This window comes from Syzygium oleosum, unplaced genomic scaffold (genome assembly GCF_021117445.2).
Source record: "Syzygium oleosum isolate NSW1041296 unplaced genomic scaffold, Sole_v2.1 Sole_v2.42, whole genome shotgun sequence".
Lineage (NCBI taxonomy): Eukaryota > Viridiplantae > Streptophyta > Magnoliopsida > Myrtales > Myrtaceae > Syzygium > Syzygium oleosum.
The window spans coordinates 691083-760345 of NW_026607526.1; the positions used below are offsets into that span (position 1 = coordinate 691083).

At 42.0% G+C, this 69263-nt stretch overlaps 8 protein-coding genes and 1 pseudogene across 10 annotated transcripts; 5 read left to right on the top strand and 4 right to left on the bottom strand.

Moving 5' to 3' along the window:
- The first annotated feature begins 5018 nt into the window (after window positions 1-5018).
- LOC130136157 (signal recognition particle subunit SRP54 2-like) lies at window positions 5019-7784 on the top strand (annotated as a pseudogene).
- An 8469-nt stretch (window positions 7785-16253) lies between these two features.
- On the bottom strand, window positions 16254-18440 carry LOC115693160 (protein SLENDER RICE1-LIKE 1-like). The gene has a single exon (XM_030620134.2). It carries the CDS (start codon window positions 18364-18366, stop codon window positions 16636-16638), a length of 1731 nt encoding a protein of 576 aa, XP_030475994.2. The 5' UTR covers window positions 18367-18440; the 3' UTR covers window positions 16254-16635.
- Window positions 18441-27575: 9135 nt separating this feature from the next.
- Window positions 27576-29239, bottom strand: LOC115693149 (GDP-fucose transporter 1). Its single transcript, XM_030620123.2, has one exon. It carries the CDS (start codon window positions 28851-28853, stop codon window positions 27807-27809), a length of 1047 nt encoding a protein of 348 aa, XP_030475983.1. The 5' UTR covers window positions 28854-29239; the 3' UTR covers window positions 27576-27806.
- A 1057-nt stretch (window positions 29240-30296) lies between these two features.
- Window positions 30297-34169, top strand: LOC115693146 (pentatricopeptide repeat-containing protein At1g31430). The gene is made up of 2 exons (XM_030620113.2): window positions 30297-32655; window positions 33426-34169. Exon 1 carries the CDS (start codon window positions 30325-30327, stop codon window positions 32317-32319), a length of 1995 nt encoding a protein of 664 aa, XP_030475973.2. The 5' UTR covers window positions 30297-30324; the 3' UTR covers window positions 32320-32655; window positions 33426-34169.
- Window positions 34170-35087: 918 nt separating this feature from the next.
- Window positions 35088-37756, bottom strand: LOC115693147 (3-ketoacyl-CoA synthase 11-like). 2 transcript variants are annotated; one of them, XM_030620118.2, is made up of 2 exons: window positions 37427-37756; window positions 35088-36827 (listed from the first exon to the last, which is right to left on the bottom strand). In XM_030620118.2, the coding sequence occupies exon 2, from the start codon at window positions 36820-36822 to the stop codon at window positions 35287-35289; it is 1536 nt and encodes a 511-aa protein (XP_030475978.1). In that variant the 5' UTR covers window positions 36823-36827; window positions 37427-37756; the 3' UTR covers window positions 35088-35286. The 2 variants fall into 2 exon arrangements, with proteins under 2 accessions (XP_030475978.1, XP_030475977.1); XM_030620117.2 differs by having other exon boundaries at window positions 35088-36884.
- A 4645-nt stretch (window positions 37757-42401) lies between these two features.
- Window positions 42402-47528, top strand: LOC115693148 (26S proteasome regulatory subunit 8 homolog A). Its single transcript, XM_030620120.2, has 9 exons — window positions 42402-42692; window positions 43510-43607; window positions 43697-43921; window positions 44014-44076; window positions 44174-44337; window positions 44816-44972; window positions 45078-45176; window positions 46124-46234; window positions 47062-47528. Exons 1-9 carry the CDS (start codon window positions 42482-42484, stop codon window positions 47200-47202), a joined length of 1269 nt encoding a protein of 422 aa, XP_030475980.1. The 5' UTR covers window positions 42402-42481; the 3' UTR covers window positions 47203-47528.
- A 2172-nt stretch (window positions 47529-49700) lies between these two features.
- Window positions 49701-53730, top strand: LOC115693150 (uncharacterized). Its single transcript, XM_030620124.2, has 6 exons — window positions 49701-49983; window positions 50710-50795; window positions 50895-51041; window positions 51502-51625; window positions 52887-53173; window positions 53396-53730. The coding sequence occupies exons 1-6, from the start codon at window positions 49767-49769 to the stop codon at window positions 53486-53488; spliced, it is 954 nt and encodes a 317-aa protein (XP_030475984.2). The 5' UTR covers window positions 49701-49766; the 3' UTR covers window positions 53489-53730.
- A 2571-nt stretch (window positions 53731-56301) lies between these two features.
- Window positions 56302-61695, top strand: LOC115693152 (boron transporter 4-like). 2 transcript variants are annotated; one of them, XM_056306179.1, is made up of 14 exons: window positions 56302-56578; window positions 57721-57825; window positions 57918-58000; window positions 58075-58267; window positions 58355-58493; window positions 58582-58747; window positions 58836-59002; window positions 59136-59309; window positions 59411-59506; window positions 59603-59719; window positions 59860-60170; window positions 60480-60759; window positions 60926-61066; window positions 61409-61695. In XM_056306179.1, the coding sequence occupies exons 2-14, from the start codon at window positions 57722-57724 to the stop codon at window positions 61445-61447; spliced, it is 2010 nt and encodes a 669-aa protein (XP_056162154.1). In that variant the 5' UTR covers window positions 56302-56578; window position 57721; the 3' UTR covers window positions 61448-61695. The 2 variants fall into 2 exon arrangements, with proteins under 2 accessions (XP_056162154.1, XP_030475986.2); XM_030620126.2 differs by having other exon boundaries at window positions 60929-61066.
- Window positions 61696-61989: 294 nt separating this feature from the next.
- Window positions 61990-67388, bottom strand: LOC115693154 (potassium channel AKT1-like). Its single transcript, XM_030620128.2, has 11 exons — window positions 67005-67388; window positions 66361-66726; window positions 66218-66275; window positions 65807-66115; window positions 65390-65635; window positions 65183-65281; window positions 64951-64983; window positions 64656-64841; window positions 64328-64522; window positions 64163-64238; window positions 61990-63055 (listed from the first exon to the last, which is right to left on the bottom strand). Exons 1-11 carry the CDS (start codon window positions 67208-67210, stop codon window positions 62208-62210), a joined length of 2622 nt encoding a protein of 873 aa, XP_030475988.2. The 5' UTR covers window positions 67211-67388; the 3' UTR covers window positions 61990-62207.
- Between the last annotated feature and the right edge of the window lie 1875 nt (window positions 67389-69263).

Consider the following 69263-nt stretch of genomic DNA (forward strand, 5'->3'; position numbering starts at 1 on the left):
CCCCCCTTGCTAGAAAAAGGGAAGGGAAAAAAATAGAAAAATTATTAAAATTATTAAAAAAATTGTCCTTGTCAGCACCAACTGTGTCACGTAGGATGGCCAATATCAACATCAGCAATTTCCGGCCTAAATAGACCGGATGGACTAAATTGATACCAATGTGAAAATGATTATAACTAAATTAGCCAAATTGAAAAGTGTATGATAGAATTAGTACCAATGAAATAAATTTAAAATTTTTTTGGTACTTTTCGCGGACTCTAACCACAATGTGTGGTTTGCTCCTCCCTGTACCTGTCTTTTGTCAGAATACTTTTCCACTTTACTCCCAAGCGAGATCACTGTTTGAGCGTTGGGGTCTTTGAGGAATATGAATTTTACATATACTTCTCATTAGATTATATTGCTCACAGAAATAAATAAATGAATGAAAAATATTTTTATTATCGACATTAATTTTTTAAGTGATTTAATTTATTATTTTTTAAGAAATATTTTCTAAATCCTGAGTTTTTCGTGGAACAAAGGCACCCATTAGATTATAATGCAAAATCATCAATTACCCAATAGGTTATAGAATTGATTTCCAAGATGTGATTATTGTGAGTTTTGGTAGATTGTTTCGACTACGATTTGGACATATGTATTCTTCACCTTAGGCTCGATGTACGGGGTTGATCTAATCTAATGCGTAAGATACACATTAACCCAGAGGGCGTATATGCACAAGAATTCTTTGCATCAAATTTGCAATTTGAGGGTTTGAGCCAACGTTCTCGTCCTTTTGACGTGCAAGTTTCGATTACGTTGCATTTGATATCGGCTAATGATAAATTTCTTATGCAAATGAAGACTCGTTCGAATTGAATCCGACGAATAACGATTTGAATCCATTGTTGGTTTTGCTTTCTCCGTGCTCACTTAAGTTTGCTTCAGTCAGTGAATAAGACATGCCCGAGTTACATATTATACTGTAAATATTCTAGGATCTTCAAGAGAGAGGAAAATAGACTCAATAAATACTACACTTTTACTCAATTGGCTTGACTTTACAAGTGATTAGAGGAGGGTATTTATACCCGAACAATATGCATAGGAAAAGAAATAGCTATCTTGGAGAATCATGAAATATTAAATAATATTCCCAATATCTAATAATATCTCTAAAAATCTAATCTCCATAAATATACTTCATCGCTCCTCCTCAAACTGGTGCATCCAGCTTGCATATGATTGGTTTAACTTTCTTTGAAAGACTGTGATCAAGCGTCGTGCAAGCCGGACCTTACACTCAACAAACCATATTTGACAAGCGCTAAAGCAACACATACTTAGGAAGTTGACATTTTTCTCACACAACCTTGATAGAATTGTGTAGAAACCCAACTTGAATTGTAGCAAACTAAATAGCATCACCCAACAATGCTCATCTTTGGTTACTTGATGAAGGTATGCTCATCTCCGGTGCTCATAGCTACCTTGATGACATCCCCCCACAACGCTCATCTTTGGCTGCTTAATAAAGGTGTACTTGACTCTGGTGCTCACAGTTACCTGGATATTTGATGGCGACTTCGCTCGTCGACATTGCTCGCAATTAGAAGAGAGTATCATAACGAATAACGTCCGTAGTAGCGTTGTTGACTGTTGACAAAATTAGACAGCATAAAGGAAGAAAAAGCAAAGGTTTGATTTAATTCCTTCTCTTACTAGGATCTTCAAGAGAGAGGAAAAGAGAATTAATAAAGACTACTTTACAAGTAATTAGAGAAGGGTATTTATACCCAAACAACATGCATAGGAAAGGAAATTAGCTATCTTAGATAATCATGAAATATTAAATAATATCCTAAATATCTAATAATCTCTCTAAAATTATACTCTAACAAGGAAATATCTAATCTCCATGAATATACTTCATCGTGAACCTCCAATTCGTTTCCACGGGAGCCCAACATCGTCTTCTTGCGATTATAAAAAAAACACTTTAAATACAAATTATCTTTATAGAAAACAAATCAAGACTCCCCGCTCTATCCTATTTTCTAATTATTTGAACAGATAGTGATTATCTTTATAATAGAGATGATAATTATGATCTTATTATTTTCTTTCTTCTTCTTCTTCTCCTCCTCTAGCCTTAGAAAAGGAACCTTTCAAGCCCCACTCCTCTCTCGAATCCCCCCCGAGCCCTAGAGTCTTAGATTCTTCGTCGCGATCGGCTTCGTGTTCGTCTCCTCCTTCATCGCCGTCCGTCCCTCCTCCGTTCTCGCGAGCGAGCGAAGATGGTGTTGGCACAGTTAGGCGGGACCATAACCCGCGCGATACAGCAGATGAGCAATGCGACGATCATAGACGAGAAGGTTCTGAACGGGTGCCTCAACGAGATCAACCGCGCCCTCCTCAGTGCCGACGTCCGGTTCCAGCTCATCCGCGACATGCAGAACAACATCAAGCGCATCGTCAGCATCGACGATCTCGCCGCCGGGCACAACAAGCGCAGGATCATCCAGCAGGTACGTGTTCTTTTTTTTCTCTCTTTTTTTTTTTGGATTGAGTTAACTATAAGCTGCCCGTGAATTGACCCGGTTTTCTTCGACAAAAAAAAAATTGGCCCGGTTTTCCTCCGGGCACTCCGATTAATAATTTCTTATTTTTTCTTTTCAATTTTTTTAAATTTTTCTTTTTCTTTTTAGCGAGGCTCGAACTCTCCTAACGAAGAAAAAGAAAAAGAAATAAAAAATAATTTAAAATTCAATTTTTTTAGGAATGAAAAGACAAATATAAAATATAAAAATGAGTGTACAGAGGAGAATGAGCTTGGTCTGGGTGAAACAAAGAGTACAGAAAATATTTTCCTCTTTTCATAAAGATGTTTGAGGGTGTTTTTTGCATTGACGGAAAATGTTTTCTTTGACTTAGTTTATTTTCCGTGAACCAAATCCCGAAAAATCCGGAAGTCGGAGCCTAAGTTTTCTTTGACTAAAGTTGGAAATTATTAAATTTTATTTCTTCAGGAATATGTCAATTTTGAGGATGTTTTACATTTCGGACTCCAAATTGATAGGCTCACATTCTGAATATGTGCCTTGATATGAAGCGTTGATTAGGAAACGTCCTACTTTACTAAAGACTACTTTAGAAGAGAGTACCATAATGAATAATGTCCATAGTAATGTTGTTGTGTGTTGACAAAATCAGACAGCATAAAGGAAGAAAAAGATAAGGTTTGATTTAATTCCTTCTCTTACTAGGATCTTCAAGAGAGAGGAGAAGAGAATTTTTTTTTGGTCGAAAGAGGAAAAGAGAATCAATAAAGACTACTTTACAAATAATTAGAGAAGGGTATTTATACCCGAACAACATGCATAGGAAAGGAAATTAGCTATCTTAGATAATCATGAAATATTAAATAATATCCTAAATATCTAATAATCTCTCTAAAATTATACTCTAACAAGGAAATATCTAATCTCCTTGAATATACTTCATCGTAAACCTCCAATTCGTTTCCACAGGAGCCCAACATCGTCTTCTTGCGATTAATAAAAAAAAACACTTTAAATACAATTTATCTTCATAGAAAACAAATCAAGACTCCGCTCTATCCTATTTTCTAATTATTTGAACAGATAATGATTATCTTTATAATAGAGATGATAATTATGATCTTATTATTTTCTTTCTTCTTCTTCTTCTTCTTCTTCTTCTCATCCTCTTGCCTTAAAACAGGAATATCGGAGAGTTCAGAACCTTTCAAGCCTCACTCCTCTCTCGCATCCTCCGAGCCCTAGAGTCTCAGATTCTTGGTTGTGATCGGCTTCGTGTTCGTCTCTTCCTTCGTCGTCGTCCGTCCCTCCTCCGCTCTCACTCGCGAGCGAAGATGGTGTTGGCACAGTTACGCGGGACCATAACCCGCGCGATACAGCAGATGAGCAATGCAACGATAATAGACGAGAAGGTTCTGAACGGGTGCCTCAACGAGATCAACCGCGCCCTCCTCAACGCTGACGTCCGGTTCCAGCTCATCCGCGACATGCAGAACAACATCAAGCGCATCGTCAGCATCGACGAACTCGCCGCCGGGCACAACAAGCGCAGGATCATCCAGCAGGTATGTGTTCTTTTTTTTTTTCTCTCTTTTTTCTTGTGGATTGAGTTATCTATAAGCTGTCCGTGAATTGGCCCGGTTTTCCTCCGTGTACTCCAATTAATAATTTCTTATTTTTTCTTTTCAATTTTAAAAGAAATTGAATTTTTAATTTTTAATTTTTTTAATTTTTCTTTTTCTTTTTAGCGAGGCTCGAACTCGCCTTACGAAGAAAAACAAAAAGAATAAAAAATAATTTAAAAATCAATTTTTTTTAAAAATGAAAAGAAAAATAAAAAAATAATTAAAATGAGTGCAAGGAGGAGAATGCGCTTGGTCTGGGTGAAAGAAAGAGAGAGAAAATGTTTTCTGTGTTTTTTGCATTGACAGAAAATAACAGAGCCTAAGTTTTTTTTTACTAAAGTTGGAAAATATTAAATTTTATTTCTTCAGGAATTTGTCAATTTTGAGGTTGTTTTACATTTTAGACTCCAAATTGATAGGCTCACATTCTGAAATAAGGTTCCTTGATATGAAGCGTTGATTAGGAAACGTCCTACTTTACTTTCTAGGTGTGTGGTTAATTTTTTATTTGCTATATGGGGATAAAATATAATGTATTGCTCCGGGTGGCATCTCGTTTGGAAGAATTTTAGCTCATTAAGACATTAATGTGACTGTAAATGCTGGTTCTTATGTTTAGTATTGATGTGATCTTTGCTTTCAGCATGGCTCTATTCCAAATACTTTCTTTGTGTTTTGGGGATTGGTAGAATATCCCGGAGATGTGTATATTGTGTTATTTAATCTGCTTGGTCATATTTTAAGGACATATCTGTCACTGTTGTTAGACTTTAGTCTCTCATCCGTCCGAATGTGATCAAGAAGTACCCATGCGGTTCGCTTGTGGCTACTTTTGTTTCAGGCCATATTTAGTGAGCTGTGCAACATGTTGGATCCGGGGAAGCCTTCCTTTACTCCTAAGAAAGGAAAGACGAGTGTCATTATGTTTGTTGGTTTACAAGGTACTTAAAGATCTCCTCCAACTTGAGTTGATGTTCGTGAATTTAGTTACTTGGGATATGGATTATCCATTGTTGCATCCCTGCATTCTGATCAAGTGGTTACAATTTGTTTGGAGGCTTTATATACTGCTTATGCTTCGATGTGTGAATATGCATTGTTATGACAGGATCGGGTAAGACCACGACGTGTACCAAGTATGCACATTATCATCAAAAGAAAGGTTGGAAGCCAGCTCTTGTCTGTGCTGATACTTTTAGAGCTGGTGCCTTTGATCAGTTGAAGCAGAATGCCACTAAAGCTAAAATTCCATTTTATGGAAGGTACTTTCTTTTGCGCGTTGCATTTTGATCTGCTTCTGTATGTAGACACCTATTTCCTCAAACAAAATGAGTAGGACCGTCAGATTTCGTAAAAGTAAACTCAAGGTCTCCAAGTGCACATGTTTTCATCATGCATAAATTCTTTCTCGTGTCGATTAGTTTATCCTTCATTTACTCACGAGTGGGCTCACAGAATTTAACATTTAGGACTGTCATGTTTCGATGCAATTTCTTGGCCATCAATGATACAAGTTCTGTGACAGTTACACGGAATCGGATCCTGTGAAAATTGCTGTTGAAGGTGTGGAAACATTTAAAAAGGAAAATTTTGATCTCATAATTGTTGACACAAGTGGGCGTCACAAGCAGGAGGCTGCTCTTTTTGAAGAAATGCGTCAAGTTTCTGAAGCAACGGTAGCATGTGATCCTTTTAGGCATTTTCAATCGGATCTCTGCTTCTTTAAGATTTTAACATGCTGCATGATATGCTGCAGAAACCAGATCTCATTGTATTTGTTATGGACAGTAGCATTGGTCAAGCTGCATTTGATCAAGCACAGGCATTCAAGCAAAGTGTTCCTGTTGGGGCTGTCATTGTGACTAAGATGGATGGTCATGCAAAGGGTGGGGGTGCTCTTAGTGCGTAAGTGTTATTTTGGTTAAGTCAGAGACATACAATTCCATTTTCCATATTTTCCTTCTTCACAGTCGCCACCGTTGAAGTGGTTTTCTAGTATTCGAATGGGGTAATAGAGTGGATTCATGCACAAAATGTCTGCAAACGGTTGCAATACGAGTCTTCGGAGTAGATTGCTGCTATCTTGCAGTCGCATATATATGTCGTGCGTATGTCTGTGTGTGTTTCTTTAAATGGCGGCGGCTATGATCCTATTCTGAATTATAGCTCACGAATGAATATCGCTGGTTATATTCTTCGTCGGATTCTGATCGTTAGATCTTCATACTTTATGGGTTATGTTAATATATGTCAGTTTAGGTGAAAGATCACATAAAGAAACATTTATACTTGTTTAATTGAAAGCGATTTTGATTTTCATGGGGCCGAAGGTGAAGTATTCTCTACAAAAAAAAAAAATTAGTTGGGAATCCAGCATGGATAAGTTTTACCCGTCGAAGGTTACTTAGACTTAAGATACTTTTGGGAACATAAAAATGCTTACGGATCTTCCTTTGGTCTGAGTTCATTTGTTTGCATTTGCAGTGTCGCGGCAACGAAAAGTCCTGTGATCTTTATAGGTACTGGAGAGCATATGGACGAGTTTGAAGCGTTTGATGTTAAGCCTTTTGTCAGCCGGCTATTAGGTAGGTAGTTTCATTCGGGTTCTGTCTTTCAATGTGTCTTGTTTATATGCACGCATTCTTTTAGCGGTTCAATATTTTGGTGGAAACTATATTCTTCCACATAGGTATGGGCGACTGGTCTGGGTTTATGGACAAAATTCGCGAAGTGGTGCCTGAAGATCAACAGCCTGAGCTTCTACAGAAGCTTTCCGAAGGGTACTTTACCTTGAGAATTATGTACGAGCATGTTCAGAACATTCTTAAACTGGGTCCGATAGGCCAGGTTTGTGTTCCTTCCCCATCATTGGATACGATGCTCTATCTTATCATCCCGTGCTTTTTTGTTTTGGAGATTCGCGCAAAGTTGAATTATTCGTGCGTGCATCAGAATGCCCGAGCATGCACCGTGTCAAAGGTCAGTCGATGATCTAGGCTAATACGGTTTGGTTGTCTCGAATCAAGGTTTGCTCCATGCTGCCGGGGTTCAGTTCTGAATTGATGCCGCAGGGTCGAGAGAAAGAAAGCCAGGCGAAGATCAAAGATACATGACCATGATGGACTCAATGACAAACGAAGGCAAGTCATGCTGTAGTATATACATAGTTCAGCTGTTTATGTTATTTTGTCTTACGGTTGCGGCGAAGGTTTTAAAATTCAAATCCTTGCCTCCGAGCCTTGATTAAACTGAGTTCGATTTGTTCCAGAGCTAGACAGTTCAAATCCAAAGATCGTGAACGAATCGAGAAGCCGCGGATAGCAAGGGGTTCTGGTTGTGACGTCGGCGAAGTCATGGAAATGTTGGAAGAGTATAAGCAGCTCGGGAAGATTTGGCGCAACATGAAGGGGGTTAAGATCCCGACGCGGGGCGCTATGAATACACGGTCTCGGAACATGTACGCGCAACGCATGAGCAGAGCTCTCCCACCTCAGATGCTACAGCAGATGGGTGGCATGGTCGGTTTACAGAACTTGATGAAGCAAATGGAACAGTAATCTATTTGGTAACGTAATTTCATTTTTCTATTTCCGGGACAAATTTTTAGTCCAGAAATAAGAAGTAGAAATTTTTCTACTTCATCGAGTGACAAGCGATACGGTGCTATGATTTAGACTAGGGAGAGCGAGTTCCGGTGGGAAGGTTCGATGCATTTGATTCGCATTCTTGTGTAACTAATCAAAAAGCTGCCTGGAATAGTTAGGTACAGTATTTTTGTTCTTTGAGTTAGGACGATGGAAGAGCAAGTGCATATTTTTTTCATAAAGTCAGCTTAAATGTATAAATGAAGCTTTTCTGAGTCTTTCCTCCCTTTGTCGGGTGAATTTCTTGGTGCCATCTGACAATGCTTGGTGGTGGTAGGGGTGTCGGAACCGCAACCAAACCGAAATTTCGTGCATTTTCGATTCGTTTTGATTTTTTGGAAAAATAACCGTTCTTTTTTTTTCTGATTCGGGTTCTCAACAAAAAATCGATAGAGGAAGGAAAAGCCGAAAACCGAACGGCGTTCGGTTCGTATTCGGTTCGGTTCGATTTAGTCGATTTTGTTTCTCTGTTTCAGGCCGGGCCAGAATTCCGAGCTTCTCATGGTGAAAAATGTTAGCAGAAAAGGACGGTCGTTCTTCAACGAGATGATGTTTCAGGGTCAAGTTCAAAAAATTTGCTCGATTCGTCTGTTTCAACCAGAAAGGAACACGGAATGTTTGCAAACATCTTCGATCTCCAAAGCATATTACTGTCTCGTAGTAACATTCGTTTCATTAAAATATCAAAGGATGTTCCTTTCCATTAAAGAAAAGCAAGAAAGAATCAAACAACATTCTCCACAAAAATTTCTGTCCTTTTTTTTGTTTTATTGTTCTAACAAAAATGACACATCGCCGGCTCTCGACTTTTCTCAACGACGCTCTTCGACCAGAGGAAACGGGGACAGCCAGTGACTGGACGACCGCGACGACGGACTCTCTGAGCCACCACCGCCACCGCCACCGCCACCGCCACCGCCACCGCCACAGGTGGCACACAACATGCCAGCCAAGTAATTATCCAAATCATCAGGGGAGTATTTGACCGCTGAATCTCCCGTCGGACAGCTGTCGTAGAGCCGCCGATAAGCCGGCACGAGCTTCTCCGCCGGCCACAGCGCGGTCTCGTCCCTCAGCTTCGAGTCGGGCACGGCCCCATCCTGCCTGCTTGATTCAACTATGATATGGACATGGAAGAGCAAGTTCTGGTGGAAGGGTCGATGCATTTGATTCGCATTCTTTATATATCTAAGTCAATATGCTGCCTGGAATAATAATTAGGTACAGGATTTTTGTTCTTTGAGTTAGGATGATGGAAGAGCAGGTGCATTATTTTTTTCATAAAGTCAGCTTAAATGTATAACTGAAGTTTTTCTTGGACCTAAGAATGTCCCAAAAAGACTTCGTCCAAACTCTGGGAGAGAGAAGAAAAGCTTTCTCTCCAATTGGGAGAGCTAGGCGTGTGGATACCGACACTGTTAAATAAGAAACGCAGTCCTATCAGCCCGCCAGATGTATACACCTGGACAGGCGGGGCGGTCCGTTTTTCTGCTCGTTTCGTCTCTTTGTCAAGTGAATTTATTGGTGCCATATGATAATCCTTGATGGTGGGAGTGTCAAAACCGAACCGAAATTTGGTGTATTTTCAGCTCGTTTCGGATTTCGGAAAATAACCATTCTTTTTTCCCGGTTTGGGTTCAAAACAAAAAATCGAATGTCCGACTTAAAAAATAAATTAATTAATTAATAAATGAAAACATAAAAATATTTAAACAAAAAATAGAAAGAGGAAGGAAAAACCGAAAACCAAACCGTGTACGGTTCGTATTTGGTTCAGATTGCTATTCGGTTAGGTTCAGCTGCCCACCCTATCTGTTTGGTTCGAATTTCCTCATGCTCCTGTTTGATACGAACTCACTGTCGTGCTACACCTGCACAATGAGCATATCCCACGGGAAGTCATTCAACATAGAAGCATCCGTCAGTGAGTGAACTTTTGAGGGAAAAAAATTGATCTCGAACCACCTTTGGAAATCGCATATCCTGTCATTCTATGTCCAAAAAAAGCGAATTTTTGGCGAGCCTCTCCCATCTCGCCGGTGCCGGGGCGCTAGGCGAGGTGTCGATGGCCTCGCCCAGCAAACGGCGAGGTCGCCCTCACCTGCCCTCGCCTCTAGCAGGTTGTCGAGGTCCGACGAAGTTTGTTTGGAATTCTACCCCACCCTCAGCGGCGGAAAAAAGTCATAAATTTCACGGCTCAAGCCTAACACAACTTGTGCACGATAACTCGAGATCTGGTACGGTGCGAGAAACGTGTGAATCCCGCACGGCTCTTGGGACTTGCCACTTCCCCACTTTCGACTCCACAAACATCGTAATCAATCAGAAGACTTTCCCCCACCAAGTGTCGTCAACATCCGCTGCTCAGACAGGGAAAGACGAAGGATCACAGGAAAGGCCTTAGAGCCAGAGAGAGAGAGAGAGAGAGAGAGAGAGAGAGAGAAGCGACCCTGTTAGAGAGGGGGAGACGGAGACGTCGCAGGTGGGCATGTGATCTCCACATGCACGGCGCCCCCACCCCCTCCTCCTCCCCCGCCCCAACCCATCTCGAGCTGGACCACCAACCATCTTACCTATCGATCGATCGAATCATCGACCGACCTGCAATTCCCTCCTCCCCCCCCTCTCTCCCCCTCGCGGGGCCCCCTTCTCCACATCTCGCTCTGTCTATCTCTCTACAGTTAAAAGGGGCTGTCGGAAAGGTCTGCTGTCACCACCACAGAAGGAGGAGGAGGCGGAAGAGGAGCAGTGGTGGCGTCGCTTTCGACCCGTGTGGGGGAGCGACTGACACGTGATTGTGCTGGGTCTGTGGGTCCCCCCGCCCCCCTCCCTACCCCCGCCCGGGCCCCCACCGCGGGTGATCGGCAGCAGATCCGAATCCAATGCCCCCCCCCCCATATCAAACGGTACACAGAACGAGAGAGGAAGAGAGAAAGTGAGAGATTTCGGGTGTTTTTACTCCTCCAAATTAAGGATTAATACCACGAAAGAACATCCAAATTAGTATACATATGATAAATTTATCCTCTGTTAATTTCCGTTAAAGTTTACCGTCAAATTGCTGAATTTGATGATACGTGGCAGATAACGGGTGTACCGGTTTGGAGTTTTACCCTTTTATTTGTCACGGGTTTACTAATATGTGACTTTTTCATGGTATTAATTCAATTTAACGGGTGGTAAATTTATCACAAGTGTATCAGTTTGAGATTTTTTGTGGTAAAAAATTAAGTTCGGGGTAAATTTGTAGTAGGTGTACCAATTTGGGGTTTTTGGTGATCGAAAGATTAGTTTGGAATAAATTTTTTACAAGTGTACCAGTCTGGGATTTTTCGTAATATCAACCCTGTAACTTATGCCTATCTTTACTTTTTTGTAGTGGAACTTTTAATTTGTGCCATGTTATTTTTCGACGTGTAGGGATTCGTACGATCGAGTCTTTTCGTCATTTACAAATTCAATTAGATGTCGACGCACAAAAATTTGATATTGAAAGAACAAGAAAAGATATAGATGATAGGACGACATTGTGGGGAGAGAGAGATGCCACGACAATTGTCACGTCAAAGAGCAACGAGCCTGTTCAAAGGGTGAGACTTTTCCTCACACAACGGATGTGAGATAAACCCTAACAATCTCACCCTCTCACATAACTCGTATCTCCGGTGTGACTATTGGGTCCAAAATTATTAATAACCTCAATTTTGATATAAATGTTGGTGATTTTAGACATCTCTCATCCCAAAAGCTAGTTCAGAGGACGAGACTTTCCATCACACTTATAAATCGACCATTAGCCCCTTCCACAACCGATGTGGGATAGACCCCAACACGGCCGCCCCTGATCATGCCGCCGCCGCCATCTATGTTATTACCGTCGTGACAGCGCAGCGCGGGCCGAGGCATGCAAGGTTGAGGCACGGCTCGCTGGGCAGTGCAATCAACAGTCACTGTCACTGCAATCACGCGACCCTCGAGCTGCGCGATCCTCACACGGGTAGATTTAGGTAACTGACTCCGATATCGTTTAGGTAATCAAATGTGCTATGTCCTATATGTGCATCAGCAATAGCTACAATGTGTTGAGCCGTATTAGGAATGAAGCCGAGCTGGTACGCACCCTATCTCAAATCCAAAAACCCTAGCAGCTTGATTACATCGTGGTAAAAGATGCAGATTTGGGTAATGTGGAAACGAGGGACGAGCGCAACTGCAGAGGTGCCCAGTTTGTTCTCCCCATTTCTGCCTCCCGTGACCGTGACCAGTGACCACCACCTCCCTCCATCATCTTCTTCATCTTCTTCCTCTTATCGTTTCTCCTGTTCACAATCATTACAGATGGTGGAGGGGTCTTGTTGCTTCGATTGGTGCAGAATCCCACATGACCCTTCTGCAAAATCGCTAACGTTGGGGGATTTCATGTGATGAAATGTGCACACAATCACATGTACGTCCTAACGATCAATTGCAAAACCCAAATCATCAAACGTTACATTCGTGTGGATGGTGAGGCCAAAACCCTAGAACTTATCGAATCAAAACCATGCACAGATTTGAATGAAATGGAGGCGCTTTTCACCCCCTCAAAACATAAAGATAGATGAACTCGTCACTATCTCTTGGCTCAGTGGCCTGTCCAATGGATACGAAAATTGGTTTGGGGAGAATTAATTAAGTTCCATTAAAGCTCAGGTGGATGCAGCTTTCGGGTCACGCTCTGCCGAGACTAAAAATAGTTGCGAGTATAGTCATGGGCAAGTCACGAAACTTATATCCCGAGTGAACCACTAGAGCAAGCTAGACCACGCAAGCCATTCCAATTTTAGAAAAATGGGTCAACTGCATCTGTCCCACCTCCCTCAACCACCCAACTTAGGGATGTGACATTGAATTTGAAAGAAGAAATGATGCATCCGGCGATCGTTCTCGATAGCCTCCCAATTAAAATCACTTTCGAATTGATAGGCTCTTTAAAAGAGATACGTCTGTCTACCTGTATATACATGATTACTTAGAATTTATAAGGTTCATATAATTTATTTATGGATCGAGCGCAGGACACGATTCGATTTTCAGTGCCATCAAATGTATCAACGACATCTTATGTTTTAATCACTTATCCAGAATCGACGACCTGGTCAATTAAACAATTTGGGATGTTTTCCAAAAGGTTATTTAAGGATATTGGTCTAGTCCAATCAATTTATAAGTGCCGGCTTGGACGATTTGCCATAGGAATCAAACTCATTTTTCATGCACAATAAGCAAGTTTTCAACGGAAGGGGTCACTTCTTATAGACAACCATGATGAATTTCATCTCCCCTCACCTCAATTGGTCAAACTGCCTTATCCATATATCCATATAAGGGCTTAATTTTCACGTTGTACTAATCACTTTCAAAATGCACAGCCCCCTCATCCCATGTTTTCCAATTGGTGGGGTAAACACATGAATTTGACCCACATGAATTTGACCCTGCGATCTTAACATTAATCCCATGGGGACCCCTCCATATCTTTTGGGATTATGTCAAAGTTGCCCTCTTATTCAATTGCGTGATCCCTTTCTTTTAGCTTTGCCCACGAGTTGCTCTTCTTCTCGCTATAGCCCTCCCTAGCTTGTGTGTACAATTCCTGTAGAGATCCCGACCAAGCGGAACCCATTCCAGTTGAGCCTTGATGAGGAATTTCACCTCTAATGTTGATGATACCGTGATCGCTACCATCGACTCACGTTTGGCATGGTTTCCGCTCGAAATATAGGAGGACGTATATGCGCTCTTTCGTTGATTAAGACGGTAACTGCCATTAGCGGATTGATGTTGCGTCTAATATGGCATCCTTGTCATCTTTAGTACAATCGATACGGTTGGTGTAAGGCTACATCGCTCGTATTAGGGTTAGATATATCTAATTAATAATGGACGAGTATTCATCTGATAACTAATGATAGGACTCCTTGGCGGAAGGAAATGACTCGTATTTATATATATATTTTTATGGTTTGTATTTGGATGAAGATATTGTTTTGATAATCCAATTATAACTCCATATGGTGAAGTGTAACCGCATTGTGATTGTACTGTAAAGTATTGTAACTTGTGTGTTTGATGACATATATTTCAAAACTATAGGTAGCAATGGCTAGTGGATCGTGTTGGTTCAAGCCCCATTTTTTTTATATATGAAACCGTCATTGTTGAAAAAATTTAGCCGATGTGACCGTTTAGCCATATTAAAAGATTAGGTCTCATAAAATCAACTCCTCTCATTTTGACCTTCTTCCATCTCTCCTTATTCGTAACTCTCTTATGATTTCTCGAAAAATCTTAATTTCTATATACAATATTTCTAGTCTTTAAATTCGCGATGGACCCAAATAAGCGGCACACCTTCACTAATTTAGGGACACAACCAACTCCATACGTGCCTGCTCCACATGAACCCACAAGAACAACTACGCGACGACGGTGGTGGCGAAACGACGATATACGACGGTAGGACGAGTATGCGGAAATGCAACAGTGGAGGAGCGTCCCTCCACAAAGGCGCCACCCCTCTCCTCGGCGATGAGGAGACCTAGACTCCCAACCCCGAAGAGCAGCAAACTCTAACCAATGCCACAGCCTTTGCCGCGAAATTTCAATGTTTGGAAGATGTTCGACATCGTGGACCTCCCCAGTGGTGAAAAGAAGGCCATTGGCACTGTACGTGCCGTGAAATTATCCTCAAAATCCGGTGGTGGGACGGGCAATTTGAACAAGCTCCAAAACAAACGTGATTGAATCCGGGGGGGACTTTGCCACATTTATTGCGACGGACCACTCCGAAAGTCCGTATAAGTACGACTAGGTCCAGACTCTCGACGCCTAATCACACCGTATGCCCTCCAGGCCGAGGTTCCCCTGAGATCCGAGGAATCGCCGAGCTCGCGCGAGGGTGCGTTTCAGTTGAATTACAAAGGCGTTCCTATTACCACAAAACACCAGGAACCGCAAGGGTTGGTAATTGCGAATTATTGTGAGAGTTTGATATGAAGAGTTTCTTGCTGCTAATACTTTGAAAGTCACTTTGTTTCTTAAGTGGGACGGATCTAAATGATTACCCAAGAGGAGAAAGTTTCTACACCAATTGCATGCAAAACTTAGTTATTTAAATATAGTAATAAGTGCACTGGAAGTCCTAAAACTTATCACGAAAGTTCAATTAAGTCTTAAAACTTCCAAAAAGTGCAATCAAGCCCTAAAACTTTCAAAAAGTGCAATCAAGTCCTAAAACTTATTACGAAAGTGAAATTAAATTCTAAAACTTATCGTGAAAGTGCAATCGAGTCCTAAAACTTTCAAAAAGTGTAATTAACGGAAGGACTTTAGTTTTAGGACTTAATTACACTTTTTGAACATTTTAGGATTTAATTGCACTTTTGCGATAAGTTTTAGGACTTAATTGCGCTTTACAAAAGTTTTAAAACTCGATTACACTTTCGTGACAAGTTTTAGAACTTTCAATACACTTATCCCTTAAATATATATATTAGTATTTTATTATGCCTAAAGATAAGATCATAGTCAATAATCAATAGGTTTTGTGGCAAACAGATTTTCACCGGTATAATATTGTCGGCCTCATCATCGTGTTTTTTTTTTTTCTGTGGGTGCAAACCGAAAGAGAATGTTAGATTTCAATTGATTACTCCCTGTTGTTAGAAATTCTATTGGGACGTTACTAGATAAGTTCTCAAAATTTTCGAAATGTTTTTAAAATTTCCTAGAGAAGTTTAGACAAGTCAATGGAAATATTGTAAATTTAATGAAGTTACCGGTCACGTGAAAATATTATTGGTATTACTTACTTGTTTAACATAAAAAGCCGCCACCAGTTTTGAAAAAAGTTACTTAATATAATCACTTAATATATTGATTACGACTAACTAGTATCTTAAGGAAAAGATTCGGTAAAGTTTCGAACAAGAAAAGTAACTTTCGGCTGATAAAAAATTATGAAATTCTTCTTTATTGAAAGATACCAGGAAGTTTTTTCATATTACAAAATTATACAATTCTTTCGTTCGCATACATCTTATCTCGATATCAGAGCTGTCCAATTTATTTCACATCTGTATTCACCATGTTCGTCAAATTACGCTAGTCATTCCTAATTCAACTTGCATATGAGAAATTGTTCTGAAATATCACACGTCGCTTGATTATGGAGTTTAGATGCAGTTTAAGTTTTTAGATTAAACATTCTAACATTCTTTTTGCTTAGTATGTCTTTCATATGTAATGGTAAGTTTCCGTCTATAGAAATTACCATGACTAACTTTTTCATTATCTTCAGTAGCTTCCGTATAAAAATGCAAACCCTAATTATCTATTTTAGCAATAGCCTTCCCATTTCAGGTAGCTAATTTTTGTATTGGTAAGAAAGCATGTACCTATAAACCATCAATTATATTACTAAAACATTAGTAAGTTTCGACAGTACAAAATTTGTCATTTGAATATAAACGGCTTGAAATGGCGAAATCGAACCCGAACACACTATATGTCATTGGGACTTATCGACGTGATTTTGTTCGATAACATCGGCATGTGGCGTGACCTGAAAAGAGGCGGCCAAGCGATCATTTAACACCGTGGTGGTTGCTAAGATTAGATGTAGATTGAAATGACCCAATGTTTAGAAAGAAAGAGGAGGAATTAGGTGCCTCTTGAACTAAAATTTTTGCCTCGTTGCTAACAAATATAAGGTGAAAATCCCAAAGAAAGAAATATGAAGTTAAAAAAAAAAAAAAGGGGGGAGGGGGGGAGATTTTACAGCTGATTATTACTGTCATCGTGGTTAATAACAACACCAGGTGGCGGTGGCGGCGGCGGCGGCGAGTTCACTACACTAGGCGCGGCTTGCCAAGCCGAAGCGGCGATGAGCGGCCGGCTGTGCCAGCCGAGGGTCAGGCAACCGTCGACCTCCTCCACGCTGTAGCCCTCGGCGGAGAACAGGGTGAGCAGCATGCTGGCCTGCTTGAACGCGTTGGACCCGAGGTGCAGCGGCCGGAACCCGGCTCGACCGAGCCGGGCCCTCCACTTGTCCAGCGGCTCGTGGCGCTCGACCCGGGCCGCCCCCTCGCGGCCCACGACGTCGCATATCTCCCGCTGCAGGTACAGCTCGGCGAGGGCCTTGTCCGGCTGGACCGGGCAAGCCGCCTCGAGCGAGTCGAACAGGGTCGAGTAGTAGTACAGCGCCTCGGTGAACCGGTCCAGGAACCCGGGTTGGTTGTGGCTCGCCTCCTGCTCCACCACGGTCATTATCTTCGGGTTCAGGCCCCGGATCCAGGGCAGGACCGACCCGATCGGGGGCTCCCGGGGCGGGTCGGATCCGAGGAGCTTGTGGAGCTGCAGGATCGAATTGACCGCCACCGCCTCCTCGTCGGGCCTCACCTGGAGCATCCACGGCTTCACGTCCTCGAGCCGCGACGCCGCGACGCCGCGGAAGGCGAAGCGGACGTTGACCGACCGGGCCAGCTCCATGAGGCGGAGCCCGATCTCCCGGAGGGTGTCGCGGCCGTCGGGGGAGGGCGGGCCAATGCCGGTCAGCCGGAGCATCGGCGGGCCGCCGGCGCGGAGGGCGAGGGCCTGGATCAGGGCCGGCCACTGCAGGCCGTGCATGAGGTTGAAGTCGATGACGTGGACGCAGTCGTGGCCGTCGAAGGCCTCGAGGATGGCCTGGTTGGCCGTGAAGTGGGCGAACTTGAGGTACGGGCAGGCCTCGTAGAAGTGGTGGTACAGCAGCGCCTCGTTCCCGTAAGCCGAGGCGGCGGCGGGGGCCGCCGAGCCGAGGCCGAGGAGCCGGCGGCTGAGGGCGTCGATGAAGTAGCCGGCGACCTTCCCGATGCCGCACGAGGTGTTGACGCGCGCGAGCAGGGCCTGCATCTCCTCGACCAGGGAGGCGGCCAACGAGGAGTCGCCGCGCTCGACGGACTCGGCGCACGTCATCAGCGCGTGGACCAGCTGGATGCCGGAGTCCTCCTCCAGCGCCGTCACGACCGTCAGCTGCTGCTGCTGCTGCGGCTGCTGCTGGGGGACGACGAGGACGCTCTGGTGGTGGTGGTGCTGGTGCGGGTGCGGGTGCGGGTGCGGCGCGCAGGAGGGGAGGTCCAACCACCCGCAGCCGAGGAGGGACGCCGTCGGGTACGGCGGGTCGGGGAAGCCGGAGCTGGGGAGGGGGGAGGAGGAGCTGGGGAGCTCGGAGAGAATGAAGTCGAGCCAGGAGACGAGATCGGAAGGGTTGTAGTGGACGGCGTCGGAGGCGAGGTGGGGGATGTGGGAGGCGGAGTTGACCATGGCCGTCTCCAGGCGCTCCAGCCGCTGCGCCACGTGGTGGAGCTCCGAGGAGCGGACCTTGTAGCCGGCGCCGGCGAGGAGGCCATCCAGATCCGGCGGGTGCTTGGGGGCGGAGGACGACCCCCCGGACGGCGACGACGACGAGGAGGAGCTGCTGCTCGCGGCGGCGGCGGCGGCGGCGGCGGAGGAGTCGAAGGGGCCCATGGGATTTGACTTTTCCAACGGGGGGGAGTGGGAGTGAAGTGGGTTTAGGAGGAGGAGGAGGAGGAGACGGGCATGCCGGGGGTTAGAGAGAGGCAGAGAGAGGAGAGGAGGGTGACATATACAACGTTGGAGTAGGACCGAGGAAAAAGTAAATTTTCTTCTTCTTTTTTTTTTGTTAATCTTGGTTTTTCTTTTTCTTTTTTTTTTACGATGAATAATAATAGTGCTTTTGCCTTTATTTTATTTTTTTCTCTTTTCTTTTCTTTTCTTTTCTTTCTTTCTGTTTTTTTTACTACATTATTTGATTGCGATGCCCCTCCCGCCCTCCTCTTTTTCCTCTCTCTTTTCCTTTTCTACTCGACTTTTTTTCTTTCTTTCTTTCCCTTTCTTTCCCTTTTTCTTTTTCCTTTTTCGCTATCCGCCTTTTAGTGAGAGTGTCCGTCTCGAAGTAGCCTTCTGCTCGAAAACGGGATGATTGTCCAAAAAATCGTGGGACTTATCGTACCGCAGCCAAATTTAATTTTAAACCGTCACTTTAATCCTAAATATTTTCTTACGATAACTTTTTCAATTGTGTTAATTTAATCCTAAAGATTTTTAAAACTTGCCAATTGGATAATTGGCTAGAACGATTACATTGAGAAATCGTTAAAAGGTTTAGGACTAAACCAACACAATTGAAAAGTTTAGGATTAAATTGACAGATCGTCAAAAGGTTCAAAACTAAATTGACGCAAATTGACCGCAGTACAGTAAGTTTAACGCTTTTTTTTACAATTTTCCCACTTGACAATCATGCCTCGTTTGAATTATGTATTTCGAAATTTGGACGCAAGAAAAGTGTTAGATGATATCACGTGGATAATAAGATTGGTCGATTGCTCCATGTAACCCTCGTATCTGTTATTGTGCGCCTGCCATTAACTATCGCCACAATGACCTTCGTTCTCTCTTCATTCTCTCTTCTCTCATTCTCGGCAGGACTGAACTCAAGCCCGGTGAATCTCCCTCCATGAGGCATCGAGCTCTCAATGGGCTCGACAATCATGGCGGCTCGATAGTTCCACGCCCAAAGGTGGGCCCACGGTCGTGGACGACGACAAGCTGGCGAGCCGGTAGCGGCGGCGACTCGGCGGAGATTGCCACAGGGTAGCGAGGGGAGGTGGACGGGGGCGGTTAAAAATCCAAATTTGAGTTAAAAAAAAAGAAGTCCTTTTTTATCCAAATGAGCTAGATTCTTTTAGTCCTCGTCTGATGTGTAATAATTATTTAAATTGATATTTTCTGTCAATTAACAATGCAAATCTTTTTTTTCTTTTTTTGGGTGCGTGTGTTTTTTGACATATACTCTTGCAGGCAAACGGACGTGTTCTCGATCACAACACGACACTGCTTCCAGATTGTACCCAACAACGGAAGCTGACGGTACAGAGGGAGTTACCATCTAGGGTTTCGGACTCTTCTGTGGAACCTCCTACGCCACAAATTATAGAGAAATATTGCAAAATTTCTAAGTCCCTTTTTACCACAAGTCTAATGATCTTTTGGCAAGTGCTGATCCAACTGTTAAAGTAAACGGGGTCCATCCGTATTTCACCCGAATTCAATTGACGTCACGAGCGAATCTCTAAATGGCTCGTGCCGCTTCGCTTAACCCTCAGCATATCTCGTACGGAAAGACTTCCCGATCATCGCTAGAATCTTGGCGGGGCTGCAGTGACGAGCTCACTAGCTTCGAATCTTCGAGCTGCTGCAGGTGGCGGTGGTACTAAAGGAATTATGATTCAAATCGAGCATTCTGTAATACGAATAGGAACCTTATGGTAATGCACGGATGGGATTGCCGGCCCCGATCGCCCCTCCCTATCCTTTTTGCTCATCCAACACATCCGTTAGTCAAATGGAATAATATTAAAAAAAAAAGAGGAAGAAATAATTGCTTGTCAATTTCTCTTTTGGGGGAGATTGAAACGGGGAACCAAACGTGGATAGGAGAACACTAAAATGACCCGAAAATGACACTTTAACAGCTTGCAATTGCATGCCCTTCGCACGTAACTTTCGATGATTCGAGATTTCCATTCATTTTTTTTTGGATCGAACCCACAAACTAATTAAACCAACCAACGAGATTTCAAGCCTCTTCAGCTCTCAATTTGAATACCATATCCCAAAAATTAAAATACATTTACACAATATATATATGAATATATTATTATGGATTAATATCACGAAAAATCCCCAATCGATACACCTGTGACAAATTTGCCCTCCGTTAAATTGGATTAATACCACGAAAAATCACAAATTGGTAAAACTGTGATAAATGGATGGTAAAACCTCAAACCGGTATACCCGTCTGCCACGTGTTATCCGACTCAGAAATTTTGCATTGAAATTTAACGGAAATTAACAGAGGGTAAATTTGTCACGAATGTACCGGTTATGGATTTTTCGTGATATTAATCTATATATATTATATATATTATACGTCCATACCTGCAAGAACTTTATTCATTCCCGAGAGAAATTATTGTTGCTTTGCTGCTATTTCCATCACTAATAAGCTTCTTGAGATTTGTAGCAGTCAACTTGGGACTTCAAGGGAATATTCACACTGTCACCCACCCTAACCCATCTCCTCCTCCTCCTCCTCCTTACTTCAACTTAATATCATCCTTTTCTTCATTTTTCATAAAAATTTATCAAATTATATATATATATATATATCTACAGTTTGGAAAGAATAAATTTATAATAAGGTAAATTCTTTATTTTTATTTTTGCATGAAGATTTAAATGGGGAGGTATGTGTTAGGTGATGCCATTAGGTGGAGTGGCAATGCCATCGTGATGGGAATATTCCATCAAATGAGACGTGTGTCGCGGGAGCGAAACAACAGGTGTCGTTGTTGATGAATTAATCTACGCACATCAGGTGCGATTAACATAAAGAAAAGGAGGGAAGGATCTTGATTAAAATAAGATCAGTCCGGACAAAAGGGTGATTAAATTTGATACTGAGTTGCGCAAGTTGGCGGGTGAATTATTTAGCTTCGAATAATGATCGAGCTGGGAACTGATCGAGGAATTTTGGCGGAGTTAATAAAGATAAAGATCAGGGGGGTTATGATCCACTGCCGAGGATCAGAGCCGAGGGCTCACATCTCGCGCGTAACCAGATCTCGCGATGGATGATCACTCGCGGGACTTTCTAAGTTGAGATTGGCGAACTGTATGTATACCTTTTTGTGGGATTGAGGACAGACTCACCCAGATTAATATCCGGCTATAGCATTTTCAAAATCTATCGGTGATCGGATCGTATTATGTCAGCGGTCTCTGTTTGAGTAAACCGAAGCAAACCCATCTGACAAATACACGCTACGAGATAGCCGAGGCAAATCCAATAAGCACGAGAAACGATTACACGAGCATAGTGCACGTAATGAAATCGAATCCGAACCATTGAGAATGATGTGGGTCGTGGACAGATCTAAAGATATATATATTTAAGTGCATGTATTAGGGTTCACTGAGAACTTTCTCAATAAATACAGGCAAGGGGGGGTACTATGTGAATTATTTTATTAGGGCTGGAAGTTGTGGTCCTTTTGTGAGACGTTGAGGGTTCAGTTGAGCGTCAGAGCATGAGTGTACCCTAAGATTTAAAGAACAGCTCGCTCAACCGTTGACCGCTTAAACACTAGCAGGGTTATAAATTAACAGAATCCGAAAATCCAGGGACTAGATTGCAACGATGAATTGATAAAACTTGGAATTCGTGAAGATTCGTAGGTGGGAATTGTAAATTTCCTGACGAGAATTTTCGGATACTTTTTCCTGTTGACCCAGTTCTAGTACACGGGGGAAGTTGGTCAAACAATATTCAGCCTGTGACATTGAGTGGCGTTTACGAGTGCGAGTGTGTCCCCGAGATGGTTGCAAGAATAATTGTGGGGGGTCAAGGAGACCGCGAGGTCAAAGGTTAGATCCAACTTAAAACGAATGAGGTGCAAATTGAAAGGGTCCTCCTTCGAGGGCGACTAGCCGGAGAGGTCCGTCGGAGTAACACTGACACCGGCACCGTCGATGAGTATAGCCGGTGTCGCCTGACCAGTTTGGATTACCCTTAAAGTCGAGGGTTTGATTCCTATCCGTGCCGGGGGTCGGCTCCCGAACCGTACGTGAACCGCCTTGTATGGCTCTTGCGAAGAAGGTTGAAGCCCCCTCTCTCTCAATAGAAATTGGAAAGGCCAAAAAAAATAAAAATGGCATCTCATTCGCAAGACAGAGACTTTTCCAAAAAAAGCATTCGCCCTCTTATACAATGGTGCTATTATAGAAGCAGCTTCGTTCCTTTGACTTCTTTTCTTAGTCAAGCTTCCTCGTTCCTTAATGTTGTCTCGGTCCATAATTTCGTACTCCCGCTCCTTGTAGCCTAGTCTATATCCACACAGCCGAGGTGATCCCATACCGACCCCTTTCCCTCAATAGACGGCTAAGTGACTATTGGGGTTTATCTTACTTTGGTTGTAGAAGAGACTGAAGATCGATTAAATTAGCTTTTGGGATGTGAGAGGCCTAAGATCACCCAACACCAGTATAAGAACATAGGCTACCAACAAATCTGGACCCTCCAATCACATAGAGAGGGTTGTTGCGGTTCTGACCTAAGCCCGATGTGAGGGGGGAGTAGAGATTGTTAGGGTTTAGTCCACATCGGTTATGGAAAGAACTGGTGATCAGCTTACAAATGTAGGGGAAATCATCATCATTTGAGCTAGCTTTTGGGGTGAGAATAACCCAAGACCAAAAGAATCTCGATTTCCAAGTCATTCACGACGGGCTTCGATTCGCGTCTCACCATTTACCGAGCTCAAAAGGGTCCACGAGATTAACCGAGCATTTCACGGATCCGAAATTTTACTAATCGCTTGTAACGCAAGTTTTCTTGTGGTAAAAAAAGGGGAAATCCTTGGGCTTCGACGGTGATTTTCTAACCTTGGTTTTGTGCAAATTGCGTTGTTTACGGAATTAGAGAACAAGTGTGTATTATGTCTCTCATTAAACTTATAAGATGCATCTCATTAAACTTATAAGATGCAGAGATTCTCTATCGTGTGTATCTGCGCCGTTAAGGCAAAAATAACATATATTATATTTTCTCAAAAGTTTCGAAGCATATAATAAAGTATAAAAATATCGAGGCGTTACACGATCCATGCAAAACCCTTTCTTAAGTATATTGCAATTTGCATGCACATGTCTTGCCCTAATTTTTTAGGTTATCGAAAACCGAACCCCCCTCTCTCTCTCTCTCTCTCTCTCTCTCTCTCTCTCTCTCTCTCTCTCTCTCTCATCCTGCGATTTAGGAAGACATAAACAAATTTTAATCTTAATCGCATTTTAAAAATTAAAAAAAAAAGAACAGAAAAATTATTTATTCTCGCAGTGTGAGAGAGCTGTATGTGAATCCAAAAGATAAAATTGGTTAATTGGTTAGTTAAATATTTACGGGTCGAAACGTGGATTTGCATGATAGGGTGATTAGGGTTTTCTCGATCTTGGACCGCTTCGGAAGAAGTAAATTTTTAGTGTTTATATTAATTTGGGTACATAATTAGAGATGACTAATCTCAATCCACAAGAGGACCGTGGAAATCAGGGCATGTTGGAAACCCTAGACGACTCGGTTCTCGGGGGCTTTGCACTTACCAAATTCTCGATTGTTTCATATGCTTGTTGTCTTCCTTTTGGAAAATAAAAGAATATCGCTCTCACGAAACTATAACATAATCGAGAACTGCTTGGCCGCACGCGTGCGCACCTGCTATTAGAAATCAATTGGGAGCATCGATACACAAGGGTCCGGCCTCCGGCGAGACCGGCCGTACGCTTATGTGGTACAGCTCACATATTCGAGATGCCGGAAGCTAAGTAAAAAGGGGCGGAAACGGGTTCGCCAATTTGAGCGATTCAGAGACGTAAAAACGGCTTATCTTTCGCGAAAATCGCCCATTATTTGAGGGACCAAATTCCAGCGATGCGCCGAAGAAGGAAAGAAAAATTCGTGAAGAAGCATGTGAACGTGATGTGGTCCATTAAGTTAAAATTTGCATGGAATTTGGGACCATCCCTTGGACTGGCCCCCCCAAGAAATTCGAACGTACAAGGGCAAAAGGGCACGATTCTTTTATTACTACACATGTTATTGACCAATTGAGGCCCCGAGTGATTCGAATGGATAAATGGGATTTCGACACGTGTCATGTTTGGGGGTGATTTTTATAATCATTGCTGTTTTCTTGGGGGGAGAAAAGAGAAGAGAGAAAAGAATTGAGGGGCTTTTATAATTTTTATGTGCGGTGGAGAATGGGGACCAGCATTTCCCAAAGAGAGAGCATGTGTGTTTTGGGGGACAGACAACTCGTCTCCGATGCGTGACCACCACCGTTCTATCAGCGGACATTATCACGTTATATTGCTCCTCCGTGATTATCTGGCCCATCGGTCCGTTCTGGGGCATGTCGTAATCGTGTTTGTAATTGGCGCGGGATCGGGTCGGTCTGAAGCATCTCGATCTCTACTCGCGTCCGATTCACACGAAACATAAGGAGCTTGGGCGTGCCGTGTCGTGTTCTTGGGTTTTCTCCCGTGATTCGCGTTTCGCATCGTGTCGTGCGATAGGGGTGAGCATGGTTCCGGGTACCAGACCAGTGAGAACCTGTCGGTTTCAGGTTCCAAAATATGCAGAGTAGGTTTCGGGTTCCCAAAATTGAGGAACTCGTTTCGACGGGTAGATTCTGGATTCTAAGTAGGTAGACCCTGGAACTTATAACTTGTGACAAGTTTTTGTAATTTTCTTAGTCTATGTCTTCGCGTGATCCCGCAGTATTCCATGGCGTCCGATGATCAGTGTATAATTTTGAACCACTAATCTGAGTTTCTATTTTATGGCTGAGACTTTTATTTTGTTAATATTTCATATTTATCGTTTTTTTAAACACAAGTTGTGATGAGTGGATTGTAGTAACAACCGGTGGCTATAAAAGGTGATATCTAACTGTAATTGTCCAATTAATAATACATGTGGAACCTGGGTAGATTCTGGAACCCGTGACAGGGTCCAAGTGAAACCTGTACGGAATCTGGAACCGCTCACCTCTATCGTGCGAACCGTTCGTGTACAGCATCGCTAGCAATCTACATAGGGCCAGCCAAGTCGGGTGACGCCATTGGAATTTCACATCTTGGCACGCGGTTTGCACAGGCGAGGCCGGAACGAAGCGGTGATTCCTCGATAGTCTCCTGTTCCTCGCGAGGACCGCCCGCGTCCGGCCAGATCGGATCAGTGGAGCTCGGAAGAGGGATCACTAGTACTGAATGAATACCAATCGGCAAAGGGCAGATGATAGTGTAGATTGCACATATAGCGAATCAGCAAGGACTGTGGTACATGTGAACTGTCGAGGTAGTGAATTCCACCTAACTCGGCTCGAGCACAATCATTCGGGGACCAAATCTGGAGTAGGTGGGAGGGAAAGCGAAATAGTGCAAGATTCATGTGGATGGCAACTGCTAAATTTGGAGAAAACAGTGAGATCGTGTGGGGATGGAACGCCCGGTTCGCCGGAGAAATAGTGGCGGCGGTAGGTGGCGACGAGTTGGAGGGATGGGGGCGCCGCCGGCATCGGTGATTGAAGGATTGTCGAATACTGTTTGTTGTGGTCGAGTAACTCCGGCAACTGCAATCCTCGTCTGGGGCCCAGGCCATGTGTAAAAAGAAAAAATAAAAAGAAGAAGAAAAGAAAAGAAAACATAAAAAAAATCAAATAAATATTTCAGTAAATTTAACAAAACTTGCAAAAATTATCTATATCAGTATCGAGCATGTCACGTAGCACGACCACCATCCACATTATCGATTCCAATCAAAATTGATCAGAAGAATTAATTGGCAAATCGTTAAAATGTTTAGGTTTAAATTAGCACAATTTAAAAGTTTAAGGCTGAATTGGTTGTTATATTATAAGTTTAGGACATTTTTGACGATTTTCCCCCGTCCTTAATGCTCACTCTCACACAGTGATACCATGTTGCTCGCTGCGCATCCATCCCACCTCGTTAAGTCGTCTAGTATACCTATCCTAAACAAAAGGTGTAGATACAGATAGATGATGCTATTCATCCTCAAAAGTCAAGACAACACATGCGGAAAAACCATCAACTACTCTCAATACAGATGATACTTCCTCGTCGCATCGCGATATATAACACTCGATCGCTCGGAATCTGGCATGTAGCATCTCTCATTCTTCCTGTTCCGAGGCGATTGTTCGCTTCGACCCGCGATAGAATTTCTCGGAAATATAAACGGAGTAGGGCACCTTTGCAGTTCGAACTCAAAGCACACTTAATTAAGCCTTAATTAATCAGGGCTTGTGGCCTAATTCCTTGATAACTAAGTTCATTGACGATGTCTGCTATTTTACTGGGCCCTAATACACTCACTTCACTGTACCTTCCTAAAAGACACAGGCTTCTTGGATTCCAAAACCGGAGCCCAAAACCAGTACATTGTCTTTGAACCTGGCTTTCTTCCTTAATCAACACTCCCTCCACATGTCAGAGAACTACAATGAGAAGAAATGAGTTGATGCAGGGACGAAGTTTTCCAAAGGTAATGCGAAACGGTTGTGAGGGTTGTATCGACACCGGATATAGCTCCGGAACATAATTCTTGAGGCTTTGGGTTTCATTCAGACAGTCAAAAATCGACGAGACAACCAGAATGGTCGACTACTTGATGCGCAAGGAACAACCGGTTGTTAATCCAGAAGAACAAGACTTAGCAGATTGAAGATCTCTGCAAGTTCAGTTCATTGGATATAGGACTAGGTCTACAAAGGATAAACCAGCAATGCTCCTACTGGATACTGCAGCCAAGGGTGACCGAAAAAAGTTCGGAGGCGGCTGTCAGCAGACAAGCCATTTATACAGCCATTGTATAAGGCCCGTCGCTTCTTTAACAAGTTCATTCTGCACAACTCTTAAGGTAGTAGCTAGATATAAGAGACAGTAAATGTCGAAAGATGCAAACCTTCAGTCTGTGGTTAAACTTAGACTCTCACCAAACGATAAACTAGTAAAACAGCCACATTGCCAGGTGCTTTATATGCAAAACATGCAAGAATGCCGGAAAAGTAGTAGAAGAAGCATCCAATGACATACGATTTACTTGCAAAAGCAATTGAACAACGTGTAGCATAATCCATAAGAACATCAATATTCTCTAAAAAGAGACAACAGAATCACAATAGTACGCAAAACATTTCACAAACTAAAGGCCTCAAATTTCAAATAGCTTTATGCTAAAGATGGCGCATCAACTATTCTATTCACCATCTAGAACAATCAAAGAGGCAATACAATGTAACTCATAAAGCAAGTTTACCAGTCACCCTTCCCTGCCTATCCTCTACAAAATCATCGCCTTCATTCTCGCTGTCCACCTGCTTAGGCATAGTAGACTCACGCGGAGCTGTAGTATTGCTCGTTCCACTGACCGACTGCTGGTACGTGACTCCTCCAACAATAGTAATGCATAGACAAACTAAACCAAATGGACTCGCATGTTTCTCCCAGATCAGCACATTGATGACGACCGTAAGAAACTTGTTCACAACCCCAGTCACAGTAAATGCTGTCGCGGAGATTGCCTTTCTCGCGGCAAAACCAAAGAAGCTGATAAGCAAACCAAATACACATGACAAAGAGACAGCAAAGAATGCATCATATTCAAACCAGTTCCCTGCATTGGCTCCCAAAGCAGCGAAAACGTCACCGTACTCTCCTGTGAGAATCCAGAAGACCGGAGCCATCATCAACGATAGCAAATTGTTGTACAACACAAAACCCCAAGTGTTCAATCCAAGATTCATGACCATGTGCTTTATGTACACCATCTCGGTCGTGATCGTAATCAAATAAGCAAATGCCCACGAATACGCAGTCAATGTGAAAGCCGAGTCGGTGGCCACGTACCCAACAGCACCACCTAGGATAATGACTAGCGATGCAAATGTTAACTTCGACGGGCACGGCTGTTTCCTGAATGCGGTATCGGCCAAGGCAACCAGAAGGGGCGTCAAGGACCGGAAAACGATAAACGTGTCCACATTGGCATGGCGCAAGAGGTTCGTGTTCGTGAATATCGCGAGATAGAACACGAGGGCAGCAGGCAAGAACTTCTTGGCAGTTTCGACGACGAAAGGGTCGTGGTGCAGAAACCCGAGCTTCCCCAGCACCCAGACGCCCAAAGCAGAAGTCAGGTACTGCAGTGCGGTCAAGAGGCCAGGGTAGTTGAACTTGGTGATGGCGTACTTGTTTATCACGGCGAGCAAGCTCGAGGAGAGAGCGTACCCCACCACGAGTCCGGTCGTGGCGAAGTACGGCTTCTGGGAATCTAATCGGAGCGAAGACATCGTATATCGCCAAGCGCGGCTCCTAATCGAGCCCCCAATTCGGCAAAGCAAGGCGCCTAACAAAAGGAAATCTAATTGGGGACTTTCAACAGATACCTGACGCGCGGGCGGGTGCTCAAGAAAGCCAACTGGGTCAGTTGGAAACGGCTCGCATTACCGAGAACAGAGCCGCGATCTGTCGTCGGAAGCGAGCGCGACGCTTGCCGGACGGAGACGGACCCAGATGCGAATTCGGCAACGAGAACGGAATTCAAAGAGCTACCCTGGAACGAGGAGATCGAGAGAGCGAGAACCTGGTGGGATCTTGGGGAGGGAGATCGGAGCCCGAGATCGGACGGGATCTGTGTCGGGCGAGACGAGATGGGAGTCGGAGGAGGGTTCGAGAGAGAGAGAGGGAGAGGGAGAGAGATAGACAGAGGGGGACAACTCTTGACTTGCATCAGTCGGTCGTCCCACGTGAAGCTGCGATGCAAGCAACATCGTCAAAATCCCATAATCGACGTCATTTTGGACCTTTTTTGCAACCGGCGATTTTCCCCCCGCTATTTGTTTATTTTTCGTTTGCTGCGATTTTCCTTCGGATTAATACCGCGAAAGACCTTAAATCGGTACATCCGTGACAAGTTTACCCTCCACTGATTCCTGATAAATTTTACTATCAAATTGTTGCGTTGGATGACACGTAACAGTTGACGGACGTACCGGTTTGGGATTTTGCCACCCGTTTATCACATGTGTATTAATCTAATTTAACGACAACTGACGGAGGGTAAATTTGTCATGACTGTACCAATTTGAGATATTTGGTTGTCCAAAAATTAATTAGGGGTAAATTTGGTAAGGGTGTGTACCACTTTTGGATTTTTCGTGATCAAAAAATTGGTTTATGATAAATTTATCACAAGTGTACCGATTTGGAGTTTTTCATAATATTAACCCTTTTTCTTTTGTGGTTTTCCTTGTTTTTTCATTTGGATTTTCTCTTTCGCCGAAATTGCGAAATACAGAGAGATCTCGACCCCTCTTTTCCGACCGCCACACGATTGAATTCTAATTGAGTCGTACCGACCGAGATGGCAATCAAACTATCCGAAGCATTAAAGAGAACATATAGTATCCACATCCATGATTCTGAAGTCGAGTAACTTATGTAGGTCATGTCGCCATCTCTCCAATTTTGTGATTTTAAGCTTATTTTGATCTATGATACTCCATCGCGCCAAATATAGGTTCCGCTTTCAGCAAACGATTCTGCTAAGAGGCAGAGCAAAAATCTAAAAGTAAGTTGAAAGTTAGAGCAAGACAGACCAAAATAAATTCAATGGGAATAAGAATAAGAGACCATAGTCGCACTAAATTGAAATTTAAGGGCTAAAACCTCAATATTTTTTTTTATTTTTTTTGTTTAATTTATAAATATAATGTATATGTTTTAGTGCTTTATGCCCCTCCTCCATCTCGAGCCTCGCACATGTTCGCTCGACTCAGAGCCCCGCTCCTTCCGTCGACGCCCCGCCGCGTCCGTTCACGGCGCTTCCTCAGCTCCTCCTCCGACTCCGTTTCTCCGACCCCGACATCGTTCGTCTCGCACCTCAAGAGCTGCAAATCCCTGCGCCAGCTCAAGCAAATCCACGCCCGGGTCTTCCGGGCCGGGCTCGAGCAGCACGAGAACGTCCTCAACAAGCTGGTGGCCTTCTGCGCCGACCCTTGTCGCGGGGACCTGCGTCACGCGGAGAGAGTGCTCGGCCACGCGATAGACCCGAGCTTGTTCGTGTACAACGTAGTTATCAAGGCGTTGGCGAAGAGGGGTGAGTTGGGAAAAGCTGTGTCGGTCTTCCGTAAGCTGAGGGAACGTGGGGTGTCCCCTGATAATTTTACGTACCCGTATGTCTTGAAGGCCATTGGGCGTTTGGGAGCCGTAGATGAAGGCGAAAAGGTTCATGGGTATGTGGTGAAATCTGGGCTTGAGTTCGATGCGTATGTCTGTAACTCGCTCATGGATATGTATGCAGAGTTTGGCAGGACCGCGAGCATGGAACGGGTGTTTGATGAAATGCCTGAGAGAGACGTTGTTTCTTGGAACGTGGTGATTTCTGGGTATGTTAGGTGTCGGAGGTTTGATGATGCTGTTGGTATTTTTGAGAGAATGCTGGTCGAGAGCAACGCGAGGCCGGACGAAGCTACTGTTGTGAGCACGCTGTCAGCTTGCACGGCATTGAAGTCATTGGAACTTGGCATGGATATTCATGATTATGTAAATAAGGAGCTTATATGCACGTCGATTATTGGCAATGCCTTATTGGATATGTATTCGAAATGTGGCCATTTAGACGTGGCTCGCAAAATATTTGATGAGATGCCAACTAAGAATGTTATCTGTTGGACGAGCATGATTTCTGGGTATGTGAACTGCGGTCAGCTTGATGAAGCTAGAGAGTTATTTGATAGGAGTCCAGTTAAGGATATTGTCCTGTGGACGGCTATGATCAATGGCTATGTGCAATTCAATCGCTTTGATGAGGCGATCAATTTGTTTCAAGAGCTGCAAGTTAGGGGGATTAAACCTGATAAGTTTACTACCGTTGCTCTGCTCACTGGTTGTGCTCAATGTGGAGCTCTAGAACAAGGGAAATGGATTCACAGATACATAGATGAACACGGAATACAGCTAGATGCTGTTGTTGGAACTGCTCTAATCGACATGTATGCTAAATGTGGATGTATAGACAAAGCCTTGGACATCTTCTATAGGTTAAGGATTCATGACACAGCCTCTTGGACGGCTATCATATGTGGGCTCGCCATGAATGGCAGAACGGGTGAAGCATTGAATCTGTTCATAGAAATGAGAGATCATGGATTCAAACCAGATGACGTAACATTTATTGGTGTTTTGAGTGCGTGTAGCCATGGAGGATTAGTTAAGGAAGGTCGCCGACTGTTTAGCTTAATGACAGAAACTTATGGGATTGAGCCGAAGGTAGAGCACTATGGGTGTATGATTGATCTCCTTGGTCGTGTCGGATTATTAGATGAAGCAGAGAAATTAATAGAAAAGGTTCCAAATGAAAATGATGAAATTGCAATTCCACTTTATGGGGCTCTGCTTAGTGCTTGCAGACTTCACAGTAACATAAACATAGGAGAACGGATGGCCAAACGGCTTGTGAAAATGGAATTTAATGATTCTAGCATCCATACTCTTCTTGCCAATACCTATGCATCTGCTAACAGATGGGCAGATGTTGCAAGGGTAAGAAGTAAAATGGAAGATCTCGGCATAAAAAAGACACCCGGTTGTAGTTCAATTGAAGTGAATGGTATAATCCATGAATTTACTGTTGGAGGTCCATCCAGTCCTGAGATGTACGATATATGTTTCATGTTGGACAAAATGATGGATCTTTTAGTGGGCTCTGAAGAAAGCAAAATGGGAGAAGAAGACGTGGTTACATTAAGTTTCTGAAGAGACCACGTTGCATAATGGAGTTCAGTTTTAAATGAGACTCAAACGTTCAACTTGAAGGATTGCAACAGAGAGACACATTTTGGCCAAAACACTAATTCCATTATTCATTAAACCGTGGCCATGCTAGCGAGATCATGTCTCCTTGCTTCTAGATTTGTCCTTGTGAATTCAAAATTAAACATTCTCTTGACAAATAGTCGTGGTTCATGGTTTCAGTTGCATACCCCTACAGAATTATCTGCCCATATTTCTGTTGACACTCACAGTGGTAATGCTGAAAGTTTATGCTTTGCTTTATGGGGTACATCGAAGGAGTTGATCTTTCACATACAGGTTTGTACTACTTCCCTTATCAGTCATCAGGGTTGCTTTCTCTTGTTCTGACCAAGTGGTTAATTTCTGAGTTTTGTTTCTGCATAAGAGATCACTGCGTTCTGGTCGATGATAGTAGAAGTCGCCGAAGTTCCACTTCCAGGCTAACAGTTCATGCCCTATCCTTTTCTATGAATGTCTTAGTGTGGTTCCTTCTGTTAACCGAATGCATTTCTATCCTTTAGACAGAATATTTGATTATGAGCATAGCATATGTGACTTCCCACTGTTAGTCACCTAGTTATGCAACTTTTCTTCTTGGTTTGGATGATTATCTAAATTGGGATACCATTTCTTAAGAAGTTTAATGAAGTTTCTTAGGCAGCTAATTTGGTAACTCCAAATATCTAGGAGTACAGTTCTATAACCAAGTGCCAATATGCTTGAGGCTTCCTCGGATATTTCCTGTCTGGGAAGTCTTGATCTTGAAACTCATTTCCATTGGTGGTATTGGTAATGTGGTGTAGGTTTTGACTGCTATAGCCCAATGCCCCATCAAGAATTCCATCAACTCGATCGACTATGGACCTTATGTTGAAAGTAGATTGTTGGTTTTACACTATATTCCCTTACTGCAAAAAGTGCTGTTATTTCCATTCTATTTGACCTATAGAATCCTGCTAGTGAATGTGCGAATCATAATAAGTAAGGATCTTGGAGCAACAAAATTTTCTTTCTCTAATAGGAGACTTGATCTAGAAAAATTTATGACAACAATGTTCAACCTACAGGTCCCTGGGGGCTGAATAAGTGTCTGCTCTGCATAGGTCGAGGACCACACAAGGTGGAGAGTGGGGTGTATTGGTGCAGTCTGCTCAGGTTAGGGAGCTCGCAGTCGCAGGAAATGCCTGCAAAGATCACGAGGTGCACCTTATTACTCCCCGACACTTGCAGCTCAATATGCAGCGAGGAGATGAAGAGTTCAACATTCTTATGAAAATAACACTGGCCGGTGGAGGTGTTATTTCCTATTTTCAGGTCACTTCATAAATCAAACCAAGGACTAGATTCCTGTGCAGCCGTGTAGGAAATGCCAGCAAAGATCACAACGTTCACCTTCTTACTCCCCAACACTTGCAGCTCAATATGCAGTGAAGTGATGAAGAGCTCGACAAACTTATTAAAAATTTAAAATAACTCTTGCTGCTGGAAACGTTTTTTCCCACTTTCACAGGTCACTTCATAAATCAAATGAGGACTAGATTCCTGCGCAGCTGCATACCATTACAATGTTGTAACTAGAGCCTTCATTATGTGGTTTCTCCGGTAGTGCTTCTTGTGTAATGAACTCAAGCATGAGTACGCTCACGTTAGTTACATTTATCTATGTTTCTATAAATTGCTTTCTCAGTTGGCCAATAGGAATGTAGCGGCAAGTTCTATCATGTACTGTGTGCAAGCTCACCCTATCAAAGTCTTAGTGTAAGAGCTCTGCGCAAGACTGTCATTCTCCATGAAACAGCTTTTGATTGTCCTTTTGAGATATTACACCATGTAACATCGAGATACCATTTCATTGTTATTACCATGTTGATGATTGCAAGAAAAAGAAAGAGAAGGTTTGCTTGAGAAGAAGAACAAGAGCCTTGGATCCCAACTTCCACTTCGGTTTCACAGAAGAAACTGCATTTAGGTGATACAGTTAGTCTAGCAAAGACAGGGAGTCACTGCACTGGTGAAAAGAAAACCTTTTATCAGTTAACTCGTCTTCCCAAGCAATGTAAAGCAGAGATAGAAGTCCCCAGGTAGATTTAATTTCAATTGACAGTACTAACTCGAATCTACATCTACTCACAATTCTAGATAGTAATCCAGTAACATTACATAGGCGACAACAATTCACAATATCTGTATCAGAAATTGAGCTACTGATAAATTTTAGAGTTAATACCACGAAAAATCCCAAACTGGTACATCAATAATAATTTTACCCCAAATTAATTTTTTTTACCATAAAAAACCCCAAAATGGTACACTTGTGACAAATTTACCCTCAGTTTGTTTCCGTCAAATTTTACTATCAAATTGCTTTGTTAAATGACACACGATAGCTAACTAATATGCCAGTTTTATGTTTTACCCTCCATTTTTCACAGGTGTACAAGTTTGTGATTTTTTGTGGTATTAATTCAATTTAACGGAAACTAACGAATAGTAAATTTGTCACAAATGTACCAGTTTGGGGTTTTTAGTGATTAAAAAATTAATTTGGAGTAAATTTGTCACAAGCGTACCAGTTTTGGGTTTTTTGTAATCAAAAAAATAATTTTTGGTAAAATTGTTATAGGTGTTTCAGTTTGGGGTTTTTCATGATATTAACCCTAAATTTTATGCCAACGGAAATTGACACATCAATGACCATCACACCGACAGCTGAGTTTTTGACACCCAAGTTTAACTACAAAAAAGTCTCCTGCTCCTCCAATAAATTATAAGTCCAGCACTAGTAAAGATGAGAGACAGCTACTAGTCCACGAAAAATTTACATAAAGAATGGTAACGCCCCAATTAGGAAATCTAAAATAAAAAGAAGTTCGCTCAGCAAATTTGGTAAGAAACTGCATAGGAATGATTGAAACCGAGGACCTGAAATCAGATAGCGGCCACCTTAGGAACATCCACTGGAAAGTTTTGGATTTCATCCATCCATGGGTTCTTCACCTTCTGCGGGTTTATCGTCCTCAGAGCCTTCCATACTGCACTGTTACACTTAAACCCCGACCCGAAAGCAATCTGCCATGTCCTATCTCCCCTCTTGATTCTCCCCTTTGCTTCTGAATACGCCAACTCGTACCAAAGAGAACTGCTCGACGTGTTGCCGAAACGGTAAAGCGTCATTCTTGAAGGTTCCATGTGCCATTCCGAGAGCTGCAGGTTCTTCTCTATTGCATCTAGTACAGCTCTTCCTCCAGCGTGAATGCAAAAATGCTCGAAAGCCAATTTGAAATCCGGGATATAAGGCTTCACCTTCATCTTAAGAAGTTTCTTCCCGACTAATGTGGCAAAGAACAGCAACTGCTCGGACATTGGCAGAACCAGAGGACCCAATGTGGTGATGTTGGTCTTCAGAGCTTCGCCGGCCACTCCCATTAGATCCTTCGACAACGTGACACCAACTTTTCCATTAGAGTCTTCTTCTTGGGTAACACAAGTGAAGCACTTATCATCAGATCCTTTGTGGGTCCTAACCGTGTGTAGCAACCGGTATTTGGACCTTCTCCTGTCGGAGCTTTTGTTTGAAAGAAGAATGGCGGCCCCCCCCATTCGGAATAAGCAATTCGAAACCAGCTTCGAGCGGTCATTCCCAAAGTACCAGTTCAACGTGATGTTCTCCATGCTGATGACCACCGCATATGAATTGGGGTGCACCTGAAGGAGATCTTTTGCGAGGTCGATTGAAATCAAACCTGCACTGCAGCCCATGCCACCCAAATTGTAGCTAACTATATTCCCCCGAAGTTTGTAATGGTTGATGACCATCGCTGAAAGCGAAGGGGTCGGGTTAAATAAGCTGCAGTTAACAATCAAGATGCCGATGTCCTTCGGCTTCACATTCGTCTTCGCAAAAAGCTCATCAAGTGCACCGAACATGACCATCTCAGCTTCTTTTCTAGCTTCCTGCATTGATGGATTTGGAGGAATATTGAGGACAGCTTCAGGAAGATAAGTCGAATCCCCAAGGCCAGATCTTTCAAGGATCTTTCTCTGGAACTCAAGACTCTCCTCTGTGAACGTACCAGTCAGTCGAGACTGGTCCATGAAGATCTTTTTGGTGCATTTCCGAGCTTCATCAGCCTTGTAGCACGAGAAATCGACAAGATAAACAGGACGTGGACGGGTGAGGAAATAGAGGGTGGTCAAGAAAACGAGGAGAGTCGAACACAGGATGACAGATATGAGGTTGAATTGCAGATGAATCCAGAGCTCATGGAGATCCTTCAGTGAAAACGTGGACAGCTGAGCAGCTATAGCCACAACAAATGGGGAGAGGAAGAGGTACATTCCATGAGTGATCACGTAATGGTAACCGAGCTTCACATACTTTAGTTTGACGGATTTCTTGAAATCGGGGAGATTCCGTGACGAAGATGACGGGATCAAGGGTGTACCCAGGTTCGGCTCTGTCATTTTCCCTGTCATACAGTTCGCCCTGTTCAGATCAGATGCAAACAGAGGACATCGAAGAACTCCTACAAAGGAAAACAGCATATGCAGAATCTTCTAAGTGACAAAACTGTATCAAAGTTTTCTCACATGGATCATACTTCACATGCTCACAGCATAGCTGAATTAGTTACAGACAGCAAGGAAAGATGCAACAGAACATGTCAGGTTAAAAATCACATTCCCAACACCATACAGAAACTTACGATCTCTTAAGAAAATTAAACAAACAATCTACATTGTCAAAACAAGCAAAGACCGCGAGTTTTCCCACATTTCCACCTAAAAGACCAAACGCCAAAACTGAGATCAACATCACTAAAAACCTATTCTTTACCCCTCGTTCGCATAACCACAGAAACATAGAACTTTCCAGGACCGAGGCCAATAAAAGTGAACACGCAACTTTTCCAGGATTTGACCAAAAAACAAAAACTTTTCCCTGACAAAGCTGGAATGGAAGACGACCATGACAGAGATTTAAGAAGAAAAGCCAGAATCGGTCACCATCGAAACCAAAACCAATCAAGAACGGCAAATCGAGACCGACCCAGATCGGCAAACTGACCTCGGACCTCGATGACACCCCCACAGATCGATCGAATTCGTCCCGGAGATCGGCCAGGGAACGAGGGTCAACGCGTACGCGACCGGGGAAACCAAGAATATCTCCAACGACGCGACGCGAAGATCGTCAAACGAGGGGGGGAGGGGGTCATATACAAGGAGGAGCCACGCGGAAAGACAAGAAAAAGGCGTGGGTGGGTGGGTGGGGGGGGGGCGAAATTCGAATGAAAGTGGCGAGAAGTACGCGTGAGGATCGTATTTGAAGGCGGCGAAGCCAATTTTGAATGCTCAAGAAGACCTCTTTGGGGAAACCAACATGGCTTTTCAAGATTCCGTGTCTGTTCGTTAAGCCGTGAACGTACGACGAGGGTCGAGAAGAGAAACCGACCCATGTGGCCCATACGAGCGCCGTGCGGTCTCCGTCTTCGTCCTGGCCACTTCTCGCCTTGTCCGAATCTCTCTCTCTCTCTCTCTTCGCTGGCCTGCATTATTTTCTTGAAGCCAGGAGGGAACGATTATGGAAGAGAGAGAAGGAGATTATGACACGCTTTACTTTGAAGATATTTGCAGATGCATGTGATACTTATATGACTATGACACGCTGAAATATTCTCCTCCTGAAATTTTCTTTGAAAATAAAATGAAATTTTCCGATTGTTTCGATTTTTTTTTAAAGATTTTCCCTGAATATTTTTGCTTTTCTCGACTTTATTTGGGAAAAAGAAAAGAGTCATTTGTGACGTATGTAATATTCGGAAGTCGCTCTTTCTTATAATATGTTTAGATAGATTCGATTACAAAAGAGGGTTTTGTACCATAAATGAGGTTGGGATGGTAACGAAGTGCTTTTTGCATAAAAAAAACAGGGTGGTTTTTTTTTGTTATTGAAATCTGATTTTACCTGGATTTTCATTAATTAGTGATATGAAAACTTTTTAAGTTATCAATGTCTATGGAAAAAAATAATAATTATACCCCTCCATGTCCTGACCACTAGCTATAATCCCATAGAAACAGGTACATGCATAATTGATAGGAATTGCGTGTGTATGCAAGAAGAGTCACGCGCATGCATATTAAATTGGAATTGAATTGTGGACAACATCCATCAGAACATGGAAGTGTTATTTTCCCAAGTGAGAACATGCAAGGCATATGATTAAACAAAATTTAATTAAATAACTCAATAGCATCGACCAATTTTCGTCCCTCGTTTTAGAATTCGTTGGGGTTTCGTGCGACATGACCATATGCATTTCAATGAGACACGACCGATTCATTGAAAATAGCATAGCACTGGAGGGTGAATACGGTTATATGCATCAAACTTGTCCATATGAAATTGATATTACCTAATAACGATAACATAGTTACACCACAACAATCTAAGATATTGTCCATCTTTGCATTTATTGCGCAGAATCTGCAATGGAACAAGGACATAACCGAACTTCCGTTAGGTTTTCGTGCGACATGACCATATGCATTTCAATGAGACACGACCGATTCATTGAAAATAGCATAGCACTGGAGGGTGAATACGGTTATACGCATCAAACTTGTCCATATGAAATTGATATTACCTAATAACGATAACATAGTTACACCACAACAATCTAAGATATTGTCCATCTTTGCATTTATTGCGCAGAATCTGCGCAATGGAACAAGGACATAACCGAACTTCCGACCAATTGAAAGTTGGCAATTCGAGTAACATTGAATTGATTGGGCAATTGGGCCCTCTAAAAAACTAGGCATTTATTGGGCAGTCCACGCGCTTGCAAAGAAGGAGGGGAAAATTCCAAATAAGAGCCTGAAATGCTCTTATTTTCTCAATATGAAGTGGATCTTATTTCAAATAAGGGCGTGAAGTGCAATCATTTTCTTAAATAAGGATCTGAAGTGAATTTTGTTTCAAACAAAAGCCTAAAGCGGCAATAATGGTTTTAAAAAAAGGCTTAGCTTTCTAGATTGTTGAGGGCATTTTCAACCTTTACATTTTTTGAATTTTTTCCCTTTTTTATTTTTCCCTTTTTCCTTTCTTTTTTTTTTATTTTTCCCTTTTCTGGTTTCTTAATTTCTTCTTTGCTAGTAGATGCTTGAAGAGGGCTGGGCGAGGGAGGGTCGCCCTCGCCCAGGTGAGGTAGTCTCTTGCAAATCGCTAGCAAGGTAACCCTCACCTAGTCCTCTCTAGGCATCGCCGGTGGCCAATGGCCGCTTGCCAGCCAATGGCAAAGACGAAAGAAATAAACCATAAAAAAGGAAAAAAAAGAAAAGAAAGCAAAAAAAATAAAAAATATTTTAATTTAAAATTATTTTTGAACGAAAAATGCCCTTGACCGGTTAGAATATTTAACCGGCCGGCGACCGGCGAGGTCAGGCTCTTATTTGAAACTGTCATGGCCACTTCAGGCCTTTATTTGAGACCGACATAGCCGCTTCATGTTTTTATTTGACACAGGGTTCGCTTCATATCCTTATTTGAGGAAATTATGGCACTTCATGCCCTTATTTGAAATTTTTTCAAGAAGGAGAGAATGTAATTATTTTAAGTTAGGTCCCCTTTAGGCGTTGGACTCCATTATTATATGTTCGGACATTAAAAGGCACATACAAGTGTTCCAGGTTGGTCACATGGTGTGTTTCACATGATGCTCCTCCTTGTGCAAGAATGAAAAATACAAAAAAAGGGTATTGAAAAAATTCAGTTTCCTCTCTGATGTCTGATCACCCAGATCTCAATTAACGAAGCCATTGAGAAAGTGGCATTCATCCTAAAATGGACTTTGGTAGCACTATCTATGAAATTTCTATTTAATGCACGACAACATATGAAGAATGAAAACCCAACTTGTTGCTGTAATTGGAATCGAGCACTAAGACATTTTATGCTGGTGAAAAACGACTAGTCAAGAAGTTGGGCAACTGTCGGGACGAAAGAAGTAAAAGAACTGGGAGTATGTGCTATTGTTCATCAAACTTTTCATCACCCAGCTCGAAGTGAAGGCGGCGTAATCAAATTTATGGTTGATCCCATAGGCGAAAATAAAAGCCCCTATGCGAAGTGGAAAGAAGGGTTATTTTTAACAAAAGATTATGAATTCATTAGTATGTGAAAGATCCATTGGGTTTTGACCCACTTTTAAGACGAAAGATATTGTCAAAAACACACGACATGTGTCAAACGAGATCTATACTTTGAACACTTTCGGCAAGAACAGACGAGTAAATTCATGCATACGATGGGCCGTCCAATGATTTTTCCGGCATTGGGTTTTCCACGTGAAATTTTTGTGTCATTGTTGCATTTATCTCCTTATCATTTCAGTATTATAGTTACATATTGCGAGAGGTTGTATTGCTTAAATATATTGCTGGTTATTGCTGGGTTAGTTCTTGGTGAATTATTGCCGATCTCCCCAATAAAGTGTTATATCTACGGGGAGAGCTAGTAGCAAATAATCCACTATAATTAAAGAATCAGGGTTATAATCGCTTACATGCTCGAGTGTTTTCTACGTCCAAATTCAAAGTGTTTTACAAATAAATAACTCGTTTTGAATGTAAAAACTTACGGCACAAAATCACCGATGTTCAAACCCACTTCTTTGTGCGTCCGAAAAAGCTTCACTGTCGTCTTCTTCAGGCTGTTCCTTTTGTGAGCTCGTCCTCTCTGCTGAAGGAACTCAAAAACCTTCATCGTGTAGCTTTGAAAAGGGAGCTACCGTGCGACCAAAGAAACCTAAAAGTCACCCAAAAACAACAAAAAAAGCTCTCGCTATTTCCGCCCCACCTTTTGTCACATTAAATTAATCACAGTATCCCTTGCTGATTTAAGATGATTTCTTACATTTTTTGTCTTTTGTTTCAATATTACCGGAAGACAAAACCATCCACATCCCAAAATCAGTATATTTACGACATTACTTCATGTTTGTCTTCGGTGATAAAATAGGAATAATAGATTTATGACGTTAAACTTTTGTGTTCGGTTTTAATCCTTTTTCATATATTAAAAAAAACTACCCACATCCTTCTTCATTGTTCAGGTCCACCCATTACATTTCAGTATTTGCTTCGTGTTTGTCTTCTTCCGAACTTATTCTCTATTGTTGTAAACTGAACAATCACAAATTATATATCGGAGTAACGGATTAGGGTCATTCAAAATATTAAATGCATCACACAATAAATAATTAAAAATTCGACAACTAGATTCACTGGATAAAATGAAATTTGAGTAATTAAAATACATGGACTATAACGTAATGATACATATTAAAGTTATAATTGAAAGGAATATGTACTAAAACTGGTAGATGATTATTTTCTCTCTTAATTATGCTTAGGCTTTTTTGGAACAATAGTTTCCTAGTACCAAAAAAAAAAACTATATAACTCGTTAACAAAATAATTAGCTTTTTTGTCAAATAATTAGTTAGCAATTTTAGTTAGTTATCTCGCCAAATAATTTCTTTTGCGAAAAACCACTTGAAAAAAGAGAAAAAGAAGGTGAGAAATAATTTTAAATCAAGAGTAGGTCCCGCGTTTTGATAAATGTTTGTTCGAGAGGTATATCGGTAGTTTCGTCTTCAGTAAAAACGAAACAAAAGAAAAAGAAGGAAAAATGTAAAAAAAATAATCTTAAATTAAGAGTGCGACCCGCGAGAGATAACGTAATCAATTCAATATGAAAAGTGAAATAGCGAATCATTTACCGGTCAAAGAGTGAGTGTTTATCTTCCCCCAATGGAATAACCAAAATACACGGACCGGTTTACATCCTCCAATCGGGTCGGGTCGGGTCGGGTCCCGTGACGGGCTCGAGCTCGAGACATCAATTTAACGGGCCCGAAAGGCACGGGGGGGCGAGCCCACGACGGCATTGGACGGCGATCCCCACCTACGCCGCCTGGTGCTCGCCCTCGGATCACCGACGATATAATCTCCTCTCTCTCTCTCTTTCTCAGTTGAGTAACCCCAAAGAAACCTCTCCTCCTCTCTCTCTCTCTCTCTCTGAGATCGCCCCCTGCAAAGATCGTGCCTTGGAGCAATGGCGACGCCGGCGATCGACAAGCCCCAGCTCGAATCGGTGGCCCCGCCGGAGGAGGCCTGCAACTCGAGGGGGGCGGCGGCGGCGAAGCATGGGGAGGGGCTCAGGCAGTACTACCTCCAGCACACCCACGAGCTCCAGCTCCTCGTCCGCCAGAAGACCCACAACCTCAACCGCCTCGAGGCCCAGCGCAACGAGCTCAATTCCCGAGGTGCGCGCGCGCTCTTCTCCCCCCCCCCCCCCTCCCTTTTTGTGTTTTTTTTTTCCGGGGGGGAGCCCTAGGGTTTGAGGTTCGTGCGTTGGGGCTTGGGGACTGTTTCGTTTTGTTGAATCTCCTGTTGGATTTGGGGGGTGAAAATGGTGCCCCGTGTGTTTCGGTCGGTGATTTTGAGGGGAATTTCGATTATTGGGACGGAGATTTGTGGTTTTTTTGGCTATGCAGGAATTCATCGGGTAATGGTGGCTTATGAGGTTAGGATATGATTCTGTGATGTCTTAATGCGTGATTTTCCATGTAAAAATTGAAAATTGATGCGATTCTGCGCGACAGTGAGATCATTTAGACGGGCTTATTGTTATTGTGATATCTTCCTGGATGAAGAGTGTGATCAGCATGCGGATGTTCTTCCTTCGCGTGAAACGGAGAACCCAAAGTCAAGTCTCTTTCTAGGGGTCCTCCTATGATAAGGATGCCGTTCGTTGTTTTGTAGATTGTGTACACCATACAGTTCCTTAATGGGGTGAATGAGTTCTTATTGCTGGGCATCATAGGTTTTTTCTATGCATTAGCCACTGGCAGCCTCCTTTGCTGTGGTTCTGATGTTTCCCACCCAGCTTGGTGGGGTGGGGGGTGGTGGTTGATATTGGTGGTGAGATTTTTGAACAGTTTTATTGAATATCGGAAAGTACTGGAATATTGAATCAAATGAAATATGCTCCCCCTCCTCTTGAATTTAACAGAGGTTCAGAAAGCTTGGATTTGGTTATCAAATTCGTATTTTTCAATGTCAAATTTGCTATTTGGACAGTAAGAATGCTCAGAGAAGAGCTGCAGCTGCTTCAGGAGCCTGGATCATATGTTGGTGAAGTTGTCAAAGTTATGGGGAAAAATAAAGTTCTGGTTAAGGTATGATATTGTTCTTATTTTGGAGTTGAAACTTTTGGAGTTTAGATGCGATAGATGGAATACCTATTCACCGAATTTTCATTGTTCAGGTCCACCCAGAAGGAAAATATGTTGTCGATATTGATAAAAACATCGATATCACGAAAATTACGCCTTCTACCAGAGTAGCTCTTCGCAATGACAGCTACGTTCTCCATTTGATCTTGCCTAGCAAAGTGGATCCACTGGTTAACCTTATGAAAGTTGAAAAAGTCCCTGATTCTACATATGACATGATCGGCGGTCTTGACCAACAGATCAAGGAAATTAAGGAGGTACCTCTGCAGTGCAGTTTTATTCTTTTTATATATTCATTGCCGTTGGCTTATCGGTTATTGCAATCTTATACCCTGCTTGATTCCTTTAGGTTATTGAACTTCCAATTAAGCATCCTGAATTGTTTGAGAGCCTTGGAATAGCTCAGCCCAAGGTAATGTTGTGTTCACTTGTTCTTGAATCAGTTCTGTCATCATTTCATGCTTGGCCTCCTCTTCTGAGATTTCTTTTTTCTACTTCTGGCATAATAGGGTGTGTTGCTGTATGGCCCTCCTGGCACTGGGAAGACACTTCTGGCCAGGGCAGTGGCCCATCACACTGATTGTACCTTCATAAGGGTCTCTGGTTCTGAACTAGTCCAGAAGTACATTGGAGAAGGCTCTAGAATGGTCAGAGAGCTCTTTGTTATGGCAAGGTTAGTCTCCTTAGGTATTCTTGGACTTAGAATTTGCCATATATTTTAACTGACATTACTACTTTATTTGCATCCTTTGAAGCCAAAGGCGTTTGGTTTTCTTAGTTTCCTTTTCAATTAGCTGAGTTAGGTAATGGAAAATGTGAGCTTTTATGAAGCTAATTTATACAGCCTCTTGGAGGTGACAAATCCAAGTGATGAAGAAAGTGCGGATGTCACAGTTGTGCCCAGTCTCTATGTTTTCTCCCTGTATACATGCATCGGGAATATCATTTGAACTCTCGTCTCATATTCAAATATTTTAAAAACTTGCATGGGTGGTTTAGCGACCTGAAATTTTGTACGATTATTTCTTTCATCTCGCAATTTGTGTGGATGGATGAGACAAGAGAGTGTTTCTTTTTGAAGCTAGTCTGTTCTGCCTCTTAGAGCAGCAATTTTAGCGGCTAATTTGCTTGGTTATTTCATTTTCGTACAGGGAGCACGCTCCATCGATCATATTCATGGATGAAATCGACAGCATTGGATCTGCTAGGATGGAATCTGGAAGTGGTAATGGTGATAGTGAAGTTCAGCGAACTATGCTGGAGCTTCTTAACCAGCTTGATGGATTTGAAGCATCCAACAAGATAAAGGTACTGCATGTGACCAGAGGGCTGTTGGTGAAAGATAAAAGATATGTCGTATATTGCCTTATTCACTAATTCATTTAATCATTCATTTACGTGGGGTGATGACAGGTTCTGATGGCCACGAATCGTATTGATATTTTGGATCAAGCGCTTCTCAGGCCAGGAAGAATTGACAGAAAAATTGAATTTCCAAATCCAAATGAAGAGGTAAAATTTAATCTTGTGGAGTTCCTAACCGGATGATTTTACGCCATTGTTCAATTTTTGACCATTTAACAAGCTGTCACTATTTTGATCATTTCCGTGTAAATTGGCATGCCTTTGGTAGATTGGATATTTACTGAGTTTTGTCCCCTCATGGATTTGGGAGTTGTAGTTTTACCTTTTACTCGTCGCACTTTTGTTTGCATGAGGAACTACATTTCTGACTGCTCTCACTAGTCACATATATTTGGTGCTTATTTTTGCTTTATCATATGGGTTAATTGTAATAATTCTTTGTTTAAGTATTTACTCTTAGATGGATTGGAAAGTTGGGTCTTTTATGCTCTTATGCTTCTTTTAATTGGAAAGGCCAAATATGTCCTGTAGGAATTTTTGTAAGAACAGGAACTCTATATGTATAAGGTGGAAATGAATGTAGTGCCGAGTTTTTATTGGGGTGAGAGAACTTTAGGGATGCTTTGGCTGTTTTTATCTGAAATACAAGGAATTTATTTAGGTGTTTCTTGGCAGATTGGAGGGTCTTTCATAACATAATATTAGGACAATAAAGAAACTGGCTGAGGTATTGTAGGCTTGGCTGAAAGAGCAGGCATGCTTTCCCCAAAAAGATATCAACCTTTCTTTGTTAACTAAGGGTTTTTGGAATCTCCGATCTTTTTTCGGGACTTTTCAAATAAATATTCCTCCCGTGGATGTGAAGTAGTTAAACTTGATAGGGATGAAACTCTTGGCCATAGTTACCGAGTAAAGCATCCTTAGTTCCTTTAGGGGGTAATGATTGATTACTGGTCTTATGCTTGAGTTGCCATATAGTCCATCATTATCTACTTTTATGGTGAAGTTGCATATTCACATACTGAGATTTATGTGCATTCCTGTGGTGAGTTGTGTTTTGCAATATTCATTGTGTTCTTCTTGGTTGTCTGTAGTCTCGACTGGATATCCTCAAAATCCACTCAAGAAAGATGAACTTAATGCGAGGGATTGACCTGAAGAAGATTGCTGAGAAAATGAATGGTGCATCTGGTGCAGAGCTGAAGGTACTTTTGCAGCATTAAATCTTGGGCCTATTTTTTATTTTATTTTTCCACATTGTGCAAGCAATTAGGGATTTTGACTAACTTAAGTCTCTGGTAAATATGGTAGATGTACTAGGGCCAGAAAATGATTGCATAGAGTAGACAATGTCTATTAGGTCATCGGGGATGTTTACAGTAGGAATGTGGTGGGCCTTTGTGTTTTTTTTTTTTTTGGTCTATTCCAAATATCCACCGTATTAGATTTTAGGCTATTGCTTGTTGAATCAGCCAGTGTGCTGGCTCTTTACTTGTATACATATTGGAGCTCCTGGTATCTTTATTGAGTTCAGTTGTGGCAGCAAACCTAGATTAGCTAGTGTAACCATAAACCATAATAAAGTGTTAAAAGGAGAGTAGTACATGATGGTGGGCAGAAATTTAAACTAGGTCTTGATTAATGGCATAATTTGTCATGTATTGCTCCTCTATGAACCTAATAGCTATTGCCATTTTGATTGTTGTAAAAACTTTTGGAGATTTTTGTGCTTCCCAAAGATGTAAATAAGTTTTGATGTGTTTTAACTGCTTACTACTTAGATGGCAAATATACTTGCGTTTCCAATTTGTCAGGGATGTATTTTTTGCCTGATTTCTAGTTGGAATTGCAGGCGAATCTATCTAATGAAATTGAATTTGGAAGTTGCTTGGTAGCATTTTACTACTCGCGCTATAATAATAAGATTATGCTGTATTATTCAGCTTCCATCCTGCATTAGCAAGCCCATCATAAGCTTATTATCCTAGGTCGGTGTTCTTAACGCCTGACATGTGAAACCACTTCTCTGCAGGCTGTGTGCACCGAGGCTGGCATGTTTGCTCTGAGGGAAAGAAGGGTTCACGTTACCCAGGAGGACTTTGAGATGGCAGTGGCAAAGGTGATGAAGAAAGAGACGGAGAAAAACATGTCATTGCGGAAGCTTTGGAAGTAGAAATGTCCTCCTAAAAGAGGCTCATTTCTTTTGTCTGAGCTGCCGAGAGCATCGAAGGCAAGACACACCCAACACCTTTATTTGCGCGCCCGAACATCTTAGCTGCTCGTGTCTTTGTAATCCTGCTTTTAGTCGATGCGGTGAGATTTAAGCATGGAATGAAATGTATCCTGTGAAAATCTTTCGGATGCGGGTTTTATTGCAACCTTATGAACCTTGGGAGAATAGGACAGAAGGGGGTGGGATATGCCACTACTGATATTAAAAGCAGTCTCATAACTCCTGTTTATCCTTCCTTCCTTTTCAATGCGAATGTCTATTCTTGAGATTCTCTCTCTGGCAGTACTCGTTGGGCGCACTGCTCTTGCCTGTTCTCTTTAAAGTAAGCACGTAAAATTGCTGTGCTATTTGAGAGCTGGGCATGCCCAAAGTGCCAACTCCTTCACCAATGTTCCGACTCGCTTGCTCGGTTACTCGACCGAAATGAAATTCGGTCGCCCGCCGGAGCTTTTTGATCGCTTGCTTAATACCAGCGCATAATCTCCTCTCGAGTCTTTGTATCTGTATTGCGGTTTTGGCTTTGATTTTGCTTGGGTTTCTCTTTTGCCTTTCTCAAGTAGAATGAATCATGCAAATCCTGAGCATCACCTTCTTAGTTGACACTGTTGGGACGATGACACGATCTTCAACAAAAACAATTGGAAAATGCAAAGAACTTACGACCGGTTCAATACGTTTCCACATGCATTTGCCTTTGTAAGTTGTGGATACCGCGTAACATGCTAGAGCTCAACTCATAGAGGGTTTTTTTTTTTTCTCAAAAGAAAGTTGTATTTATTACTCAAAAAAGATGCATGAAAAGTGCATAGACTCCATGACAAAACAAATTGAAACAGAGCAAAATCCAAAATACTGTAAAATAAAACCAAATTCAGAAAATATGAACGATTAACGAAGCACCAACAAGGTTAAGCATACATTGTTAAGCAAAATAATCGATGGTCAATTACTGGATCTCGTATTTTCGTCAGTGATTACATGCCGGGAATTCGTTCTCCAATAACTATGCCCCCAAGGTTCAGCTTCTTCTATACTATCGCCATGCGGAGATAACCAAAATAGATTGAACAAACACATATCTAACATGTGGAAGAGCAAATCTTCGTGATTTAGCGAAACGCTAAAACTCCGTAATCACCATTGAAGTTGAAGGCTGAGTACCTATACACGAACAAAGCAAAGAGTATCAAATCCCTAAGAGTATATTTGTTAAACTCCCCATTTTAAATTGGGAGAGCATAACTCTCAAATCTAAACTAGATCGAGAGAGTTCAAACTCTCAAATTTAGAAATAGGCCGGGAGAAGAGAGCTCCTAGATATAAGTCAATAGAGAAGAAAAAAAACAATAAAAATACAAATAGAATCAACTCAGAGAGTTGGTTAAGTGATTAATTAGGATCATATAGGTTTTGAGCTACGGTGTTTTTCACTTAGAGTAATCTTGAGGGCCATCACCGTCACCACGGCAGCGACACCTCACTCGATGTACTTTTTTTTTTTTTCGGTCGAATCACTCGATGTACTTGGATAGGACGGTTTTTGTGCTTTTCGGTTGAATCTAAGGTTGGAGGTCGTGTCTCCTTACATGTTGTCATAGCAAGAAATAGCTAAATCAAAGCAAGAAATAGCTAATTCATTCCACATATAGGGAGTGCATGTAAATGATTTTTTTTGGCTATCTAATTCAGGGCACGATGAATTTCCCTTTTCAGAGATCTAGTAGATTATTCGAATTCAGCTCGGCTCTTCTCAAGTTTGAGTACTCGATCGAACTAATTCGCAACTACCCGTGTCATTATAATAAAATAAAAAAGAAAGAAAGTATGACCGTGCCGCGGTCGGTACGTTTAGGTGAAGTGACCCAAAAGAAAGTTTCACCGAAGACTTGACAGACTTCACACGCTTTCCGGCCCCAAACTTTTTCCGGCTCCCGTCGCGCGACAAAGAAGGGCGTGAAACCATCAAAAATCTTCTGTCCGGGGGTCATACCGCAAATCTGAAACTGTACGGGGGTCAATTTTTACAATAAATTCGAAGTATAGGGGGGGAAGGGGCAAAAATTCAACGAGTCAACGTCAATCTTCCATACTTCTCCCAAATAGGAAGCATCAAAGCTGCAGACAAATCTTCTTCTCCTTCCTCCTCCTTCTCTCTCTCTCTCTCTCTACAGCACCTTCACCTTCGACGTTGCTTCCGATCCTCTGCGCGCGCATCCCCAGGTACTCTCTCTCTCTCTCTCTCTCGATCGAAGCTACTTCGATGGCAAGATTGGGCATCTTCGAAGCGATTGCTCGCGAAACTGTTAGCTTCCGAGCCACGCGTGGCGGCGGTGGGGGGGAATTTTGATGATGTTCTTTGTTCTGTTTCGAATTCGATGAGTCTAGCTAGGGTTCGATCATCGGTCGCTCGTGTGACGATCGACGCTCTTGGTTTTCAGGGTTGCGGAGGTCGGGGATTTTTCGGTTCGCGCTCCTGTTCGTCTTGAGGGAGGGGGGCGAAGGGGATGATGAGAGGGGAAGTGCAGCTCGAGCCGCCCGGAGTGCAGCACGCGAGCGACACCGATCCCCTGCTGAAGAGCGAGGCGGATTCGACCACCCCCGGGAGCACCAGCGAGATTAGAGACGATCGGGATCGTGAGGATGATGAGGATGATGACGATGATATCGAGGCCGGGTCGGTCCCTTGTTGCCGCATTTGTCTGGAGAGCGAGTGTGAACCAGGTTGAGTTTTTTAAGGCTGCGCATGGCTTCGGCTTGCGTTTTCGTTTGTCGAAATTGATGGTGCGTCAGTTGCTTGGACCCCTGACTTAGACGTGTTAGTAGAAGATATGTGATCGGCTTTGGATATCGGATTGCGTTGCGTGAGCTAGGAAGATGTTCTGTTTTTCGAGTCGATCTTTAAAGAGATTAATTTGTGTATAGGGTGTACGCAAATTTTGATTTTTTAGTAGGGTTTCAGTGTTTGGTTAATGATTTTGTATGTATTGGTGGGGGTGGTGGGTCATTATTAGTTATTGTGCCCATTCTGATGTCCAGGTTTGGGGGATTGTATTTGTTGGCTTGATCACGCTTGTAGAGAAGTTTAATGTTAGGTTGATAGCTAAAGGATGATAATACGCTGTGGATTATATGGAGGATGCATTCCTTCAGGATGAATAATATTCCAAAAAATATGTATAAGCTGCTGGGCTAAACCTACTACAAGTCCTATTTACTGGATGGTGCGGCCTTTTCATGTGCATGGATAATTCTGCTTGGCAAAATCTAAACGTGATAAGTGTTCTTCGAATTTGCTTGCCCTCTCTCCTTGGTCTTTTATATTTTTCTGTTCATCTCTCTTCATGAGTTATGATCATTTAGCATCCTTTTCTTGTTACAAGATGATGTTTCCGTTGCTCTGTATTGTTTTTAAGCAAATAGTCTGACGTTAGATTTCTAAATTTGCAGAGGATGAATTAATCTCTCCTTGCATGTGCAAAGGCACTCAACAGTTTGTCCATCGTTGTTGTCTTGATCATTGGCGCTCAGTTAAGGTGCTCAATACTGTCTAGACTTTCATGGCCAAATGTGAATTTGGGATGAGCTCTTTGGACGTGTGGATTTTAATTTATTATTTATTATTGATCTACTAGGAGGGGTTTGCCTTTTCACATTGCACCACTTGCAAAGCGCAGTTTCACCTTCGAGTTGCATTGTTTGAGGACAATACCTGGCGAAAAATTAAATTCAGACTCTTTGTGGCTAGAGATGTCTTCCTTGTTTTCTTGGCAGTGCAAACTGTGAGTGATCCTACTCTTTTTTCCTTTTCACTTGGAATTTCTGATATACTCTTAAATTTACTGTTAGTACATTCCATCTCCTCTTTCTTTGGTGGGTGTATTTGTTTCTGTAACCGATATCACATGAATTTGTATCTTCAGACTAGCGATACCTCTTTATGAATGCATGGTTGGTTGGGTCGTTTTCTTATGAATTTTGTATGAAGGGCTAGTATTGCTATTGTTATAAAATCCATGTCCCGGTTTGCCTGATTGTATTTATGTGATGTAACTTTGATGTTGTTGGAAAAATGCCACACTTTTGATAGATTTAATGAGGAAGAACTTTTGACGTAATATATTAGAGCTTTCAGTACTTAATCCTGTCTTTACTAAACTCCACTGAATTTGAGGTGAATGGATGGTGAAAGAAATAAAGATGTTTACTTTGTATTATCATGTTTTTATAACTTGTGTCCAGGTAATTTCCATGATTGGTGGCTTTGCCTACATAATGGACAAAGATGGGTCCTTTAGGAACTCGTTTAGTGATGGGTGGGATCGCATACTGTCCAAGCATCCCATTCCATTCTACTACTGTATAGGTAAAATGTCCTCGCTCATGATTTTATTGCTTGTTTTGACTGGCGATTGTAGTGGTCTCTAATTTTCTTGCCATTGTTGATATTGCGTATCCAGCAATTTCATCTTTTCTGTAGCTTTGGTATCAACTTCCGATAAATTCTGGTATTGAAATCAGCTTATAGAAGTATTGTTGGCTTCCAGATTTCTCTCAGAGTTCATGGCATGGTTTGGAGGTTCTCTCAAACTGACCTCCGAAATGAACCGAACATATTAATCTTGAAAAATCTATCCCTCAAACCAGATCAAATCAATAATAACACAATCAAATGAAACAGATAACTTTGATTTTTTTTTTTTGGCTAGGATTTAAACCTTTTTCATCAAGTTGGCGCGCAAATAAGAAGTTTTGCACTAAACTGCGTACCTTCAATGTATTGTAGAAATCAACAAAAAAAATTGCATATTTCTACATAACCATTGAGTAGAGTAGTGCAAATTGCATATTTCGATGTACTGTTAGTAAGATTGGAAACATGTAGTCTAACTAACCACATTAGCATAAAAAAGCATGACAGATGGGGGAGGCATAATCCATCAACAATGGTTTACTTGAGAAATAAAAACCTCTCCTTAGATAGTGTAGAGGCATCTTTTATCCGAGGAGCTCATCCTGTCAGGATCAGCTTTTGTTACTTCTTACAAGATTTAATTTATCTCCTAAACTTACGGTTTAATTTGGTTCGAATTTATGGGTTTTTGGGCATGTGGACCGAAATGATACTAAGTATCAAAACCAAACTGATAATACAATAACCTGAACCTATTGGTTTTACGTTTTCATTTGTAACAAAGATGATCTTTCAAGTGTCATGTTTCAGCTCTTCCAAGTGAAGCAGATTTCGTTTTAAAAATGTTAGTTAAATAACTGCGGATTTTTCATCACATATCAAGTGAATTTGATCGTTTGATGTTCTAATTTTATTCCGTGCTTCACAGTGTGCTAAAAACATTTGTTCTTGTCAGCTATGCTGCATCGAGACGCAGTTTTCCCTTTCTTTCTTTTGACCAGCTCTTGTTAATGCCTCTTCTTGAAAGGAAATATCTCTTAGAATTTGATGTGTTCTCACATGCTGTTAGTATATAATGGATATATGCTATTTTCTGGTAGAAGTTTGCTTAACTGCACTCTTTTTCACCTTGGTTGAAATGCCCAACTAAAAGGTCATTATTTTCTGGCCAGACTCGTTACTCATTTTCTGATTGTGACCATTGATTCTGCAGGAGTACTGGCATTTTTCGTGCTGCTTGGATTCTTTGGACTTATATTGCATTGCTCCTCCCTAAATGGCAATGATCCAAGGATGGCGGGGTGCCAGAACTGCTGTTATGGGTGGGGCATCTTGGACTGCTTTCCAGCATCTATGGAAGCTTGCTTTGCTCTTGTTATCGTATTTGTCGTCATCTTTGCGATCCTTGGCATTGCCTATGGTTTCCTGGCGGCGACCATGGCCATCCAAAGGATCTGGCAGAGACATTACCATATCCTTACAAAGAGGGAACTCACTAAGGTACAAGTTGAGCAATTTATTTATATTCTAAACTATAGTCCTAGATGAGAAATTTGATGCTAATATTGTCTAAATGTCTCTGGAACAAATACCGTTGCTAGTAGTTATGTTCACTTGCAAAGTCTTCAGCTCCAAGCTTTTAGCTGGCCTGTTGAACTTCTCAATTAAGGTCTCTCACTTTCACTTCTTATGGTCCGTATTCAATTTTTTAAAATTTCGCAGGAGTACGTAGTGGAAGATCTTCGAGGCTGTTATTCCCCTCCAAAGCTGGATCCAGAACATGAAGAGCGGCTACGAATTCTAAAGCTCTTGTAATTTGTGCAAATATGACTTGCAAATAAGCATGCGGAGTGAGCTTTATAATGCTTTTGCGGACTTCCTATATAATGGAATCCCTTTCTAATCTATTGTCACACCAATGATTGTCCTATCGTTTTCATTGTACACATGTTGGCCCTTGTCAGATGTCCTCAAGGAGGCAGCAGCAATTAGTACATGACAGCAGAAGAGCTCTAGTCATACTATTTCTCTAATCGATGGATGAACTTTTTGTGTTACCATAGAAGCTCTTCAGTCGTGAGATTCCCCTCGATTGAATTGCCGCATTTTGTACTGGGATTAATTGCAATAATGCTTTTTTTTCGAGTCGTTTTAGATTCAAAGAACAAGCATTACACATGAATGTAGGATTGCATGATATGTTTTTCTTCCAGTGAGACTGCAGAGAGAGATGTAGAAGCTGTGTCTCTCTTCTTTTGCCTTGTTCATACAGAGGATGGATCGTTGCAGTCCGAGGTGCAATTCTCTGTGTTCAGCTAAAGTAGCGTGAAAATTTGATTGATCGCAAATCTCAAAAGTTTTGCTGATGAGTTATGGCCAAACGACTAGTGCGGCTCTAGTGAAAGATTGTCTGAAACGACGTTTGAAATCCTCGAAGAACCTGGTTGGACTGATTAATTTCAAGTGACAAATTTCCCCCGATTCCTTAGAAAAAGTTCCAATCTGCGAATTGCGGAATGTGCCTGGACATTGGCGTTCTTTTGATAGCCACAGTTCACCGGTTTTTGGTGAATTTTATCACGTACTAAACTGAGTTTAGAACTTACGTTGGGGTTACTTCGAACGAGGAGTTCGGCAGGCTTTGAGATGCTCAGGTTTGCCGATGTACAAGATCAAATTTTTTTAATTTGAAGGACGCCCTTGCCGGGTTTACGGGTAAGATTGTGGACCCGTTTTTCGCCCTAATACATACCCATGATAAAAAAAATATTCAGGTATGGAGTTGAGATGCGACGCTAACCAACGGGTCATCCCAATCCATCCATATTATGGTTTTCGTGTGAGGCTCACAATCACGTTTAAAAATGCACGGAATGCATGTTGCACCCGACTAACATATCCTCTCTCTATATACATATCGCGTTTGTGTAGGAAAATGTGTCAGAAAAGTCCTAAACCTGTTGTATTTGTGCCAATTTAGTTCAAAACCTTTTGGCCTCGTGCCAATTCAATCCTTTCGGTTAATTTTGGCTAGATATTGCTGCTTGGATGCCGGCTAGCCCACATGGTATCACCAGCGCTAACGTGAATAATATTTAATAATATTTTTTTATTATTTTTATTGTTTTTTTTCTTTTTTTCTATTCCTCTTCCTTTTGCCGGTAACTGGCCATCGGCCAAAGGCGATCACCGGAAAAAAGGTAGAAGAAAGAAAATAAAGAAAATAAAGAAAAGAAAGGAAAAAAAAAACAGAAAAAATAATTAAAAAATCGAAAAAAACATTAAAATGTTATTAAAAATTATCCACGTTAGCGGCAACGGTACCATGTGGGCCGGCTAGTGTCTACGTTAGCAATATCCAACCAAAATTAGTCAAAAGGACTAAATTGGCACGTGCCTTAAAGGTTTTGGACTAAATTGATATCAATATAATAGGTTTAGGTTTTTTCCGACACTTTTCCCCATTGTTTGTGTACTTGCTAGGCTGTGTGTTTTCAGTCTGGTTTCCACGTCTCTTTTCATTTCTTGGGTACAAAGCAAGACCTGTTGGCATTTGCCCTTAAAACTCACCATCAACACCCCCCACCACCACCAATGGCCGGCTTCCCCCAGGACAAAAGGCTGTCTCTCACATTGTATCCGGCGCACCATTGTAGCTTGCCCAAAAATTACCAGCTTCACGGAGCCCCCGAGCTCTCACAATCCTCACTTTGTCTCGTCCTCTTTGGATGTTCTTCGGGTTCCTAAATCCTTTCGCGCGGACAAATCGCATCTGCTCCTGGAAAAGCAAAAAGAATCGGACATGGTTTATCAGATTCAGACCGCCGTCTGATCTAACGCGATGTATACGAGCAGAATAGTGGGTAAACTGAACTTTTGCGGTCGAGCCGGACTCATGAGTCACCGGATTTTGTGCACCGTAATATCTATTTTGTCGAGCTACTTAATTATCCGCTAGATGTTCGTTATGCCCGAATTTCGGACATGGTTGATCAGAATCAGACCGCCATCTGATCTAACGCGAAACATACGAGTAGAATAGTGGTTAAAACTGAACTTTTACGGTTGAGCCGGACTCACTAGTCACGAGATTTTGTGTACCGTAATATCTATTTTGTCGAGCTACTTAATTATCCGCTAGATGTTCATCATGCCCGAATTTAGATTCACACGGTTTGACGACATAGAGATACCGATAAGTGCTATACTTTATTTGTGATTGAACTTCTGTTTTTTTCGTTGTAATTTATGAAAGCAGCTACGCATTCACATTAGTACGTCGCGCGATATTTTGGAAATAATGATCCTTATCAACTACGCAAATGCTGCTATAAGTTCAGAACCATGGTCTCACTCAGCAGCAGCAGGAGCTGTTTTCCTATTTTCGCCTACTTTTTCTGAAGTTCTATAATTAGAACAAGGCTTCTAGAACGGAAGCATTATACCATGGTTTACAGAATAAAATGACGGGAATTTTAAACATACAACATCATGGAACTTGGCTCGCGGCTTCTCGCGGCCAATGACACGATGCCATGTGGCGGCGGGATGCACTTCGATTGCTACGAGCTGTATATATTTTCCTTTTGAAGACATTGTTGCCAACTCGCGCGTTATTCATCATTGAAAGGAGAGAGAAAGAGGGAGGGAGGGAGGGAGAGAGAGAGAAGCGGACGATGTCTCGCACTAGCTAATAATCTGCCAGGACAATACGAAATACCAGAAAAAACAATGACCAGGCAGTTCCTTTTTTGGCCCATAATAAACTTCACGTTCCTCTCTTTCCCTTTTCTTTTGGTTTTCCATGTCTTGATGAACATCGTTGCGGCATCCTGAGAAGTTCTTGATCTTCATCGGTTGGTAAGACGCCGATCACCCTCCTATTGATCGGCGTCGAATTTCCGGGTATGTGAAATTTCGCAATAATTCTCGATCGATCTTCTCATTTGTCTATCTTCTCGAGTTCTGAGTATTCGTTTTTAATGCGTTGTGGATGACGACGCATTTGTAGGCACGAGCTTGTTCTGTGTAGCACTAGAACGTTCATGTCACCCCATGCAATTCTTGTCTTTGTTTTCGATTTCTTCAGTTATCTGCGAAATCTTGTGCAGAAAAATTTCATGGTCTAGATGCATGATTCAGGACACATCATGCATGAGGAAGCAAATGAAAAACTGGCATTTGTTCGGATAAAAAGGAACCGTAATAAGCGTCTCTCTGAGATGAGGATTTGGACGGGACAAACAAAATGACAATAAGGGTGTCTTCATTGACATTTCCATCTTCCTCAATTACTCATGTCTTCTCCAAGATCAACTTTTCGAAATCCCTTTCTGCTTAACTCTCCAAGTTCAACCTGAGACGTAAAGGTCTAGTTATGAGAATAATGAAATCACAGAAACTACACGTTTTATCCCCCTCCCCCTCTTGTCCCTGTATGTCATTGAGCACAAACAACCCTGCATCCATTTATTTTATGCTCATTTAATCTTCAAACACATCAAGCTATGAAAGAAAGCTACGAGTTAAAGAACTGGATATAAGATCTTCATTATTTTTCCTTCTCGGCTTGGCTGATGTGAAATGTCAACCTCGCTAATTGTTTATTAGAATCCCAGTATGAATTCGATGTGCTTCATGGTTCTTGTTGTCCGAACTAGTGAAAATAGAAGAATGAACGAACTTGGCATTGGCTTACCTTCCGGGCCCTGCATCAGCTCTGCTCAGCATTCTTGAGTGTCAAGTAAATTTTGCTAGGGATTGAAGGACTAGAGACTATTATGACGAGAGCGTAAAAAGTATTATTTACATGTTAGTTTCGATGTTGATTACTTTTGATAGCCCGAACAAGGGGAAAAAGAAGCCATTGCGCAAATGAAGTTAAATTTAGTTGTCGAAGGGTTCGCCTCCCTCCTTTTCCCACTCCAGACAATAAAAGTAGTGTATAGTAAACAATCAATTGACTCAACCACGTGGATCTGCATAGCAGCAATGTTTATTGCTCGACTGTTCTCTTCTCTATCTGATTCATCTGTCGGCAAATTCAGCATGGAAAGCATAAGAACTCCTTTTAGGGGGATTATACAGGACCTTAAAGGAAGGCAAGCATGTTACAAGCAAGACTGGGCTAGTGGAGTTTGCTGTGGAGCCAGGTAGTGTTTCACCACCCGCTTGGTGCAATAAATTGCCTTATCTTTGGAGATTTAGCGAATCATCGAATCCTGTTTAATTTGGTCTATTTCAGGATCTTGGCTCCAACTACCTATGTCTTCTTTGCATCGGCTCTTCCCGTTATTGCATTCGGTGAACAACTTAGCAGAGAGACCGGTAACTCATCATGTCTTTCCCTCTGCTATGACGATAGTCCTCACATTTCTTCTAAAAGTTCTCTGCTTCTTCAGATGGAAGTCTGAGCACCGTGGAGACTCTGGCTTCGACGGCCATATGTGGCGTCATACACTCAATTTTGGGAGGCCAGCCACTGCTGATTTTAGGAGTGGCGGAGCCTACCGTTATAATGTACACTTACTTGTACAGTTTCGCTAAGGGTAGGCCTGATCTTGGGAAAGAGCTATACTTGGCCTGGGCAGGATGGTAATAAGAATCACCCTCTTCTATCATCATTCTCAACTACAAAGTCGAATTATTCACTTCTTAGTAAGGCCAATAATGTCCTTGTAGGGTATGTACCTGGACCGCTCTACTCCTTTTTCTTCTCGCGATTTTCAACACTTGCAAGATCATTACAAAATTCACGAGGATCGCCGGGGAGCTGTTCGGTATGTTGATTGCCGTTCTGTTCGTTCAAGAGGCCGTGAAGGTAATATCTGCATTAACTAAAAGAGACATTTGATTTAATTTAAGAGGAAGATATTGCTCTGAACTCGTACTGATCTCTGAAATTTCAGGGGGTAATTAGTGAATTCCACGTTCCTCATGCCGAAGACTCCTCTGCAGAGGTATACCAATTCCAATGGCGGTACGTGAACGGGCTCCTTGGGATAATATTCTCATTTGGCGTAGTTTATACTGCTTTAAAAAGCAGAAGGGCAAGGAGCTGGCCCTATGGCACAGGTATGAACGTTCAGTGAAGAATGGAAGCATTCAATTAAGACATCACTTGTCTTTCATGAGCTGATTCTTTACACTTTTTAAAATTAAGGGTGGTTCCGAAGCTTCATTGCGGATTATGGGGTTCCGTTAATGGTGTTGATTTGGTCGGCATTGGCCTTCAGCGTGCCGAAGTCAGTTCCGTCCGGAGTCCCCAGGAGGTTATACAGTCCACTACCATGGGAGCCAGCATCTTTGCACCATTGGTCAATTATCAAGGTATGAATGAATTTTGAAATCGCGCTAATCAACCTATGTTTCGTGTAGACATGTACAGAAGAGGAGAGTTTGTTCTTTTTCCAAATAGCAACTGCGCCAACATGATCGAGAGACTCGTCTTGTTGATTTGCAGGATATGGGCAAGGTCCCTCCGGCCTACATTTTCGCTGCTTTCATACCAGCTGTGATGGTTGCCGGTCTATATTTCTTCGACCACAGCGTTGCTTCACAAATGGCTCAGCAGAAGGAGTTCAACCTCAAGAATCCATCTGCTTACCATTACGACATACTTATTCTCGGGCTTATGGTACAAAACTTAACCTGAGGAGCTCTTTCCAGTTAACTGAATCGCCGATGCCCATATATCTGCAGCTTCATGTCCTTTTTCGCCCTCTTTTTGTACTGTAGACTTTGCTCTGTGGATTGATAGGACTTCCACCATCCAATGGCGTCCTCCCGCAGTCACCTATGCATACTAAGAGCCTGGCAGTTCTCAAAAGACAGGTATGTCGATGCATGAAAGAAAAAATTGCACGTTTTCATCAGGAACAATGACACAACCAGTCAATACAGCACTTGTAATTTCTTGGAAATTTTCAGTTGATCAGAAAGAAGATGGTAGAGAGTGCCAAGGAATGCATGAAACAGAAGGCTAGCATATCCGAAATATACGGAAAGATGCAGCAGGTGTTCGTGGAAATGGACTCTACTCCTGATGTAAGTCCTCTTGTCATGAAACCGACACCGCCTGATACCGAATCTTTTCTTCTTGAAATATATCGATGAGGAAGACGAAACTTGTTTAGTACCCATGTTTAGATCTTATTGAGATAATGAAATGTACTCTCCTTTTCCAGCCATCTGTCGCTAAAGAGTTAAAGAAATTGAAGGATGCCGTTATGGGAAGTGAAGACAGAGACCATGTGGATGGCGAATTTGCGAAGCACATTGATGCGCATTTGCCCGTCCGGGTCAACGAGCAAAGAGTTAGCAACCTGTTGCAATCGCTTCTTGTGGGCGCCTCGCTATTAGCCATGCCCGTGATCAAGAAGATACCCACGTCGGTTCTCTGGGGTTATTTCGCGTACATGGCGATCGACAGCCTTCCCGGAAACCAGTTCTGGGAGAGAATATTGCTCCTTTTCGTCACCCCACGACGGCGATACAAGTAAGTTAACGCCTAATGGTCAATCTGCCATGCCACCTTCGCAGGCTCAATGCCATGCCTTTCCTTGTTATTTAGAAAATGAATGTTACAGGCAGTTTCTGTATCTAAATTATCATTAGAGTTGTGAAATTAGCGCACTTCGCTCATTGTTAATGCCCTGAAAATGTAAATTTCGCACTATCACAGCTCAACTAAGTCCTCACAACCTACAGACCAAACCGATTGAAACGTTGAGATGATTAATAATTGAGCCCTTCGACCCACGATTGCCTCACTGACATACTAATGAATCCTCTTTACGTCGGCCAGGATATTGGAAGGAGCGCACGCTTCATTCGTTGAGTCTGTGCCTTTCAAGTGGATGGCTGCTTTCACGCTTTTCCAGTTCGTGTATCTTCTAGTATGTTTTGGAATCACTTGGATACCCGTGGCAGGAATATTGTTCCCGTTGCCATTCTTTCTGCTAATAAGCATAAGGGAGCACATACTTCCCAAGTTCTTCCACCCGCTTTACCTTCACGAGTTGGACGCAGCCGGCTACGAAGAAATCCCTGGTAATCCCCACGGCAGACATGGGGTCGCACTCACGGTATGTGAAAACTCAGCCATTTTCCCTGCAATTACCCTGCACTAATCGTTTCTACGCGGGAACCATATTATGACGTACGAATACAATGATTCTGAATTATTTTAGGCCAAAGTGTTTTATTTTTTTCGTGAGAATTGCGGCTGTAACACTTTTGACTGTCCTCTAGCAGCAGGGCGTAGATAAAGAGTATTCCATAGAAGAAAATGACGAAATGGAGATATCCGATTCGGAAGTATTGGATGAGATTACCACTAGCAGAGGAGAATTGAAGCTTAGATCAATAAGCTTCGACGAAAAATTCGTTCAGGTAAGTGCGCAATGTTGTATTAATGTTCTTCGTGCTGGCCATTTCAGGCCTTTGGTAGGAGACCAAGAGCCGAGGTACACTTGATGAGAGGCTTGGTCACCTATAAAAAGACAGACAGCTTTAACCACATATTGATAAAATTTGGAACAAGCTGGGAAAACAACATTGAAGTCATTCACTTGCACTTAATTTTCCGCGAACTGTTTCAAATAAACATGCTGAATTCATTATTAAAATGAAAAAAATGATCAAACCTCTTCCTAATTAAATTGCTGTTGACTGTTTGTGTGTTTTCTTCTGATAGCAAGTCTCACAGAAATGATTGAACCTTTGTCACTGCAGATTTTCCCAGAGGATGAGGAACAACCAAGAGATTCTTAACTGGAATAGTTGGTTCTTTCTTCTTTCAATTCTTGTGAACTAAAGGCACAAAAAGAGTATCTTCTTCACGTCCCTCTCCCTGACGTCGGATGGGGGAAGTAGCAGCACGCTCTTAGATGACATTCTTTCGCCAGCTTTTCAGAGGCTCCTAAATGTGCCAGAAAATGTATCTTGTAGATAGAAATTGAATTCTTTTATCATGATATGTACACTATTTCATCCATCAATAATCTCTCTCTCTCTCTCTCTCTCTCACACACACACACGCGCGCGCACACAAAAGATTTCCATCTGTACGTGGCATTTATTTTATGGCACTAAATTCATGCCATCAATGTACTATGCTTTTCCCGATTGTCGTCGTGGATTTGCCCAGGTGATGGCTCTTGGAGGAGCAAGGTCATTGCAGGGAAGGATGAATTGTTGATTGAAGTAAACATGACCAGCAAAAGATACCACACCAAAGGTTCGAGTGCATAAGTAGCAGTCAAATAGCAGGAAAAGAATTCTCTTTTGTTAGTCGAAAACATGAACTCAGCTGCTAGAAACAGTATAACAAGCGAAGTTTGGTATAACATGAATATTCTTCAGATTACTCACATTTAACAGGGAATCGTATATGTACAGTTGCTTCCATTGATTCATGTAAAAAGAGCGAAAGAACATGAAGAAGATAATGGAAACAGTCATACTAGACTTTCCATTGTACTAAGACGTTGACATAGGTACTGATTTGGAAGGACAAACACTATACACTTCCTTATTGGACCTTCTTGTCATTGCTGTCGGCAAAATCATCCTTCACTTCCTTGCTCGAAAAGACTAGATGGTCGCCATCCCTGATAACCGCTATATCGTCAATTTCAGCTCCACTCTTGCTTAAAACTTTGGGCAGAGTAAGCCCAAATTTCTTATGTGCCATCTCCAACAACTCCTGAAAGTTTTCTGGGAGTAGCATAAGCTTCCCCTCAATGTCTCCCACTTCAGGACAACTAACAACCACACGGATAGCCAATCGTACCCCAAAAGACTTATTGGCAGTTTTATTACGATTAATGCTTAAAAGCACATTTCTCTCATCGTTATGTGCAGCCGACATAATGCCAAACAAGGAATTGTGGAAGTTACTTGTCCTCCTCCTTGGACGGCTTTGGCCAAAAGCAACGTCCACAATTCCTTCTTGGGATGCAGGAGGCAAATTGGGTTCGCTTCTAATAGCAGGCGGCGTTTCAGTTTCTTTTATAGATTGAAAAAGAATCCCTATTTCTTCATGTCCCTGTTGATCTGCTAAATCTCTGGGTGTCCAACCATGGATGTCCGGTTTGTCGATGTCCGCTCCCCTATCCAAGAGGAACTTGACTATTTCGACGTTGTCCTCGGAAACAGCAACATGAAGAGCTGTGGTCTCGTTGCTTTTAGGAAGCGTAACATCCCCACCATAACGAACGATCTCCTTGAGCAAGTCCAGATTATTCAGTTCGGCTGCTGTGCATGAAAATCGACCCACATCTCCAGATACTAAATTAGCACCATTTTCTGCTAGCAACTTGACCATGGATTCATTACCGCCCTTTATTGCCTCCCAAAGAGGCACATTGCCTTCTGAATCTGCAATTCCAATTCAATTAGCCGACAGCAACCTATTGACTACCGAAATGCTCTTAATAAATTCAGTCACAATAACCCGATGAACAATGTTGTTAATGCAGTCAGACATGTCAGGATGATTCGGCGAGATATCCATGCCAAAATTTCAAGGATGTTTCAAAATAATTTAGTCTCATAATCACCTAAAGTTTTGCTCTATGAAGATTAAGTCAGGGGGTGGAATAATCTGTGTCTGAAGAAGGCAATTGTCAGTGTTGACTTATAATTCTTTGAATATATAAACCCACAAGAAGGCAACAGCTGTGAAGAATAATAGCACAAAGTGTGCCATAAGCAGGAGGCATCAAAAACTGTTTTCCATCAAGAAAATCAGTATGACTATTTGTATGACAAAAAGTCTACAACATCTACAGAAGGAAGTGATAGAAACAAGATGCTGATGACCAAAGATTAGACCTTGCTTTGTTCCTCTTCATGCATCAGGCAACATGCTGAGAACAATAGTTTGAGGAAGTCAACCAGGACATCCACATGTGAATTCATTATATTAAACACAGAAGAAAATTGAATTAGCATCATATCATTTGTGTCAATGGTGGCCATAATTGGCAAAAAAGAACGAGAAAATTCGATATTATATATTTAACACTGTGCCTAGAGTCATCTCAAATATATTGCTTACTACATGCAAGTGGACAACTGGACAATATGATGTCAGGTTTGATTTGCAGCAAACCTAACTTAAAAAGCCAAAATGATATGCGAAAGGGGATGCTTCCACAACTTGGGTCCAAATTTGTATGCATATCAATACGTCCTTTCAAATAATTGAGAGGTGATAAGGGTCCATTGAAGCCCCAAAACTTCTTAATTAATATTACACGTTCTGGAAAGCTGTCTGGGGTTTATAATCCAACACCCGATGCATTGACTAGGCCAAATCAGGTAATGAGCTTACGTCCTACTCTCATGTTTTAGCAAAACTCTAGTTTATGAATCTGGTTATTCACAAGCACCTGGTAATAAGCAACTTGAAGTAGTCGGCTGACAAAAAGGATACATTTTGAAGTCGAAATTTTTCCTCAGATATTAAAAGAAAAGAACAACCTCGGCTATTAGGATCTGCGCCATAATCCAGGAGGAGGAGCGCACAATTCTCGCTTCCTTTAGATGCTGCGATATGCTGGATTCACAAAAGACGGAACAGAAAAACAGAGTTGGTAATCTGTAGTTAGTAACTTCAAGGCAAAACCACGGGCAAATTCTACGAACCAGAGGTGTCCTCCCACTGTTATCTGATTCGTTAGGATCTAGGCCCCGTCTCAGTAGTTGGCTCAACATCAAGTCGTCTCCTCTCAATGTGGCAAAGCATAAACTGAGAGGCAGGTCCAATCGACCATGTGCCAGCATGTTCTCCGCGTCAATCAGAACGCTCTCCATGGTTGGATCCTTGAGGTCCTTCAAGTGCTAGTCAACACAGAAATAAAAACAAAAAGGTACAGTAAAATTCATCCAGGAATCTGGATCAAAAGTTGAGTGAACATGAACTGAGAAGACAGTGGCATGAGCTGCAGTATCGTAGTGTTCCTAGCTTACACACCTGAAGGAGATTGTTCATTACAATGGTCCCATCTTCAACGTTGGACTGGATTATATTGAAGAATGTGGTACGATTTAGCCGAAGCAGCTGGCTCAATCGTTTTGTTCGCACTGTGAAAAGCTGTGGCCTGTAGCAAAGTACACCAATCTCACCAGAAAGATCACCGGTTTTTGCCTCTCCAACAACCTGCATTAGTTTGCATTCATGTCACTTTATGTTTTCTTCAAGCCTACAAGAAATTTCTTTTAATTTTGAGTGGCCAACAGTATATTAATGTTTTGAGAGATATACGTGCCTCTTCAGTTCCATTCTTAAGAACTAGCAGATCCTGCAAGACATCAAGTTAAAAGAACTATTAAGGATATCTTTTCACCAGACAAGGAAATGAAATTTAAATTATGACCATTAAACAAAACGGCTAATATCTCCCAACTGAAGAATTTGATAAACCCGTCAACTTCTACCAACGGTTTTCTCAAGTAACCCAAGATATACAATTGCACATTTAGGGTGAACTGAGCAAGTACCGCAGCACCAGTGATGAGAATGTAGAAGTCTGTTGGTGCTTCATTTTGCAAGATCACATCTTCTTTTGGAGGAAAATACTCAGCTTTCATTTCTGAGACCTTAATGTATGCACAAGGAAAGGTCTTTTCTAAGAATAATAGTTAAGAAAAAAAAGTAAATTTTAGAATCAAGAGAAATTATTAGAGGGGCAACTCTGCTTCTTTTACCAGCTGAAAAAGCAAGTCATTTGAAACGCCACGGAATAAGTACACCTTGTCCACGATAGAGTAAAAAAGATAATGCAAGATGCTGGATCGGATGGCTTTAGGGAGAGAATCGAGAGTCTCTTGTTGCTGAAGTCCCTCTGAATCTGTTCTAAACTTGAGGCACAAATGAGCAAGCATCTGATCTTGTAGCCGGGGAGGTAACTGGTTCCTTAGAGCAAAACTTGAGGCAGCGTGGATTGTATCCCTCTGGGACAGAGTATGAATGAATAATTAAAAGTTTTTAATTTGTAGGATACATTTTGAAGTCAAGAGTGCTTTAACTCATAGTAATCAATCTTTTCAAAGAGTCATACTTTTTTTCGCTGTCTACTCATTCAAGCACCAAGTTAGACCTTAGGAAGAAGAGATTTTACTCACAAATTTTCTGGTGCGACTCGTACCATGAACGACCAAGTTCGTCATATTTCCAATCAAGTACGCGGTCAAACCAAGGTTGAAAAGCATGTAGAATATGTCGAAAAGCATCTCCCTCGCATTCACAGGGTGCAGGTCACCATATCCAACAGTTGTTAAAGTAGTGATAGACCAGTAAAGCGAAGTCACATATCGAATCCACAGGCTTTGCTGGAGAATGGATTTCCCCATCCAAGTTTCTGCCGGGTCATGATTACGAGCTGCTAGAAGATAATAGAAGCATCCCGCACAATGGACTGCAAACACGGTAACCTGCAAAAAGGAAGGCAAATTCTCGTGAGATGCCAACAACCTTGGAGAAGGCCATCGCTTTTCAATCAAAATGGTATTGCAAAAGACGGATTCGATACTGACACAGATGAGTTTCGCACACCGGACCCAAAAGTAGTTATAGTTCCTATCTTTCTCCAATCTGATAAAAGAAGGAAAGGCAAATCTCAGATGCTTGCATATGTGCAACAGTTTAAGAGACTCATTGTGCAAAAACGTATCGCTACCTTGAAAACATGGCGCTGACCCTTCGGAGACGCCAAAGGCGGAGCATGTTGAATAGGCCATAGCTCTGGAGAGACGAAGGTGAGATTCTCTGAACAAGTTCGGAGGGAATGGTCGATATGACATCAAAGGCGAACCACGAGCTTGTGTACCTCCAAGCGATCTTTTTCGGGTCGTCGATGAGTAGGTAGGTGGCTTTGTCGAGGTAAGCCACGAAGAAGGCAAGGACAATATCAATGGCAAAGAATCCATTGACGACGTTGTCAGTGATGGACAACGGCCCCTTCGGCTTCTCGAGAAAGCCAAACTCGAATGGCGACGCCCAAGCAGTGTAAACAACCAGAAGAACCAGGAAATTCTCCCATAACCTGAAACAACCATATTTATCCGATTTTTATCAGACTGAACAAGTCAACCGAGGATTGACAAGAATCTCCAATACGAATGGTTTTGAGGCGACCACTCACTTTTTTCAAGAAAAAAAAAAGGTGAAAACATCAAAAACCATGTGAGCACAGAAACATCAAAGCTCACAATTAAGACAAAGCACCGAGAAAGTAGGACAAGATCACCTTTTTAGTTGATAAAAACCAAGGGAACAGATACAATGAACAAGAAAAACAACACGGGTCAACATCAAATTCACCTGTAACGAGGATCGTGGGGGGATACGATGAGTCTGCGAAGCTGAACGGTGCGGTTGCTTCTCGCGCCGAGGGATGGCAGAATGCCGGTGGAGAGACTGTAGTGGCTGCTACCATCTCTCGAAAAGGCCTGTGTCTCCTCGTGACCGCACACCGAGAGTGACACTCCGCACAACACCCCTCCTCTGTTTCCTATCAAACCCTCCATGTCTTCTTCTTCTCCTTCTCCTCCTCCTCCTCCTTCTTCACGGTACAACAGACAATTTTCAGACAAAAAACAAGGCCCCCTGTTTTCTTATTATTTCAAGTGCACAAGAAGTTGAGCTGGTTGTCGTTGCATTCTTACATCAAGAATCTCTCTCTCTCTCTCGTGCTGCACAGTGTATTCGGATCTGTGTTTCCCTCCTCCGACAGGCTGAGACTTCTGAATATATAAAACAATAATAAAGGGTTGTCCAGCTCCATCCTCGTACTACTCATTGGGTCATCATATCTATATATAAGTTAAACGTAACTTTAGTCACTACCAAAAGAATAATCACTCTGGAGATACTAAGAACCCCCGTTTTGATGTGACGCAATCGTAAAGTGCTATGTGGTTAAAAAAAAATTAAAAATTGCATAGTGATGCGCAGACGTGTATTTGGTAATTCATGTTTTAAAGTTGGAACATTAGAAGCTAGGCAGGGGCAGCTTTCGAAAAGTGGCTAGAAGTTGTGGTGCTTGCCAAGCCGAACACCATATGAGTACCGTGATATTCCTTTTCGCAGTTGAAACTGATGGAAGAAGTTGTGCAAGATAAACACTAAAAGAATATTTGGCGCAGTTTTTCGATATACTTTGTATGAAAAGTAAGTGCTGTAGTTTTTTATTCCCAAAATTTAGAACTGGTAATAATTAGTCCCGTTTTCAGGATCAGGTGAGCGGTTTCCTGATTTCACAAAATCGAGAACCGACTCTACCCAGTCCGATTTCAAGGTAAAAATCGATCTATCCTGAAATCGACCACCACTACTGAATAACAATTTCTCCTTTTTAGGGTGTAACTTCTTTCTACTTCTCTAAATTAACTTATATATCTATGATAACTTTTTCGTATTAGATTGTGCAATCATCGAAAAAGTGATTGACGTCATTGTCAACGCATGGTGCTCTTAAGAATTCTTGGGAAATGGATCTCAATCCCTCGATGACCGTCGGATCAAAGGAAGAATAAATCTCGGCCATCGATCACAAAAAGTCAAAGTATTTGCACATTGCCATGTATGCTTGGATGGACAATCGGGAAAAAGCCAGGATGGTGGGCTGGATCGTGACGAATAACGAAATGATGCGACGTCAGAACCAATGTTCTATCCATTCTTGGGTACTTACTATGCACATCCATTTTGGCCCTTTTCGACATGCCCGGTGTCATATCCAATTGAGATAATGAGATAATAGTTTCTAAATTATAATTTAATATGTAATATGATCTCTGAACTTCTAATTTATTCAATGTGATCCCCAGATTTTTGGTACATGTTCAATGTAGTCCCTGAAATATATGAAAATGTTGACATTGAATATATACCAAAAGTTCAAGGATCACATTGAACAAAATAAAATTTTAGAGACCATATTGCACATTAAGTTAAAGTTCAGGGACCATATTGCATATTAGGCAAAAATTCAGAGACTATTTGTGTCATTTTCCCTGACCAATGTTCTCTCAATTGGACACAGAAATATTATGAGATTACTTGTGATTTGCATGTCCCAGCTTGAAAAACTACTTGTGGGATTAAGTTTTTTTTCTTTCCTCGATCCCTATTGAAATCCGATTGGCGGGTTACAAAAAGTATCTATCTACATGAAAATATCGTAAATTATGCACGTGGATGATGTCCGCGTTTGCAATTCACCGATTATAAAACTAGTTGCGGGGGAAAATAAAAGTCTTTGAAAATTCTCTCAGGTATCTTTATTTTCTTCTCTCTTTCCCCTTGCCCGCGCTCCTCTTCCAGTGAAGTCATCTCGACCAACCCCGACGTCGCCGGCTGGTTACGGTCGAGCTTGGCCGGAGCCGGCCGGTTACGGTCGAGCTTGGCCGGAGAGGGAGAGAGATTCAAATAATGCAGATGGCAAAGTTAGATTAGTGAGTCTCTTGATTGTGCTGCAAATGTCAAAGCTCTCCTTTTTTATTATTTTTTTATTTGAAAAAATAATATATGGTCCAAAGACAAGGGAAAATTACCAAAAAAGTCCTCAACCTATTGCAT

What these genes read in the sequence shown, in the direction of transcription:
- LOC115693150 (XM_030620124.2), top strand. Translation starts at nt 49,767, where the DNA reads ATGATGAGAGGGGAAGTGCAGCTCGAGCCGCCCGGAGTGCAGCACGCG. An exon ending in GGAGAGCGAGTGTGAACCAG is followed by an intron (nt 49,984 to 50,709) that starts GTTGAGTTTTTT and finishes CTAAATTTGCAG; the next exon opens with AGGATGAATTAATCTCTCCT. An exon ending in TTTTCTTGGCAGTGCAAACT is followed by an intron (nt 51,042 to 51,501) that starts GTGAGTGATCCT and finishes ACTTGTGTCCAG; the next exon opens with GTAATTTCCATGATTGGTGG.
- LOC115693146 (XM_030620113.2), top strand. Translation starts at nt 30,325, where the DNA reads ATGTTCGCTCGACTCAGAGCCCCGCTCCTTCCGTCGACGCCCCGCCGC.
- LOC115693160 (XM_030620134.2), bottom strand. Translation starts at nt 18,366, where the DNA reads ATGGGCCCCTTCGACTCCTCCGCCGCCGCCGCCGCCGCCGCCGCGAGC.
- LOC115693152 (XM_056306179.1), top strand. Translation starts at nt 57,722, where the DNA reads ATGGAAAGCATAAGAACTCCTTTTAGGGGGATTATACAGGACCTTAAA. An exon ending in TCGTTCAAGAGGCCGTGAAG is followed by an intron (nt 58,494 to 58,581) that starts GTAATATCTGCA and finishes CTGAAATTTCAG; the next exon opens with GGGGTAATTAGTGAATTCCA. An exon ending in ACCATTGGTCAATTATCAAG is followed by an intron (nt 59,003 to 59,135) that starts GTATGAATGAAT and finishes GTTGATTTGCAG; the next exon opens with GATATGGGCAAGGTCCCTCC.
- LOC115693149 (XM_030620123.2), bottom strand. Translation starts at nt 28,853, where the DNA reads ATGTCTTCGCTCCGATTAGATTCCCAGAAGCCGTACTTCGCCACGACC.
- LOC115693154 (XM_030620128.2), bottom strand. Translation starts at nt 67,210, where the DNA reads ATGGAGGGTTTGATAGGAAACAGAGGAGGGGTGTTGTGCGGAGTGTCA. An exon ending in GGTGTGCGAAACTCATCTGT is followed by an intron (nt 66,116 to 66,217) that starts GTCAGTATCGAA and finishes TCCTTTTTGCAG; the next exon opens with GTTACCGTGTTTGCAGTCCA. An exon ending in CGAGTCGCACCAGAAAATTT is followed by an intron (nt 65,636 to 65,806) that starts GTGAGTAAAATC and finishes ACTCTGTCCCAG; the next exon opens with AGGGATACAATCCACGCTGC.
- LOC115693148 (XM_030620120.2), top strand. Translation starts at nt 42,482, where the DNA reads ATGGCGACGCCGGCGATCGACAAGCCCCAGCTCGAATCGGTGGCCCCG. An exon ending in AAAATAAAGTTCTGGTTAAG is followed by an intron (nt 43,608 to 43,696) that starts GTATGATATTGT and finishes TTCATTGTTCAG; the next exon opens with GTCCACCCAGAAGGAAAATA. An exon ending in AAGCATCCAACAAGATAAAG is followed by an intron (nt 44,973 to 45,077) that starts GTACTGCATGTG and finishes GGGTGATGACAG; the next exon opens with GTTCTGATGGCCACGAATCG.
- LOC115693147 (XM_030620117.2), bottom strand. Translation starts at nt 36,834, where the DNA reads ATGACAGGGAAAATGACAGAGCCGAACCTGGGTACACCCTTGATCCCG.